This window comes from Cotesia glomerata, linkage group LG6 (assembly GCF_020080835.1).
Source record: "Cotesia glomerata isolate CgM1 linkage group LG6, MPM_Cglom_v2.3, whole genome shotgun sequence".
Taxonomy (NCBI): Eukaryota; Metazoa; Arthropoda; class Insecta; order Hymenoptera; family Braconidae; genus Cotesia; species Cotesia glomerata.
The window spans coordinates 12701979-12774067 of record NC_058163.1 but is presented as its reverse complement, the minus strand read 5'-3'; the positions used below and the strand labels follow the sequence as shown (position 1 = coordinate 12774067).

The window sequence follows — 72089 nt, the reverse complement described above, 5'->3', positions numbered from 1 at the left end:
CAGTTAAACGCGTTCTAGAATTTTTGAATTATAGAAAAAATCATCAAAAAATTATATAAAGTATGAACTAGGTCACGAGTTAAATAACAGCATTATTTACTAAATTTTTTGTCAATAAACTATTTATTTTACAGAAGCTTCCCTGACTATTTTTACAATGGTGTGTGTATGGGTGTGTGTGCGTGCGTGCGTGTGCGTATGTGTGCGCGCGTGTGTGTGTGCGCGTTTGTGTGTGTGTGTGTGTTTTTTTTTTTTTTTTTTTTTTTTGTTTTAAGGGGGGGGATCCTTTTTACGGATTCTAGGCATAGTTGTTTGGCCTGGATATGTGGTGACTCGACGCAGTGTCATACTAAAACTCGACGCTAGCGCCCCTACCCACTAAGCCCTAAACCCCTTTTCCTCTTTCCCCTAATCCCTCATGGAAACCGCCGTTAGGCATTACTTCGTGAGGGGAGGATCTAGCTACTGCTTTTTCTTCTGGTAGCTAAGGTATTATTTTACCTTTCTTCTAATTGTTGTCATTTGCTCTTCTTCTTTCGATGGAACGCAAGTCTATAAGGACTTCTGTTGCAAATGTGCTGATGGCGTTCCAGGAGGCTCTTGATGACAACATTGCTTCTACTATTGTCTCTGGTTGGATTTTCTTCTTTAGGATCATCTCCAGCTCATCTCGCTGTGGGTAAAATCGTGAGCACTTAAAGAAAACGTGCTCCGCGTCTTCATTGATTCCTGGGCAGGACGGACACTCCGGTGAATCATCATGCTTGAAGCGGTGAAGATACGTCCGAAGACATCCATGTCCTGATAACAACTGCGTCAGATAGTAATTGACCTCGCCATGACTTCGGTTTAGCCAAACGTCGATCTTCGGTATGAGACGGTGTGTCCATCTCCCCGTGTATGTGTGTGTGTGTGTGTGTGTGTGTGTGTGTGTGTGTGTGTGTGTTTTTTTTTTTTTTTTTGTAGGGGGGGGAATCCTTTTTACGGATTCTAGGCATAGCTGTTTGGCCTGGATATGTGGCGACTCGACGCAGCGTCATACTAACTCGACACTAACGCCCCTACCCACTAAACCCTAAACCCCTTTCTCTTCTATCCTCTGATCCCCCATGGTACCGCCGTAAGGCATTTCTTCGCGGGGGGAGGAATTAGCTGCCGCTCTTCCTTCTGGTGGCTAAGATGTTTTTTATTTCTATCTCCCTTCTAGTTTCTGTTTTCTGCTCTTTTTCTCTCGATGGACCGCAACTCTGTAAGCACTTCAGTGGCAAAGGTGCTCGTGGCGTTCCAGACAGCTTCTGATGACAGCATTTCTTCTACTATTGTCTCCGGTTGAATTCTCTTTTTTAGAATCTTCTCTAATTCATCGCGCTGTTGGTTAAAACGAGGACATGCAAAGATCACGTGCTCTACGTCTTCAGCGACACCTGGGCAGGATGGGCACTCCGGAGAATCGTCGTGCTTAAAGCGGTGAAGATAGGCTCGGAAGCAGCCGTGTCCTGACATGTGTGTGTGTGTGTGTGTGTGTGTGTGTGTGTGTGTGTGTGTGTGTGTGAATGTAAACCTCTCATAACTTTTGAACGGCTTGACCGATTCTAACGGATTGACAGCAATCGAAAGAGTTTTTTTGCCCCTGGATATTTTAAACTATTTAAGGTAATTCGGGCCAATAGATTTTGAGTAATCTCGAAAATAAAATTTTCAAAAAATGGTTTTTTCGAAATAACTTTCAATTTTCTGAATTAATCGGTTCCAAAACCTAATCAGCTCTTAAGCTTAAAAAACTGCGTCGATCGCCGTCAATAACGTCAAAATCGGTTGATTAAGTCAAGAGATATTTAATTTTAAAAAATTAAAAAAAGTATTTTTTCAACACATCTTTGAAATTTCAAGTCCTATTGTTTGGTTAGTGATAAATTATATTTTTGTTCTAGAAAAACTGCATAGAATGCTGTTAATCTTTTTAAAATCGGTTAATTCATTCGTGAGATATCGTTGTCAAAAAAATTCTAAAAAATTGTTTTTTTTTGTAATACATTTTTATTGGCTTCACCAATCGATTCTATCAACTAATTAGTTTTTAAGCTTAGAAACCCGCGCAGATCGCCGTTAACACGATTGAAGTTGGTTGATTAGTTTGAGAGATAGTAGCATTCGAGAGGGCGGAAATCTACGACGCCGAAATAAATCGTGACAACTCTAAGGACCCTAGCGGATCCATATACACCGTGTAAACTTAGTGTAAACTCGATGTATACTTAGTGTCAGTGTAAATTAGGGGTTTATTTGGTGTATACTCAGTGCATATTGGTGCATAATTTACACGGTGTATATGCGCACGATATACACTGAGTTTACACCGAGTATGCACTAAAAAATTTTTCTGAGTCCTCAGAACAAAAGTTGTGAAGAAAATTTTTTTTGAAAAAAATTGAAATTAAAAAAAATCAAATTTTGAAAAAAAATTAATATTTTCAAAAAAATTAAATTTTTCAGAAAAATTGAAAAAAAACACACATACATACATACATACAGACACTATCATAAAAACCGTCGGGGAAGTTTCCTAGGGCCTCAAAACGTCGAGATCTGATTAAAACTCGATTTTCGAAAAACGGATTAAAACCAATAATTTCCCGATTTTCGAATATTTTCAATTTTCTAAGCGAAAAGTTCATGAAAAATAAAATTTTGCAAATAAACTCGAGTAATAATTTTATTTTATTTAATAAAAAAAAATTCACTCAGTGGGGACTAAATCAACTGAAAATCATTCACCTCGCATTCACTCCGCAAATTTTTAAGTTTTTCTCCAAATAATATATATTGAAGTGTTTCTGAAGTTCTATTCTTAATTTTAAAAAATTAAGAAATTTTTTCGCATGCTAAAGTAGAATATTAGTTAACGACGCGGCACCTCTATTAATTTATGTTAATGAGGTAAAGTACCCAGTACTTGAACGATTTTAAAAATGGCCCTAGTACTAGAACAGTTTGGAAATTCTTATATTAATAAAAAGCTCCGGCCATAAACATTAATATTTAATGTATATTAAGATAACTTGATGTCTTAGTTAATGATACAAGAAATATTTTTTAATGTCAAAGCTAAATATTATATTTTATTTAATATCTAATGACGGGATCATTGAAAGTGTCGATTAGTATCCATTTTTGAATGAAAATGATACCACCACAATAGAAAAATGGCGAAATAACCCAAAATATTTAAGAATTAAACAAAAAAAACTTAACCAATCAAAAATATAGATCATTTTGCAAAATATTCTGTTGTTAATAAGGTGTTTTAATTATTTTTTTATATTTAATTTAGCTGTTCAAGTATACCTCCTAATTTCAAATGTAGGACTCATTTTTACGTGACTGTAGTACTTGAACTGTCTAATTCAATGTTAAATAAATATTTTAAAGTGTTTTAAAAAATATCTTTAATCGTATAGTAACAAAAAAATTATACAAATAAAGTAAATAAAAAAAAAACTATAAAAAAAATTTATTATTTTTAGGGCGAATATTAGTGTTTGAGAAATAAAAAAAAGAATTACACTTTCTAACCTCACATTGTAAACAAAAGATAAAAATACATTTGAATGTTTCTTAAAGTAAAGGACTTAAATGTATGTTTAATGTTAATTTTATAATATAATTTAGCAGATATTTGATAATTTTAAGAATTTTTTTAACAAGTAAATTATGTTAAAAAAAATTGACATTTAGAAATTTAAAAAAATTAAAAATGCAATTTTTTAAAAATAATTTTTTGGAACAAATTTATTTATTTGTTAAAAAAAAATTAAAAAATAGTCAAGTGACTGCTAAGTTTAATGTCATCTATAATATATACTTATTTTTGGGCCTAAAATCTTTTATTTTTATTTTAACACAGTGTCTAAAGCCATACTAAATGATTGTTCAAGTTCTGGTACAGAGGTGTTCAAGTACTGCAGCCTGTCACAGTTTAATGTTCAACTACTGGGGCTCTTGAAGGATTTTTTTAAATAATTAAAAAAAAATTTTTCTTTATGTAATTGCGATTTTTTTTTTTTTTTTAATATATTTAGAATTGAATATATTTTATTAAGTCACTTTGATTTAGTCAGTTATAATGAAATTTACGTGCTAAAATCGTGGTCAAACACAATACACTGTCAAATCTGTTCAAGTACTGGGTACTTTACCTAATACGGATAGCACTTAACAAGTAGACTGTACTCAGGGACTATGCAAATTTAGAAAATTTTTTTCAGATGAGAGTCATGTGAAAATTTTCCAATAGCGTACACTCAGAAGGTGTTGCACCACAAAAACACACTTTAGATTCATGTTATTGATTCGTTTCAGGCTATTTCCAGTCGATACAGAAACACTTTTTGATTGTAAAAAAATTTTTTCCCAGTCACACTTAAAAAATTTTTGACTTTGCTTACAGCACTTAGAAATTTTTATGAAAATGGGACAGAAAAAATTTTTTGTGTAAACTTGGTGTATACTCAGTGTATATACGCTGCGTATACACCGTGTATATTTGGTGTATACTTAGTGTATAGCGATCCGCTAGGGGAGGCAAGAGCGAAGATAAAGACGGAAACGCAACATGAGTGGCAGGACCGATGGACGACCGAGAAAACAGGCAGATGGATGGCACGCCTTATTCCGAACATAAACGTCTGGATTTCTTGGAAGCATAGACTTCTTTCTGACCCAGTTATTGACGGGACATGGACAGTTTAACGCCTATCTTTTCAAGATGGGTTTGCACAGCACGCCAACGTGCAAATATTGCCCAGACAAAATTGACGACGCCGAACAAACGTTCTTCGAGTGTAATCGGTGGAAAGACTACAGAAGCAGCACCGAAGAAATTATAGGCACCAGGCTCTCCCCCTCGAGTTTGGTGACCTATATGTTCAAACAAGAAGAAAACTGGTCAGATGTTGCAGACTACGCGCAGTACCTTTTAGAAGAAAAAACCGCAGAAAGGGACCAGAAGAAAAAACCGCGGACTGGATTGAAATAATGCTTACGCGGTTCCGATCCAGTCATCTCCGTACCATCCACGGGGAAGGAGAGAGGAGTTTTTTTTAGTGGGTAAAAATCCCACACTACCGACCATCAACTTTTAACGATAGCGGTGTCTTTAGAAGATTTTTTTTGCTTCTCTATAGAAAAAAAAAAAAAAAAAAAAAAAACACACACACAGACATAGTGACACCATCGCGGGAATAGTCAGGGAAGCTTCCTAGGACGTCAAAACGTCAACATCCGTTGAAAACTCGATTTTCAGAAAACGGGGTAAAACCAATAACTTTCCAATTTTTTAAAATTTTCAATTTTCTTAGCGGGAAGTTAAAAAAAAAATAAAACCACACACACACACACACACACACACACACACACACACACACACACACACACACAAAGTCAGGGCAGAAGAGATACTGCTACCGGGCGCATCTCCCCGAGCGGATGAGAGAACGCTCGCTGTCCTTGGATGACACTGAGTCTCTTAGTTGACAAGGTACAGAGGGTAGGAGCTAAATAAAATACGCTCCCATGGACAAAACTCCCCTTAATGGGTTGGTCACACTAACTGACCTAGCAAGAAGAAGATCTCTGTTGTAACCCACTGGGAGTGTCCGGAATCTGTGTCATAGTTTCCGACGACGCAGGCCACGGCTGATGTGAGCTTGCTCTGCCGAGGTGTAAGTTACAGCAGTAGATCAGGAGCCAGCCACCTCGGGCCTTGATCAGGGAGTACGCAGTGAGTGCTAGAGATCGGGATCTTCACCGCTCCGAGCGAGTCTAGTCCGTCCGTGTATTCCGGGACTCGCTAAGTGTCAACTAGGCCTCAGGGAACTGGGGTAGGAGTACTATCTCCGAGGGTACACCCGTTCCTAGTTATGACAACCCGCTCCACTCCGTACGATGCGCTGGTAAATCAAAAAAGTATGAGTAATTTATAGGAAACAAACAAGAGTGGAAACAGGCTACATGCCCAACAAGCAGCGATTGACGCAAGCGCTGAAATGAAGCGTTCGCAAGCGCTCAAACGCCTTGAAAAGCTGATCAGTGAGTTGAATGATTTCGTCCAACCAAAGGTCAACATTCACAAAGAGATAAAGGCCAAGACGACTGGTGTAGCTAACGCCCTTCAAAGGTTTGAGAAGCTGGACGAGGAGTGGCGCTCATCATTGCAGCGCATTTCCCATGCTACACCGGAGAAAGCCTGTCAGGCTGTCGTCGTGACTGACGAAGCAATGGACACCGGAGCCGAAGGTGACGGTGAATCAGTCGCGGAAGACAAAAGTAAAGCCAGCAGCAAGTCAGGTAAGAGAAAAGATCAACCTTCTCCTGACCCAGCAATCAGCCTGGTCGTGAAGAAAAAGGATTTGAAGAAAAGCCCTCCGCAAGGAGCGGCAGTACGAAGCGATGAACAGGAAAAAGCGTCGGTTTGGCAAAAAGTTCAGTCCAAGAAAGAGCTGAAGCGACAGAAGAAAGAGGTGCTTCCAAAACAGATGACAAAAGAGCCCCGATCTGAACCCAAGCGAAAGAAACCGCGGAAATGGATCAGACCGGATGCCCTTATCATCCGGCTGGCAGAGAAAGCAAAGTACGCCGAGATCCTGTGCCGAATAAAACAGGACGTCCCTGATGATCAGGTCCGTAGTACGGTAGAGAAGATCCATAAGACCAATGCTGGAGATATGCTGATAACTCTTTCGAGGAAGAACACCAACAAAGGCCAAACATTGAGAAAGACCATTGCAGACATACTGAAAGAAGACGCAAGAGTAACCTGCAAAGGACCACAGGAGGTAATTGAGATCCGAGACGTCGATGATGACACAACGAAGGACGACATCCAGGGTGCCCTACAAAAGGAAGCTGGAGATAGCTGTGAGATACCACTAGAGGCAATCAAGATCCGTAAGGCCTATAGAGGTACTCAAATTGCCACAGTAATTCTACCAGCAGCAACAGCACAGAAACTACTGGATGGAAGTAGCAAAATCCGGATTGGTTGGGTTAATTGCTGAATAAGGACAACGAAGAGACCTATTCAATGCTTTAAATGCTGGCATTTCGGACATCATGGATCCCAGTGCAGAAGCAAGGTGGACCGGTCGAAGCTTTGCATCAGGTGCGGACAAGAAGGGCACAAGATTGCTGATTGTAAAAATCCAGCCAAATGTGCATTATGTGCTGAGATCGAAAGTGCAGAGAATGTTGCCCACCATGCCGGTACTTATAAGTGCCCGTTATTTCAGGAGGCACTCCAGAAGTTGACGAACAAACAAACATGAGGATACTGCAGCTCAATCTCAACCATTGTGAGGCAGCGCATGACCTGCTCATGCAATCTGTGCGAGAACTAGAGCTTGACTTGGTACTGATAGCAGAGCCATATAAACACCTGAGTACCCAACCCTGGGAATCTGACAGCACATCCAAAGCTATCATCTGGTCATGTGGCAAGCTCCCTTTCCAAAATGCAGTCGACAACAGCAATGCCGGCTTTGTAGCAGTATCAGTAGAGGGCATCCGCTTCTATAGCTGTTACGCACCACCTAGCCTCCACCACCACCTCAAAAAAATGCCTTCAACTCCGCCAACTGGGACTGCATTATGCAAGCCCTGGAAGAGAAAAACGTACCAGGATACCTACGTAGGATAGTGGCTAGCTACTTCAGGGACAGAATCCTGAGATACGACACGAAGAATGGTCCAAAAGAGTATGATATTACCGGAGGTGTACCCCAGGGTTCCGTTCTGGGTCCACTTCTGTGGAATGTCATGTATGATGGCCTGCTGAGACTGACTCTTCCAAGAAGTGTCAAGCTTGTTGCATATGCAGATGATGTAGCTGTCGTAATCGTTGCTAAACACCTAGATGAGATAAACCACATGTTCGGTATCACCTTTGAGAAAGTTAACCGGTGGATGGACTCAATGAATCTACAACTGGCTAAACAGAAGACTGAGGCTGTGCTTATTACCAGCAGAAAAGTGATAGAGACCATAAAGCTGAAAGTCGAGAACAAGAAATCACATCACAACCATATATCCGATATCTGGGAGTGATGCTTGATGCCCGACTCAACTTTAAGCAGCAAGTCGAACACGTGAGTGCAAAAGCATCAGCAGTGGTAGCTAGCTTAGCACGACTGATGTCAAACGTCGGAGGCCCAAAGCAGAGCAGAAGACTACTGCTATCATCTGTAGTCACATCAATGCTCACTTACGGAATATCTATCTGGGCGGACGCACTAGAGAAGCAAGAATCATGGAGAAAGGCTGGACCAGTCTACCGTCTGAGTGCCTTAAGAGTAGCGAGCGCCTTCCGCACAATATCTATGGAAGCAGTGTGTGTTATTTTCGGAACTTTGCCTCTCAGAGTCTTAGCTGAGGAAAGACGGATCCTTTACCAATGAAAGAAGTCAACCACACTAAGCGCTGAGGAGCTTAGAACAGAAGAACGGCAGAAGAGCATAAGTCGATGGCAACTACAGTGGGATGCCACAGTGAAAGGTAGGTGGACGCATCGTCTCATATCAAGGATCAACGTTTGGCTAAACCGCAGTCACGGTGAGGTCAACTATTATCTTACGTAGATGTTATCAGGACACGGCTGTTTCCGGGCGTATCTCCACTGCTTTAAGCATGATGATTCCCCAGAGTGCCCGTCCTGCCCAGGAGTCAATGAAGCAATGCTGTCATCAGAGGCTGCCTGGAACGCCACAAACACGTTTGTCACGGGAGTCCTCTCAGACCTGCGGTCCATAGAAAGAAGAAGAGCGAATGACGCTGATTAGAAGGAGGAAAGAATAACACCTTAGCCACCAGTAGAAAGAGCAGTAGCTAGATCCTCCCCTCACGAAGTTATGCCTGATGGCGGTTTCCATGAGGGATTAGGGAAAGAGGAAAAGGGGTTTAGGGTTTAGTGGGTAGGGGCGCTAGCGTCGAGTTTTAGTATGACACTGCGTCGAGTCGCCACATATCTAGGCCAAACAGCTATGCCTAGAATCCGTAAAAAGGATTCCCCCCCCCTTAAAAAAAAAAAAAAAAAAAAATAAAAACACACACACACATACATACATGCATACAAACGTACGGACATCATCACGAAAACATTCAGGGAACCTTCCTAGGACCTCAAAACGTCGAGATCTGATGAGCACTCGATTTTCGAAAAACGGGGTAAAAACAATAACTTCCCGATTTTCCGAAAATCATTGATTTTGTTAGCGGGAAGTTAAAAATTGAACCGTGCGAACTTTTCATTGATAAGGATTTAGAATTTTTGGGAGCATCACCAGATGGTCTCATTGATTCCGATGGAATTGTTGAAATAAAATGTTTAGCATTTGCTAAACATCTTACACCTGACGAAGCAATAGAAAAAAAAATCCTCAACATAGAAGTATATTCAACAAAAATAATAAAAATAAAATGAATACCGCCTACAAATATTATTACCAAGTACAAGGCCAATTGCATATAACTGAAAGAAACTATTGTTTATTTGCAATATGGACCCTATTAGGATTGAAGTATATAAAAGTATTGAAAGACGATACATTCTGGAACGACAAAATGGAAATAAAGTTGACCAGGTTTTTTTATGACTGTACTACCAGAAATTGTTGACAGTAGACTAGCTAGAAAAATGCCTATAAGAAATCCTGATTATATTTTGCAAGCTCATCAGAAAGCAGCAAAAAAGAAAAAAGAAATGACATTACAAAAACAAACTTGTAAAAAAATAGTAACGGCAAACAACGTCCTAAAAAATGTCAGAAAGGTATGACTCGAGCTTCTAAAATTGCAAGTATGACTGTTGGTACTGACGATTCTTCAAATAAAGATGAAGAATCTAATCAATGGGTCGCTCCCATCAATGATACTTCTGTTACTTTAACAGACGAACAAATACAAGCTTTAAACATTGTACAAGATAACATATCGATTGAAAACGTAATACAAAATATTACTGCTATAGATTAGCAGCTGTTGCTGTCGGGCTTATATCCCGTAGCCCAGGCAATAGCAGTAATACAAATTCTTACAGATATTGAAAAATAATTCACCATTTACAACTGTTCCAGTTTTACATACTATTATGTTCAATCTTATGACGCCATCAGAGACAAACCAAGATTTACAAATTATAGGTGAAAATCAATCAGGCCATTAGACTTGTTTGTATTATAATGGTGACGATACTTGTATATATGATAGTTTATCTGGTGATGAAAAGGCCGGATTATCTGTTGACGAACGTACTTTTGTAGTTAACCGATATCCTTGGATTGATCCTGAAGAGGTCATTTTTAAAAATGTGACGCGGCAAGGGAATGATTTAACAATTTGTGGAGTATACGCTGTTGCTTTTGCTACTTCTATTGCTTTAGGAGAAAATCCATCTTCTGTAAATTATTCTGTAAATGCCGAAGAAATGCGTAATCATTTAGCTACAATAATTCAGAATAGAATGTTGACTTCATTTCCCGAGCAATAAGTACACTAATTAATTAATTAATTAATTCTGAGCTGTTTTATGTTATTAAAATTTATAAAAATAACATCCATTAAAACCAATCGTGTACTGAATTTATGAACTAATTGGTTGTATCTCACACTTTTTCAACAGCTCTGATTAAACTAGAAAATTCAGGAGGCAGTGGTGAATTATTTTTTCGGTTTATCTTATTCAATATTTAAAAAATCTTAATCATATCATTTTAATACTATAAGTATGCAGTAAGAAAGTATTATTATGTACTATAGTGTAGCTTACGTTTTAAGCAAATCTTACAAACATGCATGTAAACGAATCAGAAGGTCTATTAATAGTATTGAAATTAATAGGGGAAAGGTGGAGGGTCCTAATAAATTTCTCAACATTGAAACGTTGAAAAAGAATTGTTCTAAAGTAATTAAGAGAAGCGTTGATTAAGTTTCAGTTTCTATATGTACATAATTTTTTATTGCGTATTTTACTCATACAGATTCTACGGTTAAATTTCAATTGCTTCACCGAAAGTTAAAGTCTAAAGTTATCTACAATTTTAATAATTAGGAAGAAAATGTAATTCTTTTACTCTAATCGATAATTGTTATTTATTTCTTTGGCGTAGGCTATAAATAAATAAACAATTTCAGATTCAAATAATATCAAAACTTTTCTAATTCGAATAATAATTTGAAAGTGATTTCAATTTTTTTATCTTACAACTTTAGTACGCTGATATTTTAACTAAACGAAGTAATTAATCAATAATTTCAGATAGTTGCAGATAACTTTCAAACGCACGAAACGTAATTATCGTTGATGCCAAAAGATTCTACAAACGGTGATTACTAAAATAAAAATCTCAAACTCCTTATCTTTGACAAAAAATTAATGCTTATGAGCAGGGCCTAGAAGTTGGGGCAAAATAATTAGCGATAAAAAGAGAGCAAAACTTTAGTAACAATGGCATGAAAAAAAAAAAAAAAAAACGATCGCAACGTAAAAAACAAGCAAATTCACACGTATCAATTAATAAAATAGTCTAATTCGAAATGTCAAAAAAATTGGGGTTGGTTGAAAGTACGTGGATTTAGAGAATTACAAACTAAAAAAAAAACCTTGAATGCATTTAAAATTTTCGCCGAAATGATTATAAGGCATGATAATGTCAAACTGACCAACACAGATGATCTTCAGAGTCGTCCGATATATTATCCGCGGAGTATGAAGTACCTGTGTAATAAAAGGACCATGCTAAGGGTAGAGAAAAAATTTTTTTTTCGGGATAGTAAATGGATATTCTATTTGATAAAATTTCAGGTCGATACATGACCTGAGTGTCAGGTGTTGCTGTCCGTAGGCTAAATCGAAAAATTCCGGTATAAAATTTGTTATTTACTGATTTTTACAACCACACATGGCCTGAGCTTTAACAACGAACGCCAGGTATTGCGGCCCGTAGGTTTACTTTTAAAATTCTTGACTAAGATTTCGTACTCACTGAATTCCATAACCGCACACAACTTGAGCTTCAACATGAGACTCCAGGTATTGTGGACCGTGGGTTTATTCAGAAAATTGATATTTATAATTTTTTATTTAATGGATTCCACAACCGCACATGATCTGAACTTCAACAACAGACTCCAGGTGTTGCGGCCTGTAGGCTAACTCAAAAAATTCCGGTATAAAATCTGTTATTCACTGATTTTTACAACCACACACGGCCTGAGCTTTAACAACAAACACCAGTTACTGCGGCCCGTAGGTTTACTCTTAAAATTCTTGACTAAGATTTCTTACTCACTAAATTCCATAACCGCACATGACCTTAGCTTTAACAACAGATTCTAGGTATTACGATCCGTGGGTTTATTCTGAAAATTGATATTTATATTTTTTTATTCAATAAATTTCATAACCGCACATGACCTTAGCTTCAACAACAGACTCTAGGTATTACGATCCGTGGGTTTATTCTGAAAATTGATATTTATATTTTTTTATTCAATAAATTTCATAACCGCACATAACCTGAGCTTCAACAACAGACTCCAGGTGTTGCGGCCTGTAGGTTTACTCTTGAAATTCTTGACTTAGATTTATTATTCACTCAATTTCATAACCGCACATGACCCGAGCTTCAACAACAGACTCCAGATATTGCGGCCCGTGGGTTTATTCTAAAAATTGATATTTGTATTTTTTTATTCACTACATTTCATATCCGCACATGACCCGAGCTTCAATAACAGACTCTCGGTGTTGCGGCCCGTAAGTTTACGCTTAAAATTCTTGAATAAGATTTCTTATTCACTAAATTTCATACCCGCACATGACCTGAGCTTTAACAACACATTTAATGTTAAATTTTTAATCTTTTTCAATAAATCTGTAGATGCTTAGCAATGCACATGGAATTATAAAGAAAAAAATACTCTACAAGAACGTACTGAGAAGTTTTTTATCCAACTCCATCCCGAAAGAAGTTACACGCCCATCTCGTTTAAGAATTACAATTTTATTGAAAATGAATGTTGTATTTTTTAATTGCTTTAAATAAACCTGTAGATGCTTAGCAATGTACGTGGAATTATAAAGGAAAAAATACCTTACAAGAAAGTATTAAAAAGTTTTTCACGCCATTCTAGCCTAAAAAAAGTTACATGACGCCTCGCTTATGATATCGCTCGTAATCTTGCTAATGATCTCGCTCTGTCTCGCTCGTGATCTCGATCGTGGTCTCGCTCATGATTTAGCTTATGGTCTCGCTCGTGGTCTCGCTTATGATCTCGCTCGTGGTCTCGCTCATGATCTCGCTAATGGTCTCGCTCATGATCTCGCTCACGGTCTCGCTCGTGGTCTCACTCATGATCTTGCTCGCGGTCTCGAGCATCTTTAAATTTAATCTTTAAATTTACAATAAATTTTTTTTTAATTTCCGAAAATCATAAACAATCATATCGGTTATTTGGATTTTTTAATTTTTTTATTTTGTATCTTTTTGTAAAGAAAAAAAAAATTTCTTTTTCCTAATAGTCTTATGAACGTGGACTTGGCGCGATTTTTTCACAGTGAAACTGTTTTTGTTCGGATTTATGTTTCCTTATTTCAGTTTTCATTTTATCTAATTCAATTTAATTGTAAATATTTATTTACAGTCACATACAAAATAGAGTGCTAGTCAGTCTCGCTGATGAAACAGTGGTAATATTCCGTCGAGGTTCTAATCAGCAATGAGATTTGTCCAAATACCATATTATAACTTTAGGAGGTCTACAATTATAACACTTATGTTTAAATTTTCAAAAGGATTATTAAATTTAACTATTAAATGTTTGAAGGTAAATTTAACTTTCATCTGAAATTCACAATAAGTGTTTTGCTACTAATTGTTAATTTTTAACTTCCCGCTAAAAAAATTGAAAATTTTCAAAAATCGGAAAGTTATTGATTTTACCCTGTTTTTCGAAAATCGAGTTCTCATCAGATCTTGACGTTTGGAGGTCTTAGGAAGCTTCCCTGAATGTTTTCGAGATGATGTCCGTATGTTTGTATGTATTAGACTGTTCGAAATAAATCGAAGATTTTTTAACTTCTTGCAAAGAAAATCGAAGATTTTCGAAAAATCGGGAAGTTATTGGTTTTACCCCGTTTTGCAAAAATCGAGGTTTCAACAGATCTCGACGTTTTGAAGCCCTAAGAAGCTTTCCTGACTACTTTCACGATGATGTCCATACGTCTGTATGAGTGTGTGTGTGTGTGTGTGTGTGTGTGTGTGTGTGTGTGTGTATGTGTGTGTGTGTGTGTGTGTTGACCGATTTGTTGAACACGGCTTGACCGATTCCACCGTGGTTGACGCCATTCAAAAGGGCTTGACCAAACTTATATTTTAAATACCATTTGGACTGATTCGAACCTATAGATTTTGAGAAATCTCAAAAAAACTACGAAAAAAATTTTTTGAAATGTGGTTTTTTTCGAATTACTTTTAAATGGCTTTACCGATCAATTCCAAAATCTAATCATCTGTTAAAATCAAAAAACCACGTCGATCACCGCAAGCCCGGTCAAAATCGGTTGATTCTTTCGTGAGTAATCGTTGTCGAAAGAAAACTGAAAAAAGTGTTTTTTCGAAATTACTTCGAAATTCCTGGCTCGATTGATTTAAACTTAGAAATTCTTTATGGAACTTCAGAAACTGCGTCGAATGCCGCCAACCGCGTCAAAATCGGTTCATTCATTCAAAAGTTATTGCCGTTTGAAAATTCAAAAAATTGCGTTTTATTAAACTGCTATTAGAGTTTTGAGCTTAAAAAGCTCAAAATGACACAAAAATCATATACGTAATGTGTAATTTTGAGCGCTTAATTACAAAATGAGCGGGAAGTTGCAGGAATGGCCTTTAGGGTCAACCGTCGTCCTAATTTTTTTTGTATCACTCAACGATTAGGAAACAGAGGACAAAGCACTATTATAGATGGTCAATCAGTAATTATCAAATTTGTCAGATGAGGAAGGTTACCTTGATTTTTGTGTTGGTAAGAAGCAAGAATATTATTTAATTTTTAATTAATACATAATTTATAAAATATGTGACACTTGTAGAGCAATAATTGATTATCATATGATGAAATAATTGAATGGAAAAAGAATTATCAAGATGATTATTTACTTATATAATTTCAACAGAAAAACTGAAGACAAAAATGACGTTGTGATTCAACGTATAGCTTTGATAGTTTGATGCATAGCTGGTCAGGTATGCCCCCAGAGAGTAGGATTATTGATTATACATCAAATTCTCACTCATAATTTTACAAAACTGATTAAAAATTGATAATTTTAATATCTTGAATAGAAAAATAAAATGCTTACCTAACATAATATTTGATAAATTAAACGATCTAATAAAATGTTGCTATTAATTATTATTAAATGGCACAAATGAATTGTATTAGTAATGTTGTGTAAAAATGATACCAATGATGATTCTTCAATAACTTTCTAGCTCTCTGGGAATGAATTGGAAAATCTTTTAACTGAAGTATATTAAGTAGCTATGTCACCTTTAAAATGCCAAACTTCAACACTACGCATTATGAGTTCTCTTTTGTTGTAACTGCTATCAGATTATGGGAAGAACTACCAACTGAGGTAATCAATGCATCAAGCATTGAAATTTTTAAAAATAAGGTTTATGACTATCTGTTTAACTTAGATCTATAACTCAATAGGTTTGTCTAATGGTGCTCAATTAAATCAATAAACTTAAATCAATAAAATTGAGAGAATTATTAAGTCGTTAAATAAGTTCATTATATGTTTATGTACTTATACTATGTACTATATTAAGAAAATTGTAATTAAATTGTATTTTTCTGTTTATACTTGCCATTCGGCCACAGCCTTGGCATAAATAAATGATCTATCTATCTATCTATGTATAGTAAATTTGACTCTTTGGAGAAATTTAACAACTTTATAATTAAAAATGTTTTATTCATCTAATAAATTTAATAAAATGAGTGCAATGTTTTTTAGGTGGAAGTAATGGAACTGAAGAGACTCTGAAACGTACAAATTTCAAAGTGACTAGTCGAGAAGAACACAGTGAACAAAGTTACCGAATTGTTTAACAGGTTCAAGCAGCTACTCAAATCAATGGCTAGTTTTTTTGAAGTTGTTGAGATGTAATGTTTCAAATGGTGGATATGGTAAAATAATGTATAAAATTATGACTAAATATTAAAAAATATTTATATTTGTAGAATAAAATATTGAGTTAACTATTTATATATTTCGATTATTTGAATAATTGATAGATAAATCAGATCATGCTGCTACATTCCTTTAAAAGTTGAATAAGACTGAAATTTATCACATTTAAATTAATTTTTTAAATTGAAAGAAAATAGTAAAAACAATAATTTGTCAAAAATAAAAAATGCATTTGTAGAGAATTGAAAAATCTACTAGTGCATTTTATTAAAGTTAATATTTTATAATTATTAATTATTTTTTTTGTATATTTAAAGTCATATGACTTAATATGACTTTTCAAATATTTATATATATATATATATATATATATATATATATATATATATATATATATATATATATATATATATATATATATATATATTTGAATGAAACCCAGATTTGTTTATAGTTAACAAATATTTCTTTGGTACTAACAATGATATATTTCAACCAAATCAGATTTGTTAACTATAAATAAATGGTATGTTTGAATATACTCAAAGCAATGATTTTTAGTTTTAGGTTAGGAAAGTAGTAAAAGTAGACATATCGAACGTTTGGGGTAAAATGGGCACTTCTTTTGGAATTATTAATTATACTGAAATTAACAATAATACTAAAGTTAGTCGACGTTTTTAATTTTTTAATTTTTTTTTCATTTATTAAATTAGAACTATAAAATATTTTTTAAAAATTGCATTTATAATTCTTCAAATTTTTTGCGAATGAAATTTTTTAAAAAAATTTCTTTTGCAACAATTATTTCAATAAATAAAATTCTAAAAATTTTTAGATGTCGGCTAACTCAATTTTCAAAAATTAACAGACATCTGTCAATTTTTAGGACTTTTATAATAATAAAATCATCATGAAAAAATTTTAATTAAAAAATTTCACGTCTAAAAATTAAAAAAAAAATTACAAGTGCAAATTTTTTTTTTAAATATGTTTTTTATCGTTGACATGTAATAAAAATTCAAAAAATTGACAGATGTCTACTAACTTCAGCATCATAATTATTAATGTCTATTATAGTAAACTATTCCAATACATATTTATCTAAGCATTTACCCATATAGCAATCTTTTTAAACGCTTAAGCAAGTCTGATCTCAATTTCGATAGTTGTTAGTGTCTTTTTCTACTTATGAGTCTTGTTCCAGATACTTGTAGCAAATTCAATTTACAAGTTTTGAACAAGCCTTTCGGCTTTGTTTAAGAACTTTGGGTCAGATTATAGCTCAATAATTGTGTAAGAAAATTGAGAAAATCTGAAGATGCTTATCGATAAACTAACTATATCAATTCTTGAGAAAGACTGATACAGAAGCATGCTGAATATACTTGTGCAAGACTTGCTCAAGATCTGCTCAAGATCAAATGTTTTCGAATGACCGTTCGCATCATTCTACTCCTCCTATATTTACTATATGATCAGTGGATCTCATTCAGCTTAACCTTTTAGAGTATAGACCTACTGTTTTACCGATCAAGACAAAATTATTTTAAAATGAGAACCACTGAATCAATACATCTTCAAGTAGTGGAGGGGAAAAAGCGCTATAAAATATATAACGCATCATGCATCTTGAGCGAGTCACGCTTCAACATTTGCTGTTAGTTTTTGTTTGACAAATGCTTTAGAAATGAACAAATTACTGAGGATTACGGATCTTGAGCAAATCTTGAGCGAGTCATGGGTAAGTGTCTGTTGTGAGTTTCTGATTCAAATAATCCGTCAGAAAGTTTTTCAATGCACCTTGCATTAGACTTGTCTCATATTCTTGCACAAGATGTCTCGAGCTGGTTATATATAAATGTAATATCAAAAATAAAAAGAGTATACGCCAAAAGCGTAGGCCATCAGGTAGTATTTAAGTCTAGCTGTAAGATACGATGTCTGGAGTGTATGAGTGCAAGAGAGAAAGAATGAGAACGAGAGTATGTACTAAGGTACGTAGGTATGATTTTTGAGAGATGGCAGAGTAAGTACGAGGAGTGGGAAAAGGGGATGAGTGCTGAGGGTCAGTTGACCTGTGTGTGAAAATTAGTTCTATACGAGCATTTGACAAAGACGTGCCATTTTTCTTGTTAGACATTGTTCTTAATAAACTTACAATCATTTTAGATTCGACTAGTCATCACTTCTAGAAATAAGAACCTTATCCCTAGTTATCCATCTACAGGGGATATCACATAAATCTTGGAGCAGTTCTTTCTACATGAACTTGAGCAAGACCCATATGTAGAAAAAGACACTAGCAACTAGGGGTTTTGCTCAAGACACTCGCACCTAAATCTTGCTCAAGCACATGTTACCTGGGTATGTATATGAGGGTGGTCCATATTTAGGTCATATGTTCGACTTTTTTTTCACGACAGTCATAAATCGGTTCAAAATCTATAAAAACAATCTGGAAAATGGTTGACCCTAAAGACCATCCCTGCAACTTCCCGCCAATTCCATACCTAAACGCTTGAAATTGCACTTATGACGTTTCTGAGCTCTTCGAGCTCAAAAATACAATTTGTGTGTTATTTTGAGCTCTCCGAGCTCAAAGAAATAAATTTTGTATGTTTTTGAGCTCTTCGAGCTCAAAAGGCTGATCGAAGTTTAATAAAACAGTATTTTTTGAATTTTCAAACTGCAATAATTTCTAAATGAATGAATCGATTTTCACGCAGTTGGCAGTATTCCACGCGCTTCTTCGAAATATATGATATACTTTCGAAAACAAACTGATCAAACCGAAAATCTTAGAGAAATTTGAAAAATTCACTTTTTCCGAATTTTTTCGACAACGATAACTCACGAACCAATCGACCAATTTTCACGTTCTTGGTGGCGATCGACGTGATTTTTTGGGCTCTAATAATTATTTTATTTCGTCAAAAACAATCCAAAAAGAAATCTCGAAGTTATGTGAAAAAAACACATTTTTCGAAATTTTTCGTTTTCGATAACTCTCGAACGAATCAACCGATTTCGATGGGACTGGTAGTAATCGGCGTGGTTTTTTAAGCTTAAGAGCTAATCAGTTTTTAGAATTGATCGGTGAAGCCGTTTAGAAGTTATTCCAAAAAAACAATTTGTTGAAAATTTTATTTTTGAGATTTCTCAAAATCTAGCAAACCGAATCGATTCAAATTTTCACGAAATTTAATGGCAATGATACTCTTTGAATCGTCACCTATGTCGATCCGATCGGCCGAGCCGATTTTTGAAAATTTTCAATTTTCTTAGCGGAAAGTTGAAAATTTATGCCAAATTTTAGCTCTTAATTTTAATATTAACCCGGCCCCTTCGATAGCCAAAGTTTTAAATGGAAATAACACGGGAAAAGTTCTGTTAATACTTTGAAATTTTTCTCATCATGAAATAATGAACAGATCGTGTCAACCAATAACAATTCTTATAGCAAATTTAACGTTCTACAAAAAAGGTCTCTTATGATTTTTCGCTATCTTGACTGGTTCGAAAGTTATTCGAGGTCAAAATCAAAGTTCTAGTCAATTTTATGGTTTTTTCCATTTTTATCGTCATTTAATAATTCAAAAATAAAAAAAGGGTTAATATTCATATTATGGACGACCTCTCTGACCTTGACGTATGTTCTAAAAGAAAAATAATATTTAATTGAAAAAATTGATTATTAAAATTACAATGAATCGAAAAAAGTACCAATATTATCATTTTTTCTTTAATCATAGATACTTTCATAAAGTTATTACATTAGTTTTTTTCAGTGCGTTAGAAAACATTTGACGATGATCCTTAACCAATTGTAACACATATTGCATTTGTTTCTCATCCTTAGTATAATGTTTTCAAAAATCTTGCACTAGTTTAACTACTCTCTCAGCACAGTCATTCACAACCGATAGTTTTTCGATGAACGTATACCGTAATGCAATTTTATAACTTTCATAATGAGCCCATTCAGAAAGATTAATTTCTAAAAATTCTGTTTGTAACTCAAACCTTTCAAAAAATTTGATCGATTCTGCGGTTACAAAAAAGTCGATATCGTTATGCAATACATCATTTATACTCTTGCTTTGAAAGCGTTTTACGCAAAATTTATCACTTGTATAATACTGGTCGTCTTCCGGAATATTATCGATTGGGATTTTTTCTCTTCCTGTATGCACCTTAGCCACAATTTTTTATTTTGTTTCTAGTGGTACATCTTCATCAAAAATTGCCATGATCGCTAACTCTGGCAATAAGTAGCAAGATTACTTTTAATCACTTTAAAGTTGTTTAGCTCTTTTACTAATTGTAGATCATGGTACGGAGCTCTTACACTATTAGATGATATAAATCAAGCTTTAACATAAACAGTTGTCACAAAAACACATTTTTGTCGAAGTTTATTTTCTTCACCTTTTTTCAAAGATAACTGGTTCACGAAACAGGTACATTTTTAGTACGTAAATAGCTTTTGCCATCCATTGTGCATGATGGCAAGCTCCTGGCTTACGAAAACTAAATTTTTCTGGGATAACACCAATGAAGACTAGAGTAAGCTCCAAAAACTCTTTGTAATCATCACGAGGTAGCTTTGTTGGCAGAACTTCACTGGCAAATGTTTTTATAGACCTGATTTTTTATATTGTTAACGCGTTCTCATTTTTCGGATCATCTAATCCTGTTTTGTAATTCAATTTATTTAAAGCTTCTCATTGCTTTTGAAATCGAATAAATAGTGGAACATTAGGCCCAACAATATTCCGAAAAATAGCTTCGAATACATATCTTGGGACAATTTCGAAAATGTGACGCCTACACGGAAGATATAATAAATCTCTCTCTAACAATTTCTCCAACAATGCAGCAGCACCATTCCGAATTCCTAAATTTGAGGGAGTGGATCACAGCATATCGCTTTAACAGATGTGTCAAATCCTCAATCAAGTAATGTTTCGTAAACAATAGTAGCTTGGGCCATTCCAGTTCCATATTCACTTGTTGGTACACCTAACATAATTTCTTTGTTCTCCGAAGTAATTATTACTAGAAATCGATGAACAGTTTCGGTATTTAATAAATTTGGTAATAATTTTCCGTCCCAGTGTTCAATGATAGGTGATAACTTTAAGTCTTGGAAGTTTTTATTTCTATTGATTTTGACTCTTGCAGAGTTTGTCGATGTCTTCGAATGGATGATCGATTGATAATCAAAAAGTTGATATCCACATCTAGTATCCACATCTCATATCAATAAGCAACTGGCAGATAGCTGTTAATATAAATACAGCATATCTGTCACTTACTTTACACCGATCTTAAGTAGCTACAACTTTTTCACTGAGAATATCATAACTTCCGCTTGTTTTTTAACTTTCCGCTAAGAAAATTAAAAATTTTCAAAAATCGGGAAGTTATTGTTTTCACCCCGTTTTTCGAAAATCGAGTTCTAATCAGATCTTGACGTTTTAAGGTCCTAGAAAGCTTCCTTGAATGTTTTCGCGATGATGTCCGTATGTATGTAGGTATGTGTGTGTGTGTGAGTGTGTGTTTTTTTTTTTTTTTTTTTTTTTTAAGAGGGGGGGAATCCTTTTTACGGATTCTAGGCATAGCTGTTTGGCCTGGATATGTAGCGACTCGACGCAGCGTCATACTAAAACTCAACGCTGACGCCCCTACCCACTAAACCCTAAACCCTTTTCTCTTCTATCCTCTGATCCCCCATGGTACCGCCGTAAGGCATTTCTTCGCGGGGGGAGGAATTAGCTGCCGCTCTTCCTTCTGGTGGCTAAGATGTTATCTCTTCCTTCTAGATTCTGTCTTTCGCTCTTTTCCTCTCAGTGGATCGCAACTCGGTAAGCACTTTTGTAGCAAAAGTGCTTGTGGCGTTCCAGGCAGCTTCTGACGACAACATTGCTTCTACTATTGACTCTGGTTGGGTTCTCTTTTTCAGAATCTTCTCTAACTCATCGCACTGTTGGTTTAAATGTGGACACACAAAGAAAACATGCTTCGCATCTTCATTGACCCCTGGACAGGACGGGCACTCTGGGGTATCATCGTGCTTAAAGCGGTGAAGATACTTCCGGTAACATCCGTGTCCTGATAACATCTGCGTTAGATAATAGTTGATCTCACCGTGACTCCGGTTGAACCACATATCAATCCGAGGTATGAGACGGTACGTCCACCGAGCTTTCTCTGAAGAATTCCACTCCTGTTGCCATCTTGCGATGCTGTGTTGCCGTTCTTCCCTTCTAAGTTCTTTAGGGCTCAGTGTGGTTGACCTTTTTCGTTGGTATAGGTTCCGTCTTTCCTAAGCTAGGACTCTGAGAGGCAGAGTACCGGAAATAACACACACTGCTTCCTCTGATATTGTGCGGAAGGCGCTAGTTACTTGTAGTGCACTCATACGATATATTGGTCCAGCTTTTCTCCATGAATCTTGCACCTCTAGTGCGTCAGCCCAAGTGGATATTCCGTAGATAAGCACCGATGTGACTACTGATGACAATAGCAGCCTCCTGCTATGCTTTGGGCCTCCGACGTTCGAGATCAATCGTGCGAGACTAGCTCTCACTACTTTTCGGCTGGTAATAAGCACTGCTTCGGTCTTCTGCTTGGCCAGTTGTAGGTTCACTGTATCCATCCACTGGTTGATCTTCTCAAAAGTGATGTCAAACAGATGTTGAATCTCGTCGAGGTGTTTGGCGACGATCACTGCGGCAACATCATCCACATACGCTACCAGTTTGACACATCTTGGAAGCTTCAGTCTCAGGAGCCCGTCATACATGATATTACACAGAAGTGGACCAAGAACAGAGCCCTGTGGCACACCACCGGTTATATCATACTCTTTCGGACCATTCTTCGTATCGTATTTCAGCACTCTATCTGTAAAATAGCTAATCACTAGTCTGCGAAGATATGTTGGCACGTTCTTCTCGTCGAGAGCTTGCATGATGCAGTCCCAATTAGCGGAATTGAAAGCATTTTTGATGTCCAAGGCAGCCACCAGGCAGTACTTCTTCGTTTTACCCTTCCATCTAGTTCCTGCGATTGTCTCTTTGGCCGTATTAACAACCAGGTTGATCGCGTCCAGGGTTGAGCGTCCTTTCCGGAATCCATACTGGTTGTCTGCCAAGAGTGGGTCGACTACTGCATCTATTCGCTGATGGATGATACGCTCAAATATCTTACCCGCCGTATCTAGCATGCAGAGTGGTCGGTAAGATGACGGTTCTTCTGGTGGTTTCTTTCCTTTAGGTAAAAGTACTAACTGTTGCTGTTTCCACTTACGAGGAAAAGTCCCCTCCTTGAGGCATGCGTTGTAAGCGTCTAGAAATAATGTTGGTGCTGCCTTTATGATGGTTTTCCAGGCTATATTAGTGATTCCGTCCAATCCCGGCACTTTATTATTTCCTCCCTGATTACAGGCCTCCAACAATTCTTCTTCAGTGACAGGTGGAATGTCGTCCAGTTCACCTTGCGTTGACTGATAATTGAGACTGTGTTGCTGTGGAAACAGCGCAGTGACGATTTTCTGAAGGAGTTGGGGACATGTAGGTGACGGCATTTGTTGTTTCTTCAGGTGCGTCATGACCACCTTATACGGCCGACCCCACACGTCTTTGTAGACCTCGTATATGAGCTCTTTCAAGCATCTTCCTTTGCTCTCTTTTATGGCCTTATTAAGTTCACGACAAGTTTTTTTGTACTCTGCGATCAGCACTGCAGAGTTAGGTCGTTGATAGCCACGCTGAGATATTCTTCTCTTTCGAGAACACTCTTTACGGAGGTTGCTGATATGATCATTCTACCAGTGTACCGCAGGTCTTGAATTCATAACACGTTTGCGAGGCATACTGGCATCACAAGCTTGTGTTACTCGCATCATCAGGGCCTTAGTATGTTCTTCTGCACATCCAGTTTCTATCGGATCACTATCGAGGGCTGTTAGCAATACTTCTGGGTCAAAAGATTTCACATTCCAACCGACGGTGTTAAATTGCTTGATAGGCCGCCTGAGGTTCTGGTCGTTTGACGTTTCCCAGAGTATCGCATGATGGTTACTGGCAGTGTAGATGTCCAGTACCTTCCAGTTAGAGTTACCTTTAGCAAGGCTGGTACTGACAAAAGTGACGTCTACAATCGAGCTTGCGTCACCTTTGGTGTAGGTCGGCGTGTCACCACTGTTGAGCAAGACTACATCTAGTGTAGAAAGAGCTTCTAGCAGCTCTCTTCCTCGTGCATTAGTCTGCTTACTGCCCCAGTCCACTGCCCAGGCGTTAAAGTCCCCGGCTATCACCACTGGATGATGTTGCTTCGCGTCCTCGGTCAGTCGATCCAAGAAGTCAGTAAACTCAACAATTGAGAGGCTAGGTGGTGCGTAGCAGCTGTAAAAACGGATACCATCTACTGATGCTGCTACAAAGCCAGCGCTGCCATTGGTAGCTACACTCTGGAAAGGGAGCTTACCACAAGCCCAGATCACAGCTTTCGTGGTGATATCCGTCTCCCAAGGTTGTCCAGCTAAATGTTTATATGGCTCCGATAAAAGCACAACGTCGAGCTTCAATTCCCGTACTGTCTGCATAAGCAGGTCATGCGCAGCTTCGCAGTGATTGATGTTAAGCTGCAGTATCCTTATGTTCGTTTATTTGTCAGCTTCTGGAGTGCTTCTTGGAAGACTGGGCATCGGCCAGAACCAGACCGGTGAGCAGTGTCCTGAGAGCCAGGTTTTTCGGCACATAACGCACATTTCACTTTATTTGGGCATTGAGCAGCTTGATGACCTGTTTGCCCACATTTGATGCAAAGCCCAGATCAGTCGACTTCGCTTTTACATTGGGCAGTAGTGTGCCCAAAGTGCCAGCACTTATAGCATCGTAGTGGTGTCTCAACTGCTCTGACACGGCAATTTACCCAGCCAATCCTTATTTTGCCTGTCTTTCCGAGTATCTTCTGCACTATTGCTGCTGGCAATCGTACCGAAGCAATTTGAGTACCTCTGTAGGCCGGACAAATTTTAATGACATCTTCAGGTATTTCGTAGTCATTTCCAGCTGCCTCTTGTAAGGCCTTCCGGACATAGTCTTCAGTTGTTTCGTCGTCAATGTCCCGGATTTCAAGCTGTTCCTCTGGGCCTTTACAGATAACTTGCGCTTCTTCTTTAAGGATGCTCTTGATGGTCTTCAGCAAAGCTTGTACTTTGTCTGCGGTCTTTCTGGAAAGCGTAATAAGCATATTCCCATCATTCGTCTTTTGAACCTTGTCAACGACGTCACGGGTCTGATCTGGTGGGACATCTTTTTTAATCCGACGCAGTATCTCGGCATATTTTGCCTTCTCAACGGGTCGAATAATTAAGGCATCTGGTTTGGTGAATTTTCGCGGTTTTTTCCGCTTAGGCTCCGGCCGAGATTTGTTCACTGGTTGTTTTGGTAACCGCTCTCTCGCTTGCTCCTTCTTCTCCTTCTTGGATTGGACCTTCTGCCATTCAGTCACCTTTTTTTTTCCAGCGTTCTGCACTGCCGTGTTTTTCGGAGGGCTTGGTTTCAGGTCCTTTTTCTTCACAACTTGGCTGGTCGTTGGGTCGGGAGAAGATCGATCTTTTCTCTTAGTTGACTTGCTGCTAGTTCTGTTTCTATCTTCCGCGACTGATTCACCGTCACCTTCGGCTCCAGTGTCCATTGCTTCTTCATTCACGACAGTTGCTTGAATGATTCTCTCCGGTGTAGTGCGAGAAGTGCGTCGTACTGTTAAACGCCATTCTTCATCAAGTTTCTTGAATCTCTGGAGGGCATTGGCTACGCTGGTCGTCTTGGTCTTAATCTCCTTGTGGATATTGACCTTAGATTGGATGAAGTCATTTAGCTCACTGGTCTGCTTTTCAAGGCGTTCCAACGCTTGCGACCGCTTCATTTCAGCGCTTGCTTCAATCGCTGCTTGTTGGGCATGAGGCCCGTTTTCACTATTGTTGTTTTCCTGAATTTTACTCATACTTTTAAATTCACCAGCGCATCGTACGGAGTGGAGCGGGTTGTCATAACTAGGAACGGGTGTACCCTCGGAGATAGTACTCCTACCTCAGTTCCCTGAGGCCTAGCCGACACTTAGCCAGTCCCGGAATACACGGACGGACTAGACTCGCTCGGAGCGGTGAAGATTCCGATCTCTAACACTCACTGCGTACTTCCTGATCAAGGCCCGAAGTGGCTGGCTCCTGATCCACTGCTGCAACTTACACCTTGGCAGAGCAAGCTCACATCAGCCATGGCCTGCATCGTCGGAAACTACGACACGAGGTTCCGGTCACTCCCAGTGGGTCACAGCAGGGAACGATCGTCTTGTTAGGTCAGTTAGTGTGACCAACCCATTAACGGGGGAGTTTTGTCCACGGGAACGTATTTTATTTGGCTCCTACCCTCTGTACCAGGTACAGCGAGCGTTCTCCCATCCGCTACGGGGAGACGCGCCTGGTAGCAGTTTTTCCTCTGCCCCAAGTGTGTGTGTGTGTGTATGTGACCCTTTTATACCTTTTAAGCGGCGACCGATTTTATCGCGGTTGGCGCCATTCGAAAGGGCTTAACCAAACTTAGATTTTGAATCCCTTTTAGACCGAATCAAACCAGTAGATTTTGAGAAATCTCAAAAAACTACAAAAAAAATTTTTTGAAATGTGTTTTTTGTGGAATTACTTTCAAATGGCTTCACCGATTAATTCCAAAATCTAATTAGATCTCTTAAGATCAAAAAACCACGTCAATCACCGCAAGCCCGATCAAAATCGGTTGATTCTTTCGTGAGTTATCGTTGTCTGAAGAAAACCGAAATAAGTGTTTTTTCGGAATTACTTTGAAATTCTTGGCTCGATCGATTTAAACGAAGATTCTTCATGGGACTTCAAAAACTGCGTCAAATGCCGCCAACCAAGTGAAAATCGGTTCATTCATTCAAAAGTTATTGCCGTTTGAAAATTCAAGAAATTGTGTTTTATTAAACTGCTATTAGAGTTTTGAGCTCGAAGAGCTCAAAAACGTAATGTGTAATTTTGAGCGCTTAAGGACAAAATGAGCAGGAAGTTGCAGGGATGGCCTTTAGGGTCAACCGTCGTTCTAATTTTTAACTTCCCGCTAAGAAAATCGAAGATTTTCAAAAATCGGGAAGTTATTGTTTTCACCCCGTTTTGCAAAAATCGAGTCTTCATCAGATCTCGACGTTTGAAGGTCACAGGAAGCTTCCCTGACTATCCCCGCGAGGTTGTCACGGTGTATGTGTGTGTGTGTGTGTGTGTGTGTGTGTGTGTGTGTGTGTGTGTGTGTGTGTGTGTGTGTGTGTGTGTGTGTGTGTGTGTGTGTGTGTGTGTGTGTGTGTGTGTGTGTGTGTGTGTGTGTGTGTGTGTGTGTGTGTGTGTGTGTGTGTGTGTGTGTGTGTGTGTGTGTGTGTGTGTGTGTGTGTGTGTGTGTGTGTGTGTGTGTGTGTGTGTGTGTGTGTGTGTGTGTGTGTGTGTGTGTGTGTGTGTGTGTGTGTGTGTGTGTGTGTGTGTGTGTGTGTGAAAGTATGTGAAAGTATGTGAACCGCTTATAACTTTTGAACGGCTTGACCGATTTCATCGTGGTTGGTGCTATTCGAAAGGGCTTGACTAAACTTAGATTTTGAAAACTATTTGGACCGATTCAGATCAATAGATTTTGAGAAATCTTAAAAAAACTGAAAAAAAATTTTTCAAATGTGGTTTTTTTGGAATAACTTTTAAACGGCTTAAAGGTTCAATTCCAAAAACTAATTAGCTCTTAACCTCAAAAAACCACGTCGATCGCCACCAGTCCGGTCAAAATCGGTTCATTCGTTCGAGAGATATCGTGAACGAAAGAAAACCGAAAAAAGTGTTTTTTCGGAATAACTCCAAAATTCCTAGCGCGATCAATTCAAAATTTAAGATTCTTTATGAGGCTCAAAAAACTGCGTCGAATGCTTCTAACCGCGTCAAAATCGGTTTATTCATTCAAAAGTTATTGCGGTTTAAAAATTCAAAAGATAGTGTCATCAAATCTCTATCAGACTTTTGAGCTCGACGAGCTTTAAAGCATAAGAAAGCAATCTCTTTGAGCTCGGAGAGCTCAAAATAACCCATAAATTGTATTTTTGAGCTCAAAGAGCTCAAAAACGTCATTGGTGCAATTTTAAGCGCCTAAGTATGGAATTAGCGGGAAGTTGCAGGGATGGCCTTCAGGGTCAACCGTTTTCCTAATTTTTTTTATTCTGATAATCTGGCAGTACTTAACAAGTATATTTCTCCACTCGATGCAGATAGAACACTTCCTTGGCTAGATAAAGGTTCAACATTTTTGTTTAAAACGAATAAGGATATTAATTAGACGAAAAGAATCTTTACGTTAATAAAGAATAAAAAAATAATTGATTATTTGATTCTTATAATTTGCCCAATAATGCTTTTTCATCTTTGCTCTTTTTTTTTTGTTTTTCAAACTGAATTTTTTTGTTCAATTTATTATCATTAACATCGTCATCATATCTCGTTTAAATATTTGCAATAAGACCAATGCGTTCATCTGATCTTTGATTAATCAAGAATTCTTTAGAATTTTCATTGATAACGTCAAATACATTTGACGGTGCAATATCAAATAATTTTTTCAATGAACATACAAATCTATTTTGTTTTTTTTACAGCCACGTCACTCCGATTTTTGTGTTTGACATGTATGCGCCACTCATCGTACAATTTTTTCAGTTTATCTCGGCATCTTTGCACATCTTGAACAGGAATTTGAGCTTTATTTCAAAATACAATAATTTCATCAATTACTGCAGCAATACTTTCTGGGACAGAAGCATTCAAAATACTTGTATAAAAAAAAAATACTTTCAAAGCTTGCAATTTCGATGGTAATTTATTACCAACTATTTGGACGTCAACATCGCCAATTAAAAAGATGTTTTGACGTAAACGAGAAAGCTCCATATTTTTCTGATCACTTCGGAATCAAATGGATAAAGTTTATAGATTAAATTAAATAACGAGAAAGCATTAGCATTAGTAAACAATGAACAATTGTATATGGTTCTGATTGATTTGAGATAATAAATATAGGTTATGAGCACTTCAGAATTAATTTTGATGTAAAAAGTTAAAATAAAATTTGATAGATGGCAGCATAATCAGTTTCTAAAATATTCTTATCCTAAAATTTAAATTTGAAACTAGAGCTTATCAATATTTTTACCAATTAAAATTAAATTCTTTTAACAACTTGTCAAGAATATTTTATGTATCTCAAAATTTAGAAAACAGTTAAAACATACGGCAGGTCAAGAATAAAAGAAAATTAGTGTAATTATTATTTTAAGGTCATCATCACCTTGCAAGTTTTCTGAAAAAAAAAACAATCAAGATTAAAAATTATAACCCTACTCCATTATTGAATTATTAAATGACGATAAAAATGGAAAAAAACTATAAAATACTGACTAGAACTGACTAGTACTGACTAGTACTGACTAGAACTTCGATTTTGACCTCGAATAACTTTCGAACCAGTTAAGATAGCGAAAAATCATAAGAGATCTTTTTTGTAGAGCGTTAAATTTTCTATAAGAATTGTTATTGATCGACATGATCTGTTCATTATTTCATAATGAAAAAAATTCCAAATTATTAACAGAACTCTTCCCGTGTTATTTCCATTTATAACTTTGGCTATCGGGGGGAGGGGGGGGCCAGGTTAATATTAAAATTAAAAGCTAAAATTTGACATGAATTTTTTTTTATAGATTTGGAACCGATTTAGGACTATCGTAAAAAAAAAATTCGAACATAACCTAAATAAGGACCACCCTAATGTATATTTATTTATTTTATTAATTTCTATAAAAATAATATATACACAATTAGTTGATTGTATCAGACACATTTTAAGGTACTAAAAATACAAAAGCTTAAATAAAAATTGAACAAATAAATTCGTAAACTGAGTTAATTTTTATTATTCATTTTTTACAAATCACGTCGAGAAATAACAGTGGCGACCGTAGCGGTACCAGGCGTAATTTACTTAAAGCGAGATTTGTTAATAGTTAACAAATCTTTATTTAAATGAAATAAATGAGTCGATTCAGTTGAATAAACCAAAACGAAGTATCTGATTCAAAGCAATATATATTTGAATGTATATATTGAACATCCACTCCAGGTCTTTGTCTCCATAGGTTTTTATTTTTAATACTACAGGTGGATTTCTTAATCAACCCTAAATGTACCAATGACCTTACCCAATTGATACCTCCATTCCAGGTCTTTGCCTCCATAGGTTTTTATTTTAAATATTACAGATAGATTTTTTAATCAACCCTAAATCTACCAATGACCTTACCTAATTGATACCTTCACTCCAGGTCTAAGTCGCCATAGGTTTTTATTTTGAATAGTACTGGTGGTTTTCTTAATCAACCCTTAATGCACCAACGACCTTACCGAATTGATACATCCACTCCAGGTCTTTGTCTCCATAGGTTTTTATTTTAAATACTACAGGTGGATTTTTTAATTAACCCTAAATCTACCAATGACCTTACCAAATTGATACCTCCACTCCAGGTCTTTGCCTCCATAGGTTTTTATTTTAAATACTACAGGTGGATTTTTTAATCAACCCTAAATGTACCAACGACCTTACTGAATTGATACCTCCATTCCAGGTCTTTGCCTCCATAGGTTTTTATTTTAAATACTACAGGTGGATTTTTTAATCAACCCTAAATCTACCAATGACCTTACCAAATTGATACCTCCACTCCAGGTCTATACCTCCATAGGTTTTTATTTTCAATACTACAGGTGGATTTCTTAATCAACCCTAAATGTACCAACGACCTTACCGAATTGATACCTCCATTCCAGGTCTTTGCCTCCATAGGTTTTATTTTAAATATTACAGATAGATTTTTTAATCAACCCTAAATCTACCAATGACCTTACCTAATTTATACCTTCACTCCAGGTCTTAGTCGCCATAGGTTTTTATTTTGAATAGTACTGGTGGTTTTCTTAATCAACCCTTAATGCACCAACGACCTTACCGAATTGATACATCCACTCCAGGTCTTTGTCTCCATAGGTTTTTATTTTTAATACTACAGGTGGATTTCTTAATCAACCCTAAATGTACCAATGACCTTGCCAAATTGATACCTCCACTCCAGGTCTTTGTCTCCATAGGTTTTTATTTTTAATACTACAGGTGGATTTCTTAATCAACCCTAAATCTACCAATGACCTTACCAAATTGATACTTCCACTCCAGGTCTTTGCCTCCATAGGTTTTTATTTTAAATACTACAGGTGGATTTCTTAATCAACCCTAAATGTACCAACGACCTTACCGAATTGATACCTCCATTCCAGGTCTTTGCCTCCATAGGTTTTTATTTTAAATACTACAGGTGGATTTTTTAATCAACCCTAAATCTACCAACGACCTTACCGAATTGATACCTCTATTCCAGGTCTTTGCCTCCATAGGTTTCTATTCCATATACAACTATTGAATTTGTTAATCAAGCCTCAATGCACTGACGACCTTGCCGAATTGATACTTCCACTCTAGGTCTCCGCCTCTATAGGTTTTTATTAGTAGATTTCATAGAAGTCTAACTATTGCATTGGTCCCCATGACGTAACTTTTAAAAAATTCAGCTGTATTTTGACTATTTTTTGTTTGGATTTTGGATGCACTCGAACAAATAAATTTCTCGTAAAAATCAATACATATTCTTGTAGGAAATTTAACGATCTACAAGAAAGGTCTGATATAATTATTCGCTAAGTTGACTTGTTTAAAAGTTATTCAAGGTTAAAGTTCAACTTAAAATAGTTGAGGATAACCTTTACAATTTCTTATACTCTATTACAAAATAATGACTCAAAAACATGAAATATCTTAGTTTTCGTTAATTTTATCGAGTGTTTTTTGATAAAACAATAAAATTTTTACAAAATATCGATAATCGTAAGAAAAATCGATATTTTTATACACGGAAAAAAACGTGCGGTAAATCCAACCACACTTGGAGTTGGATTGGAAACACATGAAAATCATCCGTAAACAAACTATAGCGTATATATTAGGGTGTTTCAAAAAAAGACGAATTTTTTTTTTTTCTTTTGGTGTCTAAAAATTGATAGTATACCTAAAAACAAAAATTTTGGCGCCCATGTGAGCTCTTAATATCAATAGTAAGATTTGCCTGTATCCATTTCTTTATTTTCCATTTAAATAACACGGGAAAAATTTTTTTTAATTTTTTAATTTTTATTACTTTGGAACGGTTCATCGTAACAACAATCTGAAAAATGATATTTGTTGGAAATTTTACGCTCTACAAAAAACGTTTGAAGACCAAAGTTCCTCAGATTAACGGCTTCAAAGATATCCGCGGTCAAAGATAACACTAATAAAAAATTTCAAATATTTTCCAATAAAATTACAAAAAAAATATCACATGCTATATTTTTATTATTTTTTATGTTAAATTACTTTAATTCCGTTAACCTGAGACTGTAAACTTTTTTTTTTTACTAATTAATTCAATACTTAACTCACGAAATGCACTAATATATAAATATAAACGTTAAAAATGTCACATAAATGATTTTTTGGTCTTTCTTATAACAAATTTATTTTATATTTTATAAAATTTATAAATTTTTGTAAGAGGAAAATGTAAAGTTCCTTATTACACAAACTCACCAAACACTCATCATTGCATATTATTCAAAATAATATGAAAATTCTGTAAATACGTTAAATCAATTAAATCTACTATAAAACTTGATCAAATGTTTTTATTTGAAAAATATCAACAGAGCTTTTATTTAGCTCTGTCGGTACAAGTATTTTACTCATTTAATTTGAGTGTTGTAGCTAATAAGCTCTGTGTTGTTAAGCCTGTTTTGTCGGTACTAACTTCATTTAGTTGCTTTGCTCTCAACGCTTTACTATATCTTCTCGTCATTGTCTTTGTTCATTGATACTGACTGTTTTTTCAATCCGTTATATTATTAATTTAATTAGTTAAAATATATTAGTTATAAATTTTGTGACCATAATGGTGAAAACAGTGTACTTGATTGGTGATGTGTTAAGTGAATTAGTTGAAAAAAATTACCCTCTCTGAAAGAGGTTATGTCGCTTTTATTTTATTATCTTGATACGAAAAATTTTTCAGTTAAAGAAAGTATATCAATCACTATCGACAAAGTTTTTGAAATTTGGTGTGCGGCACAAATCCCGACAAGAGAGAAAAGATCTGCTTTTTTGAAACTAATCTCAAATCACAATCGATGGAAGAATTTACAAAAAAACCGTAAAATGAAAAAGTCAAAGTCTCAAAAAAAAAAGGAATCCGTTTTTCAGGATGAATTAAATAAACTATTTGATGTAGCTCATGCGGATGTTTTAAATATACTGGACAAAGAAAAAAGATTATTTTATTTGGGACAAAAATCTTCCAGTCGACGTGGTTTTATTTCATATCCCTGATTAAGAAATATGATTTGGAATGATTCGAAAAATTTTAATAATTTCATATTGTATGATATCACAAAATTATGATTCACAATTATTCAAAATGATTCAAAATTCTTAGTTCTGAATAATTTTAAATCATAATTTTATTATTCAAAATTATTCAGAATGATTCAAAGTTCTTAGTTCTGAATCATTTTGAATCATAATTGTATTATTCAAAATTATTCAAAGTTTTTAGTAGTATATGATTTTAAATCATAATTATATTATTTGAAATTATTTAAAATGATTCAAAATTCTTAGCTGTCCATAATTTTGAACCATAACTTTATGATTTAAAATAACTCGAAATGATTTAGAATTGCTCATTTTGAATACTTAAAAATTACTCATTTTAAATACTTAAAAATTGTAAAATTATGATTTAAATTAATTCAAAATAACTTGAAATTTAATTTCTATTAATTTTAAATTATTTTTTCGACATTATTATTAGAAATAATTTATCAAATTAAATTATTTTAATTATATTAAATCAAAAAATAATATTAAAATTGTCAAGTCCTTATTTAATATTTAAAAAAATTTTGGAATAATTCAAGCATTTGACATCTTTTATACTAGAATCAGAAAATAATATTTCATAATTAAAAATAAAAGGAAATTATCGAAAACTATAAAAGAAATTACTATTCAATTATAAGGATAACTTAATAGTTATGATTAGGACCTATAATTAGGAGACATCAAATTGAGGAAATTAATAAGAGATATTAAAATAATGTCACAACATCATAATTGTTTTTAGTAATAAACTTTTTATTAGTAATTTTTTGTTACATCTTACTATTGCTTTCATCGCTTGCTTCTTCATAATCTTTCTCTTCATTTTCCATTGACTCAATATATTGATTTTTTAATAGTTCTTCCAGTTCCTTGTCTGAAATTTCTTCATCTTTCTTTTTTACTTTTCTTGTTCTGGGAATTATAGATTCTTCTTCTTCTTCTTCTTCTTCATCTTCTTCTTCTTCTTCTTCTTCTTTTTTTTCCCTGTTTTTCTTCTTCTTCTACTTCGTCATTACTTTTTTCTTCTACTTTTTTCTTGCTGTTCTTTTCCATTTTTCTTTCAATTTTTGACCTTTTTACATTAGAAATGTACCTTCCCAGGTATGTATATAATTTTTTAAATTCCATGTCTTTTTCGAGTTTCCCTAAAGTTGACATGTATGGTGAATTTTTAAGGTAATACATATAAAAATCTGAAATAAATGAACAACAATAAATATATCATGAGATACAAACGAGCAGAATCATATGAGTAAGTTCAACCCATCAAAAATAATATTGTCATTATTTTTTTTATTATTACTTTGACTAAAATAATTACTACCATGTAAATAATGATAATTTTTGAAAAAATATCTGTTGTAGTTAAATATTATTTCACCTCAAAAAATAATTTGATACTGAAAAGAAAAATATTTAAGACAGAATAGGCACTATTTGAATAGTTACAAAAAATAGACGGTTATACACAAAGCACTGCACGAAATAAAAATGAATAATGATTTGGTCTTGGTAGGAATCAATTCAAGTTTATCAATTAATACGATAAAACGAATAACCAGAATTAAAATAAGGATACATGGAATAATGAAAAGAATATAGATTCAAAATCTGCAAATAAACTTTTAAATGGAGATAATGTAGTAGGAGGATATAGGATCTTAAAAAAGTACCAAGAAGGACATATTATTCCGTGAACTATGAGATATGACAAGAAAAGTCACAAGTCCTAAAGGGATCATGAATCAAATGGCGAACCGGTGTTTACGGGACAATATGTTCAGAGGTCAACTTTCGACGGCTTCAAACGAAACTACTTGGCAATTTTGCAAAGCGATATTAGATAAAAAAAAAGAAATAACAAATTGTATCAGAACCAACGATGGGGTTTTATTAATACAAAATGATGTTAAAAACGTAATACCAGAAGAGGAACAAATTTATACCCGATGTATTTATAATAGTGTAGTGTTTTATGGTACACTTTATACTAAAGGCAATAAAACAAACAACACAACAGTCTACTTAGATAACAATAAAATTGCTAAGATTCATTGCTTTTATAATCGACATGATCAAGTTTACGTAAAGGTAACAGTAGCTGCAGTAGAAAAATTTGATATTTTTGAACATATATTTGTTATCAAAGAGTGGGAAAATAAATTTACAATTATAGATATAAAAAAAAATAGTATCAAAAATGGTATTTATTAGAGTAGAAAATTTATCTTTGATTTCTATGACTGACTATGTATGTCTACAACTCAATAGTTTTGAGGTTCAATAAAAAATAAGATTATACCTATGTAACAATGACAATTCAATCTTTTGTATCCCTATAACGACACCTTCATTACCATTCTATTTATCAAACTAATAACAATTAAATGATTATGATCACTTTGGGATCGAAAATATTAAAAGAAATTTATAAAATTTAAAATTACCCAAACGAGCTTTCAATGTTATTCAGTATTATTTAAGATGATTTGGAAGTTGGAATCATTTCAAATAATATTAAATCCTCTGGAAAACCAGAAATTATAATATTATTTTATCATTCAATATTATTCAAAATGATTCGAACGTTTAAATTATGCTAAATAATTTTATATCATCTGAAGAACCAGAAATTTCTATATTATTTTATCATTCAATATTATTCAAAATGATTTGGAAGTTGAAATCATTTCGAATAATATTAAATCATCTGATGAACCAGAATTTTCAATATTATTTTATCATTCAATATTATTTAAAATGATTCGAACGTTTAAATTATGCTAAATAATTTTATATCATCTGAAAAACCAGAAATTTCTATATTATTTTATCATTCAAAATTATTCAAAATGATTTGGAAGTTGAAATCATTTCAAATAATTTTAAATCATCTAGAAAACCAGAAATTATAATATTATTTTATCATTCAATATTATTCAAAATGATTTGGAAGTTGAAATCATTTCAAATCATTTTAAATCATAAAATAATATTACATTTTTTTATTATTTGATATGATATAAAATGATTCGTTGTAAAATTTATGCTTGAAAGTCAAATCATCCTGACAATTTGGGATGATTTGAAATGATTAAACCCGCGTCTTTTCGAATCATTCCAAATGAGATTTCTTAATCAGGGATAATTCTCAACCAATTTTAGAAGATGTCGAAGACATGGATGTTGATATCAGCAATTATGATAATAATAACAATAATAGTGATAATAATAGTGAAGAGAACATTGATAGCAATGATAAAAACTATAATAATAATGGTAATGATAGTAATAATAATGTCGGAGAGTTTGATAACGACAATGTCAACTATTATTGTGCAGTTGAGACTGATGATGTTGCTAATCTCTGATTATGAAGATGAAATGCCAAAACAACAAGTTCCAAAAATTGATATAATGACACCAGAACTTGCTGCGGCTTTGGATAGAGCTAACGTGACTAGTAGGATGGCGACTTACATTATTGCTGCTTTATTATCTTGCTTGAACATTGATTGTGCAAGCGTAAACTTTAGTCATGTAACTATTCTCCGAGCAAGGGAAAAATTCCGGAAAGAAGCGGCGTTAAATCTGAAGACTAATCTGGAAACTGACAATTATGTACTACATTTTGATGGAAAACTGTTATCAGATATTACAGGTACAGAACAAGTTGACCGGCTTCCGATTATTTTATCATCATCAGGTAAATTTCAACTGTTAGGAGTTCCTAAACTAGAATCTGGGACTGGACAAAACCAAGCTTCAGCTATTATTAAAACAGTAAAACAATGGGATATTAATACTGACAACATCAAAGCATTGTGTTCTGATACTACGGCGTCAAATACGGGTAAATAATTTATTAATAAAAAAAATATAACATGGTTGATTACCGTAATGTTTAAATGCTAAATCAAATCAGATTTTTAGTATTAACCATTAATTTCCAAGTTATGAGTTATTTTTTTTTCAAATTGAAAAGATTTCTCCGTACTACTCTAAAAAATCGATACTTCACTAGCAATTCTCATTTTATTTTTTCAGGAATCAGAAATGGTGCGTGTGTATTAGTAGAAAAGGCTCTTAGTAGAAAACTGTTGTACTTGCCATGCCGACACCATATTTTTGAAATTGTTCTTCGAAGTGCATTTGAAGTATACTGGCCTGCTTCGTCTGGCCCAAACGTTCCAATTTATCAGAGATTTAAAAAGAAGTGGGATGAAATTGACCAATCAAACTTTACGGCTGGTATTTGTGACAAAAAAGTTTTGGAAGTAATAACACCAATCAAAGATGAGATTTTGAAATTCGTTAATAATCAAATAGAAGTAAAATTTTTTAATCCAGCGCTGAAGAATTATTAACTGATGTTAAAGTGGAAAAGAAAAATGTATAAAGTTCAGTATAATTGAGGAGCTGATTTTCAAAAGGGTATCTTTTCATATTTTAAAATACCAGTTTTCTGAACTTTTAAATACTAATTACTTTGAGAATTATGAACATTTATAAATGAAAATCGAATTGCAGCTTCATAACCGATTGCACTTTATAGCTAAATTAAGCAAAGTTCGATACAAATATTTATAATTGAAGATAACTAGTTTTTTGTCTCGATTAATCAAAAATCAAAAGATACCCTTTTGAAAATAAGCTCCTCAATTATCAATTTTACTCTGATTAATTAACTTGCCGTCGTGATTAAAAATATTGAAAATCGGTTTCACATGACTGTTATACTTTCAATCATCTTTAACGATTAAAATTGCGTTTGTAAAATATTTTACAACTTTTACCTCACATCAGTTAATAATAATTAGTCTTCTCAACTTTGAAATTGCGATATAATCAATTTCATTTTGACTTATAACTTTTTGTAGATGGATCATTGTCGAGACGATTACCGTGAACTTCTGGAATTATCATTAATATTTTTGGGTACTACTACCACAAATATTACATTTAAGCATCCTGGAGCGGTCCATCATGCAAGGTGGATGGCTAAAGCAATATATAGTTTAAAAATTTTTTTATTCAGAAATGAATTTCATCTTACTAAATCGGAAATAGATGGATTACGAGAACTTTGTTTATTTATCATAATATTCTATTTAAAAGCTTGGTTCACTGCGCCGTGTGCTATAACAGCACCTAATAATGATTTAACTTTGATTAAAGAATTAATTTCATATGAAAGATTTAATAATAGTCTTTCACAGACATGCTCACAAAAATTAGCCGATCACTTGTGGTATTTAAACAACGAGCTGTCTGTTTTATCTCTCTTTGATAAAAATGTTTCAGTTGGAACAAAAAAAAGAATAGTTCATGCTCTTAAAAACTGTAAAGCCAATGAAACTACAACAAATCGCTTTATAATAGATAAGAAAAATTTAGAGTCATTATTAAATAAAGATCTTAGTCAATTTATGTCTATGAGATCGATTAATATATTTGGATCGTTTGATTTGTCGTATGAGTTCATTGATGAGGATGTTACTTTGTGGCCTCAGAATCCGAATTTCTTAGAAAACTTGGAGTATTTCGGGAAACTTCAAGTTGTGAATGATGTAGCAGAACGCGGCATGGCATTGATAGAGCAGTATAATCGATGCTTAACGAAAGATGAAGAACAGCTTCAATATTTGTTGCAAGTAGTGACAGAACATAGAAAACAATATCCTAATTGCAATAAAAGTAATTTTATAAAACTGTAATATTTTCAAGTTGAAAAATTGTTGTAACAAGTTGTAAATATAGTTTTTTGTTATAAAGAATTAATTGTTCAATTAAATTTCTTAATATTTAGTAAAAAAAAATAAATTTGTTATAAAAGAGACCAAAAAATCATTTATAAGATATTTTTAACGTTTATATTTATATATTAGTGCATTTCGTGAGTTAAGTATTGAATTAATTAGTAAAAAAAAAAGTTTACAGTCTCAGGTTAACGGAATTGAAGTAATTTAACATAAAAAATAATAAAAATATAGCATATGATATTTTTTTTGTAGTTTTATTGGAAAATATTATAAATTTTTTATTAGTGTTATCTTTGACCGCGGATATCTTTGAAGCCGTTAATCTGAGGAACTTTGGTCTTCAAACGTTTTTTGTAGAGCGTAAAATTTCCTACAAATATCATTTTTCAGATTGTTGTTATGATGAACCGTTCCAAAGTAATAAAAATTAAAAAATTAAAAAAAATTTTTCCCGTGTTATTTAAATGGAAAATAAAGAAATGGATACAGGCAAATCATACTATTGATATTAAGAGCTCACATGGGCGCCAAAATTTTTGTTTTTAGGTATACTATCAATTTTTAGACACCAAAAGAAAAAAAAAAATTCGTCTTTTTTTGAAACACCCTAGTATATATATGTCGGAAAAGCATTATTAGGGGCGTTAGTACAGTCCATTGGATTCGTTTATTCAATTATTTATTAATTTCGAATAATTAAAATATCCGCTAACTTGTATAAACAATACTACGATTAATTATCCAAATATAATTAATATACAAGGTAAAAGCGGTGGGGAATGAGACCGAGAACGAATCCGGGGTCAGCAGGATGTTTGCGATCTTTACTTGATCAATGCTCAACGAGAACTACTCGTCTCAGTACCCTAAGTACTTCTTCTCTCAAAAATATTTCGACAGCCCTCATTGTCTGTCGATATCTTTAACTGTATACTTTTTACTTCTATCCTGTGACCTCGGCTACGTTTGGTGACCATTGTCACTCCGTACTCAAGCCCATTGCCATAACCATAAAAATTATAATCGGCTTAAGTTATAAATAATTATTAAATATTCTATGCTTTACAATTTTGCTTAAAACTAACAGACAAACTAAAATATTGGGAATTTCCCTATCTCTAGGAAAATCCAGCTCGATATTATCTCCGACACGGCCAACCTGACGATCACACGTCCTCGGGTGCATATCTAAATATTTTATTACAAGCCATGTCATATTTTTTTTTTTTTTTGAAGATATAACTTTTCTTTGTTCAGAGGCTAATTCAAGTGACAAAAACTTTCGATTATCAAATCAAATAAAATTAGTTTTCTTGAGGATGTCTTTTCAAAATTTCTATGATTGTCTATTCCAGCGATAACATGCAAGCTATATTCACTACCACCCCAGGTATAGACCCTTAGCACTTACAATGGTCTGCAACTGTATACTTCATACAGAAAAACTGTGTACCCACATAGTAATCCAACTATGTACACCTCAAGCCCCCGCCACATTGTCAAACACATATGACACATGTAGTGCAGCTTAAAACCATCTCTGGCCCCCGCCATCTCACCAGCTGGCCCTCGCGCCCTGACAATCTTGATAAACAAGATTGATTCAAACTACTCCGAGTTTGCAGTTGCGACTACAGACTGGCGCAAGTAGTGCAGCCAACAACTTCATCTCTGGCCCCCGCCATCTCACCAGCTGGCCTTCGCGCCCTGACAATTTTGATAAACAAAATTGATTCAAACTACCCTGAGTTTGCAGTTGCGACTACAGACTGGCGCAGATAGTGCGGCCAACAGATTTCTTTTGTCTCCGCCACTTCACCAACTGGCCTGTCATACCCTATCCAAATCACTCTAGATTTGCTTGTACGGCCTACAGCTTGGAGCAAGTGGACCTCAAGAAAAATCTTTTCTTATCGCCACCACATCATTTACTGCCCATCATACTCTGGCCAAACCAACCTTGATTTGCCATTGTGATCTACAGCCTGATGCAAGTGATGCGACTTTCAACAACTACCATTAGTGCCTATTCTTTCCCCGGTGGTTTCTGACTCTGTCTTAGAGTACTTCTGAGAAACTTCATGCTCATCGCTTTCATGATTATCTAATAAATCCAATTCAATAGGAATATGGAATTCAGGCATTTTTCTTAAGTTTTCATGACAATATTCATATGTTCTATTACCCGTTAAAGACTTTAAGGTATAACAATTACCGTCGAGAATTTCGATCACCACGAATGGACCTCTGAACTTCGGATCAAGCTTTGTTTGATGTCTTTCTTCATTTTTAATTAATACAAATCTCCTACTTTAAATGGAACTATCTTTGCTTTATTCTTATCAAATCTAAACTTAATCATATTTTTCATTAACTTCTATGTTATCAATCGCTTTTTGTCGTACGTCAGAGATATCAATTTCTTTATCGTCTTGATCAACTATCATACCAATAGGTCTAACTACTCTGCCAATTAGCAATTCTAACGGACTAGCTTTAGTAACTCGATTAGTAATAAAATTAATTGCTAATTGAATTTCGTTTACAACTGCTTGCCAAGAGTTTCCACTCATTTCGGCTGCAGTAAACATACTTTTTAGGGTACTCATTACGCATTCTACCTGGCCATCAGCCTGACTTAAACCCGTAGCTACAAGATGTAATTTTGAGTTTTATGAGGTGCAATACTCTTGAAATTCTTTACTTGTGAAACATCTACCTTGATCTGCAGTCATACGGGTCGGTGGGCCAAACAATGATATAGCATTTTTCAGAGACTTAATAGTATTGAAACTATCTATTTTTCGAGAATGACATAATAAAACAAATTTGGTAAATGCATCTATCGAAATAATAACGTATTCTTTTAAATCGTTTTTACCCGTTAATTTACCTGTAATATCCATGTGCACAGTATGTCAAGGGATGCTGGTCTTAGGAATAGGATGAAGCTCTGCTTGTACTTTGCCTTGAGCTTGACTTGGAAACTTTACAGGTATAACAGTTATCAATGAGTTTACGAACATACATCGTAATTCCTTCAAACTAATAATACTCGCAAACCTTGTCAAGTGTTTTCTCCCATCCTAAGTGCATAATTGACTCGTGCACATGATTTATTACCGACCACCTAAAAGCACATAGAACAATAGGTAAACATAATGTTTTACCTCGCCTAGGATTTTTCGGTGGAATAATCCCTGTCGTACTTCATACAAAATTAGTATATTGCATGTCATGAGTAGACATGGTCTTTCAATGTGATCCGTAATTGGGCTAAATTTCATAAATTAATTGTGCTAATAAATTATATATAACATCTCAATATCTTTATAAGTGCGTTATAGTTACTCTAAGTAATGTCTTTTAATAGATTCTCGATGATAAATGTTCTAATTCTATTATAACTGATCGCAGCGTGTTGGACGTTAACTTAGCCGCTGTGCACGTGGCATTATCAGTGAAAATTAATTAATACAGTCTGATACTGTATAACTTTTGCAATATAATTGCATTATTATTTTTGCTTATTGTGACTATTAAGATTTTCTATAAATAAATCATCGATAGTGCAAACATTCTTATTGATTTATATTAATTTATTGGCTGGATCTTACTGGGACGTGACTCCAGTCAGCTTACGTAGTCCAGTGCCGTACCTATCTAATTTGGGTACCTGTAACCAAGTGACTATAACCAAATAGTGAACGGATTGAGTACCTGTACTATATCACAGTGTACTTTCATCATAATAAACCTCAGTGTTGTATCTGTAAACCTAAAAATGTCTGACTTGGATAAACAAAAATCATCTGGTCTACCGTCTGGAGTGAAATGTCGCGGCTGCTCCCAAGGAGTCGCAAAAGAGTATGTACAATGCACTGGCTGTCAAGCCTACTATCATCCAAGCTGCGCTGAACGTGCTGGATCTCTGCCCAATGGGCTTATTCAACGTTGCTGTGGCCGACGTGGGTCTTCCTCCACAGAAGATATTCGTGACATTATTAAGCAAGAAATAAGTGCTCTGCGTAACAGCTTTAAAAATGATGTTACGTTACTGCGTAATGATATCAAGACGGATGTCAATAATGATGTCACATCACTACGTAATGACATCAAAAATGAGGTAGAACCTGTCATCTCTAGTGTAAATGACCTTAAATCACAGGTAAAACAGTTTACAGAGCAATTTCAAAATAGAATCTGTGCTGTGGAAGAAAAACTTATGAATAATGAAGTGCGCATAACGGCCAATGCTAAGATTATAACCTCCAATGTTCAGAAAATTGCGGATCTCCACAACTTAGTTACTGACATACATACTCAGGCTGATAATAGTGTTATTCTGCGTGAAGTAGACGATCGTCTGGCCAGAAGAAACAATGCCCTTTTTTTAGGCATTGTTGAATCTCAAAAATCTACTCCTATTGAGCGTCAAGAGGATGACCTCTCCAGAGTCCAAGGTATTTGCTATACTCTTGCAAATAATGTCTCAATCTCCTCCTGTACAAGACTGGGTAAATATTCGTCAAACTCACTCCATCCTAGGCCAATTAAGGTTACTTTCGTTAACCATGTCTCTGTTGATCAGATCATAACCGGATTGATAAGAGCAAAGAAAGCCAAGGACTCTCTCCTGTCAGTGGAGAATCTTTCGATAGTCCACGACAAAACAAATCTCCAGAGGAACGAACAAAAGATATTACGTCAACAACTCCAGGAACAGACAGCAGCAGGGGAACGAAATTTGAGGATTGTAACTCGTGCTGGTCAACCGAGGATAATCAAGGACCATCGGAATATTTTAGCCTCGACTCCCAAAAACTCAGCTTCTTAAACTCCACCTCATCCTGTCTGACATTATATTATCAGAATGTCAGGGGACTAAATACCAAATTAGATAGTATATTTTATAAACTAGTATAGCTGAGTATGATTTTTATGCTTTTTCTGAAACCTGGCTCAAAACAGGTGTATTTAATAATGAAATTTTTAGTAATGAATATTCTGTTTTTAGGTGCGACAGACGTGAGGAGTTCAGGAGGTCGGGTGGAGGTGTGCTGATTGCATGCAGGAGTACACTTAATGCAATACCCATAAAATTTGATGATATACTATTGCTCTTTCCACAGATTGAAATTGTGGGTGTATTTTTTATCAATCTGCGTATAAAAACTCATCTAATTAACATCTATATTCCTCCTGACCTGCATGCACACATTTACTCTGACCTCCTTGACCAACTCTCGTCTCACTCGGCCATGGATGCTGGTGCATTGGTATTGCTGGGCGATTTCAACTCGCCGCATTTTGTTAACTCCCCTGCTGGGGGCTTGGACATTAAGGCGGATCAGTTAATTAACTTCTCTATACTTCATAACATTACCCAATATAATGAAGTTCTCAACACACATGGTAAGATACTTGATCTAGTTTTTTCGTCAATTAATTGTTTGGTTGATGAAGATAATTCTCCATTGGTTAAAATTGATACCTATCATCCTGCACTGAGGATTACAGCTGAAATGAATTTAATAAGACCAAAACTAACTATAAAAAAACCGCTGGGTAACTACAGCGTAAATTCCTTAAATATTTCTCATTTAAAAACTTTGGCATATACCCGGACCGTGGATATGATTATCTTACCATGTGTGTGGATGCGAACTTACTGACTCTTGAAGAGCGCAGAATTTGTGCATCAATATTATTAGTATCTGGACTACTATCCAATTAAATTGATTGTCCCAGATTTCTGGAACGGATTTCAATATTAGTACCGCAAAGATGCTTAAGATCTGATCAGCCTTTCTATCCACCTCGGCAGAGGAGCAACTTCATCCTTACATCACCTATTAATAGACTGATTAACGCCTGTAATTATATAGTTCAACAGAATAGTGATATTGACCTGCTTGGCTATCAAACGCGCTGCAGCGCCAATGTTCTAGCATCCATCATAATTAACTCTAGACAATTAAATTAGCAAAAGCATATGATCATGCTCCACTGCCTTAATAATAATTATATTTATTGTTTTGAGCTTATATATACTATCTTATTGTAATAATAAGTATAAATATGCGAATATTTTATTATATAAATCAAATTTAAACACCTGTACTTTTAGTTAATAGTTTTAAAAATATGTTTCTTTATAATTGCTCATTGCAACGTGTGTAATATACCTTCTAAAATACATTAATGTATCTTTTTGTATCCTCATAATTGGCCATACAGGCTGTCAGGATTTATTAATAAAGAAAATAAAATAAAATAAAATAGGTTTTAACAAGATCGGACGCGATTTCATCATTTTATAAATCAATTATTATCTTACTAATTTCTGGGTCGCGCCGCTGCTCAACAAGGAGCCAATGATTGGAAATTTCCGTCAAATTTATGCGTTCCTGTAAAATCTTATCTGAATTGCTACGCAATTGTTCCGTAATAGAATTACGCGAAAAGAAATCAGCGTGAGCCATTCGTTTACCTTCTCTATACACGATATCAAATTTAAAAATCTGTAAGGAATCCCACCAACGGTGAACCCTTGGTGTTAAGTCAGCCTTTTTCGGAGAAGCTTTTAACGAATTATAATCCGTAATTACTAGGAACAGTCGGCCATGCAAATAATAGCAGAAAACTTTACTCCGTTAAATACAACTAGAGTCTCTATCCATATGAATAATATCGCGACTCAGCTGAACTAGTAGCTTTGCTATAATACTCGATAACTCTATTTGAACCATTAAATTTTTGCATTAATATAACCCCATAGCCTTCAGAGCTAGCATCTGTATGCAGCTCTATAGGAAAGTTCGGATTGAAGATCAATAGTACAAGCTCGCTAGTCAATACAGAGATTACTTTCTGACGGATATTTTCATGTACCCCAGTCCATTCAATATTTCTTTTGCTATCTGAGATCAGAGGGTATAAGGGTTTCGTTACCTGTGGGTTTTGAGAAACGAGTATTTCGAAAAACTAACAGAGAATACGGATTTAATGAAAATAACAACTAATTTTTGAAGTCTGTCTAACGCTTCCTCGATAGTTGAAGCTATAATCATATTATCATCTATATACACAATGACGTATGTATACGCAAATTATCCGAGGGCTCTTACAACAGCGCGTTAAAAGATAGACGGTGCGTTCTTGAAGCCAAATGACATGGTCAAATATTCATATATTCATATATTTCACGTGAAATATTTTACATTAGAATTTCGGGCTATCTGATCAGCAATAAGGGGTAATAAAAATTTATTGTTAATTGTATTATCATTTAATGAATGATAATCAACATATAGATGATCCAAAACATCTTTCTTTTTAACCAATAATATAGGGTTTGCAAAAGATGAACGATTGGTACTTATAACATTAGCTTTCAATAGTTCATCTACTCTTTCATTTACTACCTACATGCCTTTCCTCAATACTAAGACAATACGGTCACCCTTGTACAGTTACATTAGGCTCAACTAAACGTATTTTAAGTACCCCAGTATTAACCCCTGAATAAATGAATCTGTATATTCTTTTAAGATTAAAATAAGTTTCTCTTTATCATCTCTAATAACGTCAGTATCAATATCATTAAAATGTATTTTACTAATAGATTCGAGTTTATTACACGCATTAACCTGATTACTTTTAGATAAGTTAAATTATTTGAAGTTATATTTACATCAAATCCTTGCCCAAGAATTTTACGACTAATAAATATGTCACATTTTAAATAATCATGTGCAATAGTATGAAAAAGTATCTTTAACTTATGGCTTTTAATAGTTATGTCAAACAAAATTTGTATAGTACAGTTCACGCTAACATTTCCAATACCCTTCAGAATTGTTAAATTATTTTTCCTTTTTCCTGCGATCCTAGTCGCAATACTTTCTTTAACCAATGAGCATTCCGCTCCTGAATTAAACCAAAATGAAAACGACTCACCACGATGTATTACAAAACCTGGCAGAGTTGTCACGGTGCGGGAATTGATTCGCCACTCAATAGATCCCTTGAAAAGCGTCGATTGCTGCAATAATTAATGAACTGTCTCCCAGAAGACATTCCACCAAATACATTCACTGTCGCACACCAAGTAAACGAATCCGCGTTTGAATTTCCCGGGTTAAATTTCGGTAGTAAAATACTACGATTCAGTGACGCCGGTTTTGTGATAGCCTTCATTAGCTTCACAAGACTTTTGCTTTGCATTTCCAAAAATAGTTTTAAATTGCTCATAGGAGGATGCAGCAAATGATTCTGATCCCACTTCTGATGTCGGAAAAGCATTATTAGGGGCGTTAGTACAGTCCATTGGATTCGTTTATTCAATTATTTATTAATTTAGAATAATTAAAATATACGCTAACTTGTATAAACAATACTACGATTAATTATCCAAATATAATTAATATACAAGGTAAAAGCGCTGGGGAATGAGACCGAGAACGAATCCGGGGTCAGCAGGATGTATGCGATCTTTACTTGATCAATGCTCAACGAGAACTACTCGTCTCAGTACCCTAAGTACTTCTTCTCTCAAAAATATTTCGACAGCCCCCATTTTCTGTCGATATCTTTAACTGTATACTTTTTACTTCTATCCTGTGACCTCGGCTACGTTTGGTGACCATTGTCGCTCCGGACTCAAGCCCATTGCCAGTAGGTGAACAGGGGGCGTCAGCCCACCCGATAAAATAGATTCCTGCTTTATCGACAGAGGAAATTGGTTCTTGTTTTACCGGCAGGTGGTGCTGTTGCAGGTTTCTTTTTTACCGGCCGATCGTATCGTTTGTTGGTTTTGCCTGCAGTTCGCGGGGAGGGTTTTGTACTTTAAAAGGTCGGCAAGGGGAGTAACCTCTTATGGCTGACTCCGCCACAGCCCTCTCTGTTTGAGTGGGTGGGGGATGCAGGTTCCTGCTTTACTGACTGAGGGTATAATTGGTTAGGTTTCAAGTAATTTTTCAAGACATTTTCTTTTATAATACTTCGCAGAAGGATTGAATAATATAAAAGACTGATTTTAGCAAAAAATATTCAGTATTGTTTCTGTGACTGACTCAAATTTATCTATTTTTTTTTGCGACAAATGGCTGGAGAAATTATCGTTGATGTTCAAGGCTTTAAAATGTCTAACAATCGTTTTGTGGTGAAAGAGCTTGCAGCAATTACCATTAATAAAACACCTGATCAGTCGAGCATACTTTACGTTAAAATTTTCAAACCACCATGTAAATGGAATCAGTTTACCTGATAAATATAAACATACAAATTTATGGTTGATTAATAAATTTCATGGTTTATCATGGGTCAGTGGATCCATAACTTATGATAATGTTGAAGATGTTCTTAACATCATTGTCAGAGATTATCAATGTATCTATGTGAAAGGATGTGAAAAACAAAAATGGGTTAAAAGTTTTTGCAGTACAACAAAGCAAGTCATTGATTTGGAAAGTTTAGGATGTCCATCAATCAATAAATTACCTAATATTTTGAAACGTGAACAACATCAAGGAAGTGAACACAGTGACATACTATACGATGATTATCACTGTGCAATGGAAAATGTTCAGCGATTGAAAATATGGTTCCTGGAAAATTATCTGAATCCCATTTAAATTGGAATTCTTGCAATACATATGGTTTTAAATTGTATCATGGCAAATGTAACAAAATAAAATAAAAATCTCTTCTTAATAATCCATCAATTCTCATTGAATAATTATTCTTTTATTTATCTCATATGTATTTATTAAGATATTTATAAAGTAATATTGAATTTCATATCGTTGACATACGAAATAAGAGTCTTCTGCGTCAAAGAGAGTTTCAAGGTTGCAAACAGCTGACAAATATTTTTTGTTCATATCTTGTTAATATTTATTATGAAGATAGCATGAAATTATAGTTAACATAAGAAATATGACTCTTTTGCTTCAGAGATTTATTTACCATCATATAAATAGTGAACAAATATTTTTTGTTAATGTCGATATAACAACAATAATACTGTAGCATAATAACATGTTGATTTTATTATTATTATTTTTTGTAATAATATACCATTTAAAACAACAAAAAAAATCCGTCGTAGTAAGTTTTTGACAACAAACTTTAATTGTTGTAACTGGATAATCTTATAAATAAATACGTCTCTGATTAATTGTTACGCTCTCATTCCTAATTTTTATGCGTGTTAAAACATGAAAAAAACATCTTAAAATCCGTCGTAGTAAGTTTTTGACAACAAACTTTTATTGCTGTAACTGGATAATCTTGTAAATAAGTACGCCTCTGATTGATTGTTATGCTCTCATTTTTTGTTTTAATATCTATTACATAATCTTGTGGAATACCGAAAAATTTCATCAACTTTCTATTTTCTTATAAGTTTATAAGATTATAAGTTTTTATGCCGGCCCATGCAAAAGTAAGCTCTAATGTGATCTTGTTTTTCGCACGCCACATCATCAAATATCATCAATGAATTAGGCTTAGCATCCTCAGGTTTTACTACAGCTTCATGCTCATCAAAGGCATAAAATCCAATATCTTTAATCGGTTTTAACAGAGATGCCAAAAACTTGTATTTTGGTTGATTCAGAGACTTTGAATAAAGATATATATTGTTAAATCTCAAACCGTTTGGATGCGTAATGAGAGACAGCAGGGCATTTGTTTTACCACAATTCGATGGTCCACAAAACACTGCACGTACACTATTTGGTAATAGAGAACCATGTCTTTTAGTGTTTTTCATACCTGTGCCTAGCACAATTTGATCAAAGTTGATCACCGGTAACTTTGCTTGCTGTTCTTTGAAGTTCATGTTTCAAAGTTGTGACATCGACTTCACCGATCAGGTATAAATATCGGCTTTTATAAAACAGAAGGATCAGTTGTTATGATACCATTATGAAGCGAAAGTGTGGCAAAGGCTTTATAAACAGTCTTATCAACAAGCTACCGGTTGAACTTCATATCCCAGGTTATCAGTATTGTGGACCTGGTACAAAGCTAGTCAAACGATTAGCTCGTGGAGATCCTGGAATTAATCCTTTAGACGCAGCGTGTAAAGAACACGATATCGCATATTCTCAGAATCGAGATAATTTAGAAGTACGTCACGAGGTTGATAAAGTACTAGCAGATAAAGCCTGGCAAAGATTTAAAGCAGCAGATGCTAGTATTGGAGAAAAAGTTGCTGCATGGAGTATAAATAAAATAATGAAGGTAAAGAGACGATTTGGAATGGGTCTTAAAAAAACCAGCAAAAAACCAAAAATTGGTAGAAAGAAAACTAATACAAAGAACAAAATGATTAAGAAACGACAAGTAACGCTGTCGAAAATTTTTAAAGCTGCTAAACAATCCATGAAAGCAGGTGGGGATCCCGTAAAATCAGCACTCAAAGGAGCCCGTGATGCGGTGCAAAAGTCTGGTGGTAAGAAAAATATCAAATCACCGCGTATTTCACCACTCCCATCGAAAATAGGAGGAGTACTTCCATTTCTGATCCCCATTTTTGCGGGGCTTTCTGCTATTGGGTCTCTCGCTGGTGGTGCAGCTGGAATTGCAAAAAGTGTCAATGATGACAATGCTGCTAGAAAACAATTAGAAGAATCCAAACGTCATAACACAAAGATAAAAGAGATAGTCATGGGTAAAGGTTTATACTTGAGACCATACAAACGTGGTATGGGATTATATCTTAAGCATTATGCTGTGAGTAGAGGATGTAAAAAGATGACAAAAAACATGTAGAGCTACTACATCGAGCACTAACAAATATCGATGTACTGAAATATGCTAAGGTTTTGAAGATTCCAAATTTCCGTGGAGTTTTTATGAGAAATGACTTACCAAAATTAGGACCTAGAAATAATGAATCAGCAATTGTAAAGCTAGATGATAAAGATGGACCTGGTAATCACTGGGTGTCATACAAAAAAAATGGAAATCATGTTGTTTATTTTGATAGTTTTGGTAATTTACAACCGCCACAAGACCTTATGGACTATCTCGATGTTGGTAGCGTAAAATATAATCATGAAAGATATCAAGATTTTGATTCAATTATGTGCGGACATTTATGTCTTAAATTCTTAACTAAGCAAGTATAAATTAAAGCAACTCAAGTTTCATCCATCAGACATGGCTGAGTCATTTACGTTAACGTTAACAGGATCATCTTCAGTGCTGGAGGCTAATTATTTCCCTCCAATTGAATTATCACCAACTAAAAATTATGTTTTAGGACTTGTTGAGTTGCTGACATTCAATTCAATACCTAATATAGATATTGGCTCGAATAAATTTTATGTGACTTATCCAAAGGACAATGTTGTTAATAAAAATTCAGAAAAAACTAAGAGAGATGTTGCAATAATTACAAAAGGTAATAATGAGTTTGTTGAAAGTAATGAAGTAACAAATAATTTCGATGTGATAATTAGTGATAATACTGTTGAGAATAAAGTTATAACAATACCAACAGGTAGTTATGAAATTACAGATATTGATAAATACTTACGAAAATCATTACCCAAAATCAGTATCAATATCCAAGCCAATAATAATGAACTAAAAAGTGAGGTTAAATGTGATCAGTTTGTTGATTTTAGACCTGAAGATTCTATTGGTCAACTACTAGGATTTGCAAGACGTCTACTTGAGCCTCACAAAACTCATTCATCGGATTTACCTGTGTCTATACTAAAACTAAATGCCCTGAGAGTTGTGCAATATTACATCAGGCGCGTATATAAATGAAAAGAAAGTGCACACAATTCATGAATTTTTTCCAGGTGTGCCACCAGGATTTAAGATTGTGGAAGTGCCAACACATGTCATTTACCTTCCAGTTGTTGTGAACGCCATACACAATATAAGGTTGCAGATAGTTGATCAAGACGGCAAATTAGTGAACTTCAGAGGTGAAACTATTACTATCAGATTGCATATAAAAACTATGTAATAATGGGTATAGTTTATGATACAAAGATTGGTTCTGGGTATAAAAACAAATCAACATGGGTGAGGAGCATCAGTCAAAGAATACCTCACAGGGTATTGACACGTCAGAACGTAGAGTTCCTAAAGAATCTCGGATTAAAATTACGTGGAAAATTAAAAAAATAAAAGTAAATTTTTGTTGTTTACACTGTATAATACCCCGGCGAAAGCAAGTTATCTCTGAGTAATGTCAAAAAATCCAATCAGTAAAAGTTTAAATAAATATTTGACAAGTGAACAGTATAAATACAAAGTCTGAAAAGATAGTTGGATCTTCAAGATACATCGGTCCAGAAAAAGGTGACAAGTACGGTACAATAGGAGACAAATGGCGGAAATCCTAAATATTCAACAACCCATAATTTTTGATGAGTCAATTGCGCATTATGAGTCACATGTTCATCAACTATATGCTTCATATATACTGAACAACAATGATGAAGTTCGTATTACCATCCAGAATCAGAATTTTTGCATACTTCCAAGCAAAAGCACTCTACATGTGATTGGCAAATTTACGAAAGATGACAACACTGCTGTTGCTGACACTACAACACTTGAAAATATGAGTATTGGCCACATGATCAAGGAAATTTGATTATTGATGAATGGTGTAGAAATTGATCGAAATACCAATGTTGGTATTACCAGTACAATGAAAGGGTATTTGTCTTTTAGTCCTAATCAATTGAGCACTTTGGAAAATGCTGGTTGGTATACAAATGACGAGACCAAAATCATCAATGAAGCTGGATACTTTGATTTATCAATTCCACTGAATATATTGTGTGGTTTCGCAGAAGATTATCTAAAAATTCTAATGAATGTTCAGCTTGAAATCATTCTTACAATAGCTAATACTGATATAAATGCTTATATACTAACAAACGCAGCTGCAGAAAATGTGAAAGTTACTCTTCAAAAAATTGAATGGATTATGCCATATATTACACTGTCTGACAAAGAAAAAATTCAAGCACTGAATTATATTACTGGTGATCCAGCTATTCCAATAAGTTTCAGAACCTGGGAATTATATGAATATCCATTGTTACCTGCAACTTCAAGACAAATTTGGGTTGTCAAAACTTCAACACAGCTGGAGAAACCACGATGTGTGGTTCTTGGATTCCAAACAGCAAGAAAGAATGATGCTAGAAAAAATTCTAGTAAATTTGATCACTGCAATATTCGAAACATTAAGCTATTTTTGAATTCTCAAAGTTATCCTTATGGGGATTTAAACTTGGATATAAATAGCAATCAGTATGCTTTATTATATGATATGTATATGAACTTCCAAACATCATACTACAATAAAGAAGCAGAACCGATATTGACGAAGAAGAACTTTTTACAAGAAGCACCACTTTGTGTCATCGACTGCTCTAAGCAAAACGAGGCTATTAAATCTGGACCAGTAGATATTAGATTGGAATTTGAATCGTTAGTTCCATTTCCAGCCAATACAACTGCGTATTGTTTGATCATTCATGATCGTATTGTTGAATATAAGCCTATAAGCAACACTGTGCGAAAATTAATGTAATATAAAATAATGACTGTGAAATTCAATTTGACACCAAATGTGCATCAGATGCATGTATGGGCCTTCGCATATCACGATGCTAGACGTGGAAAATGGGAAGAAGCTGCAAGAGACAGAGAGAGGTTCAGAGAAAGAATTAGAAATACAAATAAAGTTATAGAACCTGTACTAATTAAAAAACTTTTTTCAATAAAAAAGAAATAATTTTTTAAAAAATGCTTAAATTACTCATTATTTTCAAAATACTCTATAATTATAGAATAATTATAAGATTAAGATGAAACATAAACATTTTTTTAACATGTGTTATTTTAGGTTAAGTTAGAGATGTTTATTTATTAGAATTACAGGTATGACAATCTTTTTGATATGGATACATATAAATTCCACATATGTCCCAGTCTACACATCCTCCTTTATGATGTTTAACACAAAATTTATAATCCATAATTTTTTCATTATTTTGTAAATCAATTGATAACTCGTGCCAAACATGACAAATTTGATCCTTGGCAAATCTCAGTATAAAATGATCATCCAGGCAAGCAATGTCAACAGGGTCCATTTTGCGAAGATCAGCTAGTTGATAAAATATTTGTACGGATTTTTCATAAGATGGTTTCACACTCCAGTATTCCATAAACCAATGCTTGAGTTGTTGTGCATTTTGAAATGCGCATGCGCACTGTCGTCTTTTGGAATGAAACTCTCGAATTGGACATCGCACCTTGGCAAAATCTTCTACATTGTCGGGTGAATAAAATCTCATTTGCTCCATATCTATAACTGGAACAGCATTTTCAATTAAAGTTTCCAACCACTTTTGCTTCTGAGCACCGAGAACATAAAAATAATGAGAATTTTGCACCCAACTCTTGAGTTTTTGTTCGAAGAGTTCATATGGTGATGCGCCATAATCCCATAAAATGCCATGTTTATATCCGAATTGATCTTGACTTTCACGCATGATCAATGCATCAATGTATTTGTCAGGTGGTTTAAACACATAATGCTCACAATCATACACATTGTTCGTAGAGAATTCATTACGAACGCTTATAACACATATCTCCTTAACAACAAAAACACCATCTGGTATTACAAAACCAGTAAAATCAATTATTAATTCCATTTTTCACTTCTCATTAATATTTCACTCAACGTCAATCTCACTCAGAAACTCAGAATAGTCTGAAGAATGGAACAACGATTCGCAAGTATAACATTCAAAATCCCCACTTTAATAGACCTAAATCGAGTTTTAACTTGTTAAAAATGACTCAAAAAAAGGGGGGGGGCTACAGTTAGAAAATCCTTGAAAATAGCGCGAAATTTCAGTCTTATCGTTGCATAAATTACGCAGCGAAAAATCCTCTTGAAATTCGCAGGAATACATGGAATTGAGACGTAAGTATAATAACACAGTTCATAAATTACGGAAAAAAAATTAAAACGCAATTACCTAGAGGGCTGAGGCGAAGTCGGCCAGAAATGGGAGACCCAAACAGAGAGGGCTGTGGTGGAGTCAGCCATAAGAGGTTACTCCCCTTGCCGACCTTTTAAAGTACAAAACCCTCCCCGCGAACTGCAGGCAAAACCAACAAACGATACGATCGGCCGGTAAAAAAGAAACCTGCGACAGCACCACCCGCCAGTAAAACAAGAACCAATTTCCTCTGTCGATAAAGCAGGAATCTATTTTATCAGGTGGTCTGACGCCCCCTGTTCACCTACTATTGCCATAACCATAAAAATTATAATCAGCTTAAGTTATAAATAATTATTAAATATTCTATGCTTTACAATTTTGCTTAAAACTAACAGACAAACTAAAATATTGGGAATTTCCCTATCTCTAGGAAAACCTAGCTCGATATTATCTCCGACATATACTTTAGTCCATCCTGTAGTAAATGCTACTCCAAGTGTAGTTGGATTTACCGCATTTTCTTTTCCGTGTACCTAATTAAAAAAAAAATAACTCGGAACTGTACTTTACCTGAGTAATGACTCGAAAAAATTAATTATTCACAGAAAAATTAATTAGTGCTTTATTTGCACTTGACTATTCAGTGATGTCATAAAATATTAAAAATCATGTTGCAATAATTTTTCAATTGTAATGAAACTGTTTATTTTATAACTTGCCATTTTTTTATTCTCAAAATGAAACTAAATTTTTTTTTGTTACAATTGGGAAATTTTTGCCTGTGATTTTTAACTACTTGCAAAAAATTTTGCAACTGTTCTTTATTGTTGATCAGACATTTATTATACTCGTCCATTAATGCAACTACCCTTTCTGCCACACCATTGACAACGCTGAGACGTTTTAATGACAGATTCTCTTGATAGCTCTCATCCTGTGTCCAAAATCCAACAATTTTGTTCATGAAATCAGTAGTGCCACAGAAAGAGGAGTTGCATTAATAGAAGAGTATAACAAATGTCTGAACAAAAATGAAGAACAGTTGCAAAATTTATTGTAAGTAGTTAAAAATCACAGGCAAAAATTTCCCAACTGTAACAAAAAAAAATTAGTTTCATTTTGAGAATAAAAAAATGGCAAGTTATAAAATAAACAGTTTTATTACAATTGAAAAATTATTGAAACATGATTTTTAATATTTTATTACATTACTGAATAGTCAACTGCAAATAATGCACTCATTAATTTTTCAGGGAATGATTAATTTTTTCTAGTCATTACACAGGTAAAGTACAGTTCCGAGTTATTTTTTTTAATTAGGTATAAAAATATCGATTTTTCTTACGATTATCGATATTTTGCAAAAATTTTATTGTTTTATCAAAAAACACTCGATAAAATTTACGAAAACTAAAATATTTCATGTTTTATATATATATATATATTAAGGTGGTCGTTAAAAATTAAATTTTGTTAACCATCCCTAAATGCACTAATGAAACTGATACGTTTACTCCATGTGTCTACCTTGATAGGTTCCCATTTTAAATAATATAGATTAATTTCTTAATGAACTCCAAATATATTGACGACTTGACCGAGTTTATACGTCTACTTCAAGTGTTTCTGATACTTTATCCTATTAATTATTATGTTTATAGTAAGTTTTAGTTTAAATTTATTGAAGTTAAGATGTTGAAAATTCAGGATTACATTACGTATATTGTTTTCATTTTGTTTTTTCCCTGCAGGTTTATATTTGGAATTTTACTTTTATGTAAGTGGCAGAGATAGCCGAGCGGCACACGTTTGATTTGGGCGATCACCCAGGTAAGCAGCATTGAGCGTGGTTATTACTTGGATGTGCGACCATTCTAGTCGACATTGGCTAGCGCGAAGGATCTCTGCTCACTAGGAGAGGGGCCCAATGCTCTGGTGGTCGATAAAGAAGAGTTTCTTATCGATCACTGTAGGCTTAGCCCAGCTCCGACTGTACTATCATGGGTTTTCTCTGTGGTTTTCCCATGGTTTTGTTCCAACACCCTCGAAGAGCTCAAAACTATCAAATAGCTTTCTGAGCTCGGAGAGCTCAAAACAACACAAAAATTCAATTTTTGCTCAAAAACATCGCAAGTACCGACAAAATCACAAGCGTTTGAAAATTTAATTTAGCGGCAAGTTGCAGGGATAGCCTTTAGGTTCAACCATTTTTCAAATTTTTTAATCTAAAATTTGATATAAATAAGAAAATTAAAATTATGTACATAATGGAAATTCTGGAATAAAATTGTGTACATAATGGAAATTCAGTATTAAAATTATCTCGCCCTATGCATAAGCATTTAATTTTATATGGAGACATAAATTAATTATATTTTTATTATGTCAATACATGAAAAAAATTCACTCAAAATTTTTTTTTTCAAATCAAGAATTAATTCCTTTTTTTCATGTTCTGTAAAAATATTTTCCGATTAAATAGTAAAACGAACGGGCGATTTATTTGATTGTTCCACTTCGTTACTCAATTCACAGTACAATAATTACCGTTCATTTGTTTTCTTATCTCGTAATTATAAAGTCAATTTCTGTTTGTACATGCTTCAGTCACGTCTGTAATCGTTATATATTTTTTATTCAGTGCATTTATAAATTAAAATCTTTCATTAATATAAATATTAATTAAAAACATTAAAAAATTTATATAATAATTTTATTTATCTTTTTGAATTTTTAATTTGTTTGAGTAACACATTGGTGTATAATATTATTTTATTAATCGCAATGAGCTTAAATAATAATGTCAAGAAAAAAAAGAGTGCTAAAAAAGTTGATGATGAATCAAAACAGAAACTTAAAGCTTTATTTACTGAAGAACGTAGAATTATTGATGGTTTTCCATTTAATATTAATAATTATATTTACAAAAATGGGAAACCTGCAGCGTAAGTATATAAATTTTTTTTTTTTACAAAATGTTACTGGTTTTGAGGAAAAAAATTTACTTTATTTTGTTACTTTTCCATTGTAAAAATTTTTAACTTCCTGTTAAAAAAAAATCGAAGATTTTAAAAAATCGGGAAGTTATTGATTTTTTACTTCGTTTTGCAAAAATCGAGTTTTGACCAGATTTCGACGTTTTAAGATCACAGGAAGCTTTTCTGACTATCCCGCGAGCTAGTCACTATGTTTGTGTGTGACTACAAAATTATTGTAGCGTCATTATCTGCAACTCCAACAATTCTTCCTTTGACCTCATTATAGGTATCTAGAATGTGAACATCGTCGTCGGCCAGATGATGGAGATATTGAATGTCCAGCCAAAACAAAAATGGACTTGGAAGGAAATATTGCTGCCTTAAATCAGCCTCACAATCACCTCAAAAATGAGACTCTCAAGGAAGAAAGAGCCTTCCATAATCAATTAATTAAAGCCTCCAGTCAATCGGGAGAGGATCTGAATAAAATTTTTAATTTAGAGCGCAGGTTTGAATTATTTATGGAACAATTTCATGTGTTTAGCCGTCCTTGAAGTTTTTAAAGGGGTTATACGCAGTTGCAAGGCTTAAAAAATATTTTTTTATGAATTTTTTATAGACAAAGTTTTTATTTATCAATCACAAGTGATGGTTATTCAAATAGAGCCTACTTTCAACAATACAATAGCGCATCAATCATGTCAAAATATAAATGTGCACCGCTCCTGTAGAAGATATTCCGAACTACTTAAAAAAAAAAACGGTGCTAGGCGGTGATCTCTATTTCGCTACTTTGGATTATCTGAAATCAAAAAATATGGTTAATTCTTTTGAAGGATAGATTAATGCAGGTATTGGGCAAAGGAATAAGATTTAAAGAAATTATTACTATTTTTTTTTAACGATTTGTAATTTTTTTTTTTTTAAACAAAAACGAACTATTTTTTTTATAGACGCAACTTTTATAGATACAAATAGACGCCTTTTGTCAAAAATCAAAATTTTTCGTATTCCTTCGTCCAATACCTCCATTAATCTATCCGTCAAAAGAATTTACCATATTTTTTGATTTCTGATAATCCAAATCATCAAAATGGAGATCACTGCCAGGCGACATTTTCTTAGAGATCGTTCGGAACATCTTCTACAGGAGCGATGCACATTTATATTTTTACATGATTGACGTGTCATTATATTCTCGAAAGTAGGCTCTATTTGAATAACCATGACTTTTAATTGATTAATACAAACTGTGTCTAAAAAAAATTCATAAAAAATATTTTTTTAGCTTTGCAACTGCGTATAACCCCTTAATTTAAAAGATTTGAAAAACGGCTTACCATGCAGGTCATGCCTACAACTTTTGGCTAATTGCAATGAAATTATCTCAAAAAATTAAACTTAGCCGTAAATTATTGATCTCTTTGAGAACAAAATCTATATTGATAAGTTTTTGTGCTCTGCGAGCTCAAAACCTAGTGATTATTTGAAGAAAAAGTTATTTTTTTAATTATTTGACTCCAATATCTTTTGAATGTATGGCTTTATTGCGATCTACACGGAAAGAAAAATATAGGAACTATTCCCATAATTTTATGGGAACAGTTCCCAGGTAATTATAGGAACTGTTCCCATGAATTATGGGAATTGTTCCCATAATTATAGGAAATTTTCCCAAAATTATGGAAAAATTTCCCATAATGATGGGAATGTTCCTATAATGGTATAGGAGTGGTTTCTATAATTATAGGAATGATTCCTATACAATTATAGGGACCATTCCCATAATATTATAGGAAATATTCCTATAATGATATAGTAATGGTTCCTATATCATTATGGGAACTATTCCCATAATGGTATAGGAAGGATTCCTAGAACATTATAGTGTAATAAGTGAGCCGGGTATATGGCCCCAAGACTCATCATTACCAAAGTCCAATACCTGGCAAAAATGATTCTAAATTTACAAGGGCGCCACTAGGATTTTGTATCTTGGTTCCTGGAACCGGAAACCAGAGCTGAGCTTATAATCTACAGGGAGAGAGAGTGGAGGAAGGTGGTCTGAAAGAAATAAATTTTTATTTAACAAAATGACCGGTATTTATTTAACAATAAAATATGATAACAACTCGTGCCCTTGCACGTACACCGCTCACTTACAGCTAATTTACTTACAACTAACTTACTTCACGCTTTCCCCCGGAAAGTCACTACTACAACTTATATCTAACAGAGGATTTCGGGCTAAAACCGGCGACTCCGACTTATCAACAAGACACCTCGTACAAAGACATCAGTGTACGAGGGCTTATCAACAACGCCTGGCTACAGAAGCAACAGCCTAGTGACTGCAACGTAAGCCAAGAAGCCTCTGCAGCTCACACACACACTCCACACTATCCTTACGTCGCGCTGTCTACCGGACCCTCACGCTCTATCAAAATTCTTAATCCTGACGGTACCCTCTTATGGAGCGTCTATACCGCAGTTTCTAACTAAGTCGCGCTGTCCACCGGACCCTCACGCTCTATGCCAGCGAAACACCTCGCAAACGGACTGCTCGCTTGCGAAGGAACGCTGTTAGCATTCACACACACATAACCCACGCGTCTCACACACACACTGACTCTACTTTACTTTCATTTTTTTGGATTACAAAATTAAACTCCAAAAAATTCAACGTTCAATTCTTACTAAAATTATTCAGTCATTAGCTCGAGATTAAAATCATAAACAATTTTCACAATTAATAATTACTACTTAAAATTTTCGACTTAAAAATCGACGCCTAAACTTATTTCAAAATTACCACGAGTTTAATACTCAGCACATTATATAATCCTCAGAATATTCTCTATAAAATTAACTAAATTTCTCGGACGTAATCCACACTGATAAGTAGTTTTACAAAGAATTTTACCGGAATAATGGTATTAAATTTTACTTATTATAATTTTCACAGGCTTCAATTTCAATATAAGATTCAACCGCGTGGAATTTCCGACTTGACAATTATTATTATTGTTATTGTCGACTGGAAAATTAATTAACAACAATTTTATCTCGATGTAAAAATAAATTACGAAAATCATCCGCGGTTATTTCAATTTCTAATTTCGTCGCAATTTTCTCAATACTTCATTTTCCAAATAATAAAATAGTTTACAAAATTAATACGATATCAATATTTAATTCAAGATAATAAATAGTCCTAATAAAAGATAATTCAATTGTTGTAAATAGTAATAATATTCCAGTTGTTAATTTTACGATTTATTGCGTAATAAAATTCACAAGGAATTTGCGCGCTCAAAATGGATGCCGGCGTTCGTTACCGCGTAGCACGTTTTGACCTCGGGTACCGAATACTATGTCGTGTCGATTGGAACCTTCTCGATGTTCAGAATTTAATTAATATAAAATAGATTTATTTAAGCCAATCTCAAGATGTTAATAATTATTAACCAGCTGTATTAATAAAATTAATTATTCACGACTTGCAAACCCAAGAGGTCTAGAACATTCCTTGGCCAAAAATCCCCAGGAGGAACGCTCCCAGCAATTAACGAATCAATTCAATTAAATAATTAATTATTATTGAGCAAAATTATTAAACAATTGAATTATCCAAACTTGAATAAATAAAATGAGAAGTAGTGTATTTGATGAGCCGGGTATATGGTCCCAAGGCTCATCATTACCAAAGTCCAATATCTGGTGTAAATTTGGTTGAAGAAACTCTATGGTTGGTACTCGCTTCCTTCTTTGGACTTCTTGATGTTACTCGTTCCAACACTTTCCTACTTCTGCGGACACCACGCATGGCTCGTCTATATAACGACCCCAAAAATACCCCCTCCTGCTCTCTCTCTAGGCCCGAAGGTCGATGTGCTCAAATGCTAGTCGAAAAGTTATCGATCTCTGGCGACTTATCGATTAAGGGTAATTTACCCTGTTACAATAGGAATCATTCCTATACCATTATGGGAATCATTCTCAAAATAAAATAAAGATAAAATCTTCGTGCGGTGTGAGTTCAAAATGGCTCTTATAATATATACACGGAAAAAAAAATTGAGTCAGCCACATGATTTTCATGTTGTAGGCAATCCTATAATAACATTGAGATGAAACGTATGTGAAACCAATCTATTCGTGATGTGATTGGTCGAATATATCATATACATGAAAATATATGTAAACTCTATAGTGAAGGCGCGCGCAAATTTGAATTCTAGTCCCATAATAAAATTGAGATGAAATGTATGTGAAACCAATTTATTCGTGATGTGATTGGTCGAAAATAAATATTCTCATTCTGATTGATTGAAAGTGAATATAATATACATAAACGATACATAAATATATCATGACAATAAATATGACGCGCGCGCTTGCGCGCGAAAATTAAATTCTAGTAATGGTTAAAACAACAATAAAAATAACCGGTGACGTTAGCCGAGTCGTCTAAGGCGCATGGCTTATAGAAGACTCGGACTAACTTACCGGCCAGGCGTGGGTTCGAATCCCAAGCTGGTCTTAGAAACCAACTTGGTTGATATTCGGCCCTTGCCACGTAGGTTAAGATTTACACAACCCAAAAAGACCCCAACGTACCACTCCCAACAGTTAAAATCGGCGATATGACCACAGCAGTTGAAACCGACTCTAAATAATAATTAAGGTAAAAGCCCCAATAGATGATCACGTACCAGTATATGATCACTCCATGTATTTGTATATCTATATTCACAAATATAGGTATACAAATACATGGAGTGATCATATACTGGTACATGATCACATATTGGGGCTTTTACCTTAATTAAAAAAAAAAAAAAACAATAATGAAATAATTATTATAATAATAATCTATATTATTAAGAGAATAAGGAAAATTTTGTGGCCAGTGTATTTATGGGATAAAATGAGTTTGTGCTTGGAGTTGTGCCTTTTCAAGGTTTCATATCATTCTCACCAATAGTCAATTTATTATAATAAGAATTTAGGCTGCATTCATAAATGCTCTGTGTCTAGATACATGATTATGAAATGACCTTGTATCTGGTAAACTATTGACATTTTTGAAGATATAAGCTCATCCCGATGTTACATTCATCAAGAGCTTTCATTTGAATACCCACATGCATTTTTAATATATTTTTCATTTATACATATATATAAATATATAAAATATATGAAAAATTGGTGTGGGTACTTAAATGAAAGGTCTCGATGAGTGTAATGTCGAGATAAGCTTATATCTTTAAAAATGTCAATAATTCACAAGATAGAAGGTCATTTCTTAATTATTGACATTTTTAAAAATATAAGCTCATCCTGATGTTATACTCATCAAGAGCTTTCATTTGAGTACCCACATGCATTTTTGATATATTTTTCATATTTACATATTATAACCAAATTTTCAAGGGGGGTATACGGGAACTTAACTAAACTTAATTCTAAAAATAAAATCTGGATTATACTCCGTTATCTTTCCGATTCTTGGTCTCTAGTCTCGATAAAATAGGGCGCCAGGTAATTTTTAATCACTAGAATTACCAAACTAGTGAACACGGAACGTAAAGAATTTTTATTCGCTAGGAATTCTCAAACTAGCTAAACTTAAACGCAAACTCAAACAATATCAGAACTCAAACTTAAACTCAAACGTAATTAGATAATTTTTATTCGATAGAAATTATCAAACTAGCTAAAACTTAAACTAAATCGAAAATACAGAAAACTTAACAAAATAAAGACCAAAAATCAGAAAGACAACAGAATACCTCGGGGTCGCTCAGTGTGCTGGTTTGTGGAGAGAGGGGGTGGTTCGGGTAGAGAGGATCCATAATTGTAATAATTTTATACGCAACACTAAAAATTTATCATTAAAACAAAATCGGTATTTATTCAGTAAACCGTAAACTTAATTAACAAACTTAATCTCAAATCCATATAAAATTACTAGAACGATATAGGTAACAATATCAACGCTATAGCCAAGTTACAGTACCTTATTCTTATAAAATAAAACAAATAAATAAATAAATCTTAAGGACTCGAATAACAATCTCAATTAAATCTATCAACAAAACTCTAAATTCTTTATAATACAAAGGTTTACTATAAACGAGACTATCCGATATCTCAAGACCAAAAACTAAATTATTAACGCTCAAATTACAATAAATAAACTAAAATCATACCTGATATAAACAATGCCGATGCTGCGTAACTTTTTATACTAACTTAAATAAACCTCATAACTATATTCATTTCTGTAATGTAAACTAAAATGCAAGAGACTAAACTCTTAACCTGTAGCTGCAATAATACGCACATCCGATCACTTGAAGTGATCAGAAGCGACTCTCCAACTCAACTGTCCTCTACGAGGTCTAAGACTCAACTCTCCTTAACAAAATCTAAAATCCAACTATCTTTAACAAAATCTAAAACTCAAGTATTCTTAAGGAGGGAAATACGTGTAGAGGCTTGAAAAAATTCAAAATTTTTTTTTTCATAAATCGCTTGTAAAACTATTGAAAAATATACAGTTAAAATTTCAGGTCAAAATTATTATTCGTTCAAAAGTTACAAGCGATTTAGTAAGTGCGCTCGGTACAGCGCCCGAGAACATAATTACCTGAACGGAGCGGTCGGTTAGGGTCGAGTAGGTAGTCATTCATATACTTCCAGGTATCTGTGAAAATACTTACAATTCGATATATGATCATATTCACAGTGCTGCTAAAAAAATATTTGAATTTTGTTGTAAGAAAGCTGTAGATGAAGAAAAAAAAGAAAATGAGAAGCACGAAAGACCTCTTCTTAATTTTAAAGTATCTGGTGATGGAACTTGGAGGAAACGAGGATTCAAATCATTATTTGGCGTTACAACTCTAATAGGCTATTATACTGGAAAGGTTGTAGATTTAGTTGTTCGGAGTAGTTATTGTCATGCGTGTGCAATATGGAAGAACAAACCGAAAACTTCACCGGAATATATAGCTTGGGAAGAAAACCATGATGAAGAAAGCTGCACACAAACACATGAAGGATCTGCGGGAAGTATGGAAGTTGAAGCTATCAAAACGATGTTTACAAGGTCAGAAGAATTACACGGAGTAAAGTACGGTAATTATATAGGCGATGGAGATTCCAAAACATTCTCAGCAGTGATAAAATTGAACCCGTATGGTGATGAACTGACAGTAACTAAAAGCGAATGTATAGGTCATGTACAAAAAAGAATGGGAACGCGACTCCGGAGCGTAAAAAAAGAAAAACATTTGGGCGGAAGAGGAAAGTTGACAGAAGTTTTAATAAAAAAATTAAGCACTTACTATGGACTAGCAATTAGGAGAAATGTAAATAGCGTTGAAGACATGAAAAATGAGATATTGGCAACTTATTTCCATATGATATCAACAGATGATAATCCACAACATGACAAATGTCCAAAGGGTGTAGATAGCTGGTGTAAGTGGAACGAAGCTAAAGCTCTGGGGACAGAACCTCCAAAACATCCGACACCTTTGCATCCTGACGTTCAAAAGCGATTTTTCCAATTTATCAGGATTTATCCCGGGTAGATTTATTGGAGAGATGTTTAGGAGGCCATACTCAAAATGCTAATGAAAGTTTTAATTCAACTATTTGGCGTATGGCCCCTAAACATTTGCATAGTGGTTTAAAAACTATTGAAATTGCTGCATACTTGGCTGCTTGCTTATTCAATGAAGGCAGTTCAAGTATTTTATTAGTCATGAACGAGTTAGGTCTCATCGTTGGGAACAATAGCTTCAATCACGCACAACAATCCGACAGTCAGCGCGTAACCCGTCAGAATCGACGCAGCTCCTTGGACAGTAAAGAAGCCTGAAAAGCACGAAAAGAAAAGCTACAAGCTCAAAATGAAGCATATGAAGCTGAAGAAGGCTTACAATATGGTGCTGGAATAGCTGATTAATTGGTAAGTTGTTTCAATTCGTTTAATACAACTTTATATTAACCTTTTGGCACCGTGGCTTTATTTACCAGTAACAATTTATCGAAACAAAAATTTTTCATAAAAAATTTATCATACAAAAATTTCTCACATGCAAAAATTCTCACTCAAAAATTTCTTGATTAAAAAATTCTCACAGAGCAAAATTATCATTTAAAAGTTTCTCAAATATTTTATTTTCACTTTATCATTAAAAATTCATAATTAAATAAATATTAATTTTAATAATAATTAATAATACCAAATAAATTTTGACAATGAGAAATATTGCCTTTGTGAAAATATCGAACAAGAAATTATTGCTGATAATTTATGTCGCGAGAAATTATTGCATGAGAAAAAGAGACGGTCACCTTAACTTTTTTCATCACTTATTTTTAAACGCGTTTTTCTCGAAACTAGTTTTTCGAACTAGTGTACACTCTAGCTTAAAAAGTTTTTAACCAATCATCTTCAAATTTAGTATATTATTTCTTTACATAATTGTGCTGAATATGAACCTCAATCAGAAGCAATTTTTTCATTTTAACTAATTTTTTATACTAAACAATAAACAAAAAAAAAGGTAAAAACATGACTTACTTTCACAGCCGTCAAAAAAATGAAAATTTTTTTTTTTTTCTTCAAAATGAGGTTCATATAGAAGATACATGTCTAAAAAAAGTTATAATTTTGATGCATTGATTTCAGATAAAAATTATGGCCTCCATGATGTACACCAGTTGCGAAGTCGGACGACAACCTACGAGATGTATCAGCTGATATCTTTACTACTTTTTAAGTTTTATTCTTGTAAATGTAAATTTTTACTCTTCAATATATGTATAAAATAACCCAAAAGTTTGAATAAATAATATTAATTTTTTATACCTTTAAATAATTGATTAAAATCTGCTCGAAAACGGCCATCTACACATATTTCCCCCCTTAAACGTGACTCACTCCCAACTAAAATTTCTATATTCAATTAATCCCCATAAACATTTTAATCTCTAAATCAAACAATTGAGGCTCGGAGTACGGATATTCCTTTAGTGGATGCTCTCCGGGAACTGACTACTGCTGGGATCGAAACCAAAAACGTAACTCAAAACGTAACTTAAACTCAAAATTAAAATATCAAAAACGTAACTTAAACGTAACAAAAACTTAACGAAAAACGTAAACGTAAACGTAACTCAAACTGATCCCATATGCTTTCGTCATGTTCCTCTACATTGGAGCGCTGGCGGCTCAACCAGACCTAGGCATTCCACCCGGAAGTCTCAAAGGGTTAGACCAACGTCTCACATCAAACGAAACCGGGTGACTTATAGTCCCGCTCCTCGGTAACGCTGATTTACCCACATACTCTGCAACCTCCAAACTCAATAACTCAAAACTTACAATTCGAAACTCAAAACTAAAAATTCAAAACCCACAAACTCAAAATAACTCAATAAAACCCATAAGAACTCACTGAAGGTTCGCTAAAGACTAACTTTTAATCCTCACAATTATTTTCTATAAAATTTTGGCCTTGGAATATCGGCTTAAAATCACAAAAAAAATCCGTTGGCGCTAGTGACGTTCATTTTAAATAGACCCCGGTCGATAAAATAACGTCACAATATATATAATATATATAAATATATAAAATATATGAAAAATTGGTGTGGGTACTTAAATGAAAGGTCTCGATGAGTGTAATGTCGAGATAAGCTTATATCTTTAAAAATGTCAATAATTCACAAGATAGAAGGTCATTTCTTGATTATTGACATTTTTAAAGATATAAGCTCATCCTGATGTTATACTCATCGAAAGCTTTCATTTGAATACCCACATGCATTTTTGATATATTTTTGATATATATATATATATATATATATATATATATATATATATATATATATATATATATATATATATATATATATATATATATGATATATAAATATATAAAAAATTGATATGGCTACTCAAATGAAAGGTCTCGATGAGTGTAACATTAATATGAGCTTATATCTTTAAAAATGTCAATAGATCACAACATACAAGGTCATTTTTTAATTATGTATCTAGAGATAGAGCATTTTCAAATGCAACCTAAATGTCTATCATCATAAATTGACTATCGACGATAATGATATGAAACCTTGAAAAGGCACAAATTCAAGTCATGTCCTTTGCAATGACACTTAATTTCACTAAAAAAATCGATTTCATTATGTAACTATCCAGGAGACAAAATTGTTCTTATTCTTTCAATAATATAAATTATTATTATTATTATTATTCAATTATTATAGTTGTTTTAACCATTTTTGCCTGCCACATGAATCTTCCACAGGAATGTATCATGTGGCAGCCCCAATTTTTTTTTTCCGTGTAAGATTCAAACCTATATATTGTGGGAACCATTCCTATACTATTATGGGAATGGTTTCTATAAATTATGGAAACCATTCCTATAATATGTAACGGGTGTTTTAATTCCCGCTCATTTGGCCCTTAGTAAAATTTAACAACAACAATATATTCAACAATTGACTCTAAGATTTACCAGGGCGCCACCAGGATTATTTTCTCGGTTCCTGGAACCGGATACCAGAGCTGATTCTATTAATCTACAGGGAAGAGAGAGTTGGGGAAGGTGGTTCTGAAAATGAATAAATTTTTATTTAACAACGGTACCAAAATTTATTAACAAAGAATTTAACAACTCGTGCGCTTGCACGTACACACACTCACTTACAACTAACTCACTTAATGCTACAACTTATTACTACTCTCCTCAACTCCACGCTACCGCTTTGTCACCCCGCAAAGAGACTAATCGTATGCAAAGGCTCGTTAACTCGGCTCACGAAAGTAGTCGACCCAGTGACTAAACGTAGACCGATATCCTCCCGTGAGCTTACAAAAAAATTTACTTAATCCCACAGTACCCTCTTATGGAGCGACTATACTGTGGTTTCTACCTTACTACCGCTGTACCCCACTTAGCGTCTATACAACGGCTTCTAATTCGGCTCACGAAAGTAGTCAACCCAGTGACTAAACGTAGACCGATGTCCTCCCGCGAGCTTACAAAAAAATTTACTTAATCCCACAGTAAATAGTTTTATAACAATTTCTACCGGAATAATGGTATTAAATTTTACTTATTATAATTTTCACAGGCTTCAATTTCAATATAAGATTCAACCGCGTGGAATTTCCGACTAGACAATTATTATTATTGTTATTGTCGACTGGATAATTAATTAACAACAATTTTATCTCGATGTAAAAATAAATTCCGAAAATCATCCGCGGTTATTTCAATTTCTAATTTCGTCGCAATTTTCTCAATACTTAATTTTCCAATAATAATTTTAGTCTTCCATAGTTCAATATATAAATAACCACGTGGAATTTTTCGATTTATAAATAATTAATAAAACAATTTGTCTCAATATAAAATAAATTCACGAAAGATTATCCACGGTTAATTTGATCTCAATTGCGTCGAAACTCAGTAGCCGATTCTCAATAAATTATATTAAATAAATAATACTTTTTTTGTAACAAATAATATTAATAAATTGTAACAGGGAAAATCGAACTTCCCGGGGTCATTATCGACCCCGATAATTGACGCACGGTAGGTAAGGGTTTTCCCTTACTTTTCGATTTTTGACAAGAGTTTCGACTTGTCACCGGGCGTGCTAATCAAGATTCCCCACTACTGTTCCCGGAAAATGAAGCGGGGCGTAACAATAGGAAAGTTCGAGAGCCTGAGCTGAGGGTTATAAAAGAGCGAGCACGAAAAACATCGAGGCTTTTTCCCTTCTGGAAGCCAGTGGCCTTTTGCCTTTTGTGAATCAGTGACCTTGTTGAGATTAGATAAGTCAAGAGAGTGCAGTTTTGAACGCCGACGATAGAAAACAACTACTGAGGAGTTTATTACGGTATTTGGAATTGGACAAGCCCTGACCGGAAGCTAACATAGTGGTTTGAGACGACAAGATGCCAAGCGGCGGAGCCAGCCAAGTTGGACCGGAGTATCAGTCGTCGTTGGATAAAACAATAATTGAGTCTCCAGGTATTTTCGATTAATTTAGGCCAAAATTGATTATTAATTTAATTAAGAGGCTGAAATAATTAAAATTAATTTCTCGAGCGGTCATTTTTATATTAGCAAGTTTTGTACTTTAGAAATTCATGCGCCAAGGTCATTTAGCTAGTTTTGTTATTGGATATTTATTTTAAAAGAATGAGATTAATAGTTTATTTGTGAATTTACTGTAGATAATTTAATCAGTAATTTATTATAGGCCTGCTGGCTATAATAAATTAATTTAGTTAATAATTTTCGAGATATAAAGAAAAGTAAATTGGAATAAGAAATAAAAATGCGTAATTAAGTCAGTGAAGGTCATTCTAGAGAGTTCTATGGCTGAAAAATTTTTTTAAGACGCTTAGGATTATAACAGTTGATATTTAGAATTTTTTTTGGGAAATTAAAGTAGTTAATTTAGCGAATGAATTTATTAAGAAATTTATTGAGTTTAAGAATAATTGATTAGAGAAATTAGCTAAGAAGAATTGATGAATCTAGTAAATTTAGAAGATGAGTAATGAACTTTGTCAATAAAAGTATTTAGTGGATTTTGTAAAGATTATTAGTGGAGATTGAGAAATAAAATAAATTAGTGAGTTTAGTAGAATAAATTGATTGATAATCTTAGTTGAAAATTTAGTTAAGTAAGTTAAAAATGAATTTAGTTAAGTAGATGGATTAATGAATTAAAATTGAAGGTCGGAATTTTGTATTAAGAAATTGTTGGGCGTAATTTTGGTAAATTTGGAGAATACGAAGTTTTGGGATATAGTTTTATTGGTAATTAAGATGTATGGATAATGAAAGAATTTTGAGAAATGAAGTTAACGTCCGGTGGATGATTTTATATGGAATTGAATAAGATTATATGGTATTCCGTCAGGTAGACGAGGTTGTTTATGTGAAATTAGTTCAGATAATTGAATAATTAAGAAGTTTTTATTGGGTAAAACATGTTGTTTGTTATTCCGTCAGTTGGACGAGGGTTTAAGAAATTAAGAATCTAGATGCGTAATGGTCTATGATTAAATTTAGAAATTAGGAATCTAGATGCGTAATGGTCTATGATTGAATTAGGAAATTAAGGATAGATGCGTAATGGTCTATGATTGAATTAGGAAATTAAGGATAGATGCGTAATGGTCTATGTAGAGTTAAGAAATTAAGAAGATAGATGCGTAATGATCTATAGTTGAAAGAATTTAAGGATATTTAGTTGTAAGTTTTGGCAAGTGCCTGCGTAGGTGATAGGTCCTCACAATTAAGTAATTGATAAGTTAATTTTAAGGGTAATATTATTAAGGAATTTCGTTAAAATTAAATTGTTTATATTAAATAAAA

At 34.1% G+C, this 72089-nt stretch overlaps 4 protein-coding genes and 2 long non-coding RNA genes across 7 annotated transcripts; all 6 read left to right on the top strand.

The window, feature by feature from the left end:
• The first annotated feature begins 14918 nt into the window (after positions 1–14918).
• LOC123266854 lies at positions 14919–16261 on the top strand. 2 transcript variants are annotated; one of them, XR_006509878.1, is made up of 3 exons: positions 14919–15072; positions 15543–15688; positions 16076–16261. It is a non-coding gene; the product is annotated as an uncharacterized LOC123266854 (long non-coding RNA). The 2 variants fall into 2 exon arrangements; XR_006509877.1 differs by having other exon boundaries at positions 14919–15293.
• A 2251-nt stretch (positions 16262–18512) lies between these two features.
• LOC123266856 lies at positions 18513–28138 on the top strand. The gene is made up of 3 exons (XR_006509880.1): positions 18513–18623; positions 22602–22608; positions 28128–28138. It is a non-coding gene; the product is annotated as an uncharacterized LOC123266856 (long non-coding RNA).
• Positions 28139–35595: 7457 nt separating this feature from the next.
• LOC123267937 (glycosyltransferase-like protein gnt13) lies at positions 35596–37259 on the top strand. Its single transcript, XM_044732823.1, has 2 exons — positions 35596–36091; positions 37054–37259. The coding sequence occupies exons 1-2, from the start codon at positions 35596–35598 to the stop codon at positions 37257–37259; spliced, it is 702 nt and encodes a 233-aa protein (XP_044588758.1).
• Positions 37260–37272: 13 nt separating this feature from the next.
• On the top strand, positions 37273–39670 carry LOC123267935. Its single transcript, XM_044732822.1, has 3 exons — positions 37273–37741; positions 37936–38219; positions 38769–39670. Exons 1-3 carry the CDS (start codon positions 37273–37275, stop codon positions 39603–39605), a joined length of 1590 nt encoding a protein of 529 aa, XP_044588757.1. The 3' UTR covers positions 39606–39670.
• Positions 39671–43434: 3764 nt separating this feature from the next.
• LOC123267934 lies at positions 43435–44714 on the top strand. The gene is made up of 3 exons (XM_044732821.1): positions 43435–44167; positions 44242–44406; positions 44668–44714. Exons 1-3 carry the CDS (start codon positions 43435–43437, stop codon positions 44712–44714), a joined length of 945 nt encoding a protein of 314 aa, XP_044588756.1.
• Positions 44715–53289: 8575 nt separating this feature from the next.
• On the top strand, positions 53290–54234 carry LOC123267933. The gene has a single exon (XM_044732820.1). It carries the CDS (start codon positions 53290–53292, stop codon positions 54232–54234), a length of 945 nt encoding a protein of 314 aa, XP_044588755.1.
• The last annotated feature ends 17855 nt before the right edge of the window (positions 54235–72089 follow it).

What these genes read in the sequence shown, in the direction of transcription:
- LOC123267937 (XM_044732823.1), top strand. Translation starts at nt 35,596, where the DNA reads ATGACAAGAAAAGTCACAAGTCCTAAAGGGATCATGAATCAAATGGCG. An exon ending in AAAAAATAGTATCAAAAATG is followed by an intron (nt 36,092 to 37,053) that starts GTATTTATTAGA and finishes AACCAATTTTAG; the next exon opens with AAGATGTCGAAGACATGGAT.
- LOC123267933 (XM_044732820.1), top strand. Translation starts at nt 53,290, where the DNA reads ATGAATGGTGTAGAAATTGATCGAAATACCAATGTTGGTATTACCAGT.
- LOC123267935 (XM_044732822.1), top strand. Translation starts at nt 37,273, where the DNA reads ATGCCAAAACAACAAGTTCCAAAAATTGATATAATGACACCAGAACTT. An exon ending in TACTACGGCGTCAAATACGG is followed by an intron (nt 37,742 to 37,935) that starts GTAAATAATTTA and finishes TTATTTTTTCAG; the next exon opens with GAATCAGAAATGGTGCGTGT. An exon ending in TCGTTAATAATCAAATAGAA is followed by an intron (nt 38,220 to 38,768) that starts GTAAAATTTTTT and finishes AACTTTTTGTAG; the next exon opens with ATGGATCATTGTCGAGACGA.
- LOC123267934 (XM_044732821.1), top strand. Translation starts at nt 43,435, where the DNA reads ATGTCTGACTTGGATAAACAAAAATCATCTGGTCTACCGTCTGGAGTG. An exon ending in CTCCTCCTGTACAAGACTGG is followed by an intron (nt 44,168 to 44,241) that starts GTAAATATTCGT and finishes TCTGTTGATCAG; the next exon opens with ATCATAACCGGATTGATAAG. An exon ending in GGGAACGAAATTTGAGGATT is followed by an intron (nt 44,407 to 44,667) that starts GTAACTCGTGCT and finishes TTCTGTTTTTAG; the next exon opens with GTGCGACAGACGTGAGGAGT.